Genomic DNA, 72,089 nt, shown 5'->3' with positions numbered 1-72,089 from the left:
AGAGCCTTGAAAATTGAGGAAAAAGTGAAATTAGAAGTGTTCCAGGTTGAGCGGAGAATCAGCCAAGGTAAAGTTTCGGTTTCCTGTATCTAAAATGTAATGTGGTTGTGAAAACTTAGGCTAGTGACCCAAGGATAGGAATTGAATTTGTGATGATGGTTGATTGGTTGAAATGCATAATATTGATTATGTAATTATTGGTTTTGAAGGGTGTAAATGATGTTCTTGTTGTTGGTACTTGTGAATTGTATATGATGATGATGATTGGTATGTTGATTTGAAGTTAAGATTGGGATTGATATGGATATTTGATATTGTATATTGAATATTGTGGAATTGGAAGTATTGGGTTGGAATTTAATGAAAATGGGGAATTGGTAAGGTGATGAATGTGTATCGTATATTGTTGTACTTGAAATATTGAGTTTGAGATTGATTAAAGTGAATAAATTTAGTAGGTTGTAGATTGTATGAGAAAGTTAGAATGTGGTTGAGGTTGAATTGATAAAGTGTTGGTTGAATTAAAAGAGGTTTGAGAAGAGTTTGTCTTGAAAGTTGAGGCTTATTGGTTTTGGTTGAAAATTGTGGTAAGTTGAGAATTTAGTGAACTTTTGTGAAAAAGGAATTTTAATAAACTTCAACGGATCATATCTTGAACTACCGTTTTCGAAATTTCATGCATTTTATATCAAAAAGAAGACAATTTAAAGAGCTTTAAATTGGTATAAATTTTATAAAATATGAACTTTGTAGAGAGAGATATGATCGTTGGAAGTTTGGGTTAGAAATCTGAATTCTGTAAATGCTGCAGAATTTGTGATTTCTGGTATGTGTTCGCATGCACACCCTGTGGATTTTTGAACCTGTGTGCATGCACAACCTTGTGCGTACACACACACAAGGATATGGCTACTACTGGGAGCGTTAGCACACTCTGTGCGCGCACACAACCAACGAAGTTTTATGATCTGGGCGTACACAGAGCCTTGTGCGCACGCACACGCTGGGAAGGGTGTTCTGTTGGGGGCGTTCGCACGATCTGTGCGTGCACTCAACAATGGAAATTTTGCTTTTTGTGTGTACGCACAGCCTTGTGCGCACGCACATTATCTGAAAATCCTCCTGGGCGTGCGCACGCACACCCCCGTGCGTACGCACACTGCCATGTTTTCTTGTAAAAACCTTGTTTTTAAATGTTTCACCTTCCCGACAAGCTTGTAATCTTTCGTGACCCTGTTTTAGGCAAATATGACTTTTGTGTTTATTAAAACCGAATTTCAAACTTTCAAGCCTCTATTTTTATCCGTTTATTCCTAAATCCTTATAATCTGCCTAGTAATGAGAGGAAGCTAGGAAGGGTGGTAGTTTGAGGGTGAAGTAAGGGGAGAGTTAATGATGAATTATGATTACTGATGATTGTATGGGTTGCTGAGAGTGATGATAGAAGTGTGGTGTATGCCATGAGCTGAAGGGTTGTATTTAACAATGATTATTGGCAGTTTATGGATTATGTTATGAGCCGGATGGCTATGATAAATTGTGATTTATGGCTGAAAATAAAAATGTGAATGTGAATGATTGTTTTATCTTGAGCTCTCTTTCTCGAAAGTGCGACCCCAAAGAGAGGGTGAAAGGTGAGGATCCACTTCCTTGTTCTTCTTGGTATTGTAAAATCGCCCCCAACGAGATGTTGCGAGGTTATGATCCCCTCCTTGGTTCCTCCTAGACATATGAGAACATACCTCCAGGGTAGATGCAAGGGTTGTGGTTTTGCCTCACTTGCTCCAGGTTAGTTAGTATAGAGGTTCCCCGGGTGGATGCAAGGGTTGTGGTTTCGCCCTGATAGAAAGAATTATTGTTGGTCTAGAATTTCTCTTAATAGAAATAAGAACTTCTTCATTGTAAGCATAGTTCCAAAGCAAGAAATAATTCTCACATCAAATTTTTATTATTTGGTTGTCACAAGTACAAACCCCAATGAAAATTAACTGAAGTATTCAAACCTCGGGTCGTCTCACAAGGAATTGCAATGAAGTGATCAATTATTAGCTATGAAGGAACAAGGGGGTTTGATTTGATGAAAGGGTAAGAAAGTAAATGGTAAGAAAATAAAGCAAACAATTAAAGGAAGTAATTAATAAAGAAAGACATTCAAGGCAAGGATTGAGAATGTAGGCTTTCTATCCTAGTCACTAATCATAATAATACTTAACAAGAATTTATCCTATTTCGTCATCTCTAACATAGGAAAAAGGTACAATGTTATTTTCACATTGAGAGAAAGTCAAATAAGACTAGTTTATCTCAATCCAAAAGTCCTAATCAACTTTCTAATTGAATTAGCAAGAGATTAGAGTCAATGGAAACAATATTAACTAACAATCCTAGATCACCAACATAAGTTGGGTATTAATGACTCAAGATTGCCTAATTACTCTTTCTAAGCCAAGAATGCTCAAAAAGCTACTCTAATATCTAACCAAGTATTTTATCAAACACTTGGAAGGCATAAAAGAAAAGCATAATAAATTGCAAGGAAAGATAAATTCTAACACTTCCAATTGTAAGAAATTAACTATAACTACTCAAATTAACAATAAAAGAACATCAAACATCAAATTATATTAAAGGAGATCCAAATCCAACATGAGCATTCATAAAACTAAAGAGAGGCATAAAAGGAAAATTAACACTAGAAACTAAGAGAATGAAAATGTAGAAAAAAGAAATTGTAAAGCAAACAAGATGAGAACAAGAAATTAAACCTAGATCTAAGATGCAATTAACCTAAGAACCCTAATTCTAGAGAGAAGAGGGGCCTTCTCTCTGTAGAAAACTAAACTACATGATGCTAACCTACAACTAATTGCTCCCCCTTTGCCCAAGCTTGAATTCTGCATGAAATAGCCTTAGGAATGAGTTGGATTTGGGCCTGGGAAGCTCAGAAATTGCCCCCAGCGTTTTCACTTTAATCAGGTCACGTGCCTTCTGTGACACAAATGCATCGACCACGCGTACGCGTCGTTTGGCATTTTCCTTATCACACATAAGCGTAATGTCACGCGCACGCGTCGCCTGGCGACCTCATCTTCATGCGTGCGCGTCGATGTATGCACTACAAATCCTTGTTTTTCAATGAATTCTCCGCTTTGCATGCTTTTCTCTTCACTTATTCCATCTAATACTTGCCTTATGAACTTGAAATCACTCAACAAATACATCAAGGCATCGAATGGAATTAAAGTGAATTAAATTTAGCTATTTTAAGGCCTAAAAAGTATATTTTCACACTTAAGTACAAAATTAGGGAGAATTACAAAACCATGCTATTTTATTGAATAAATGTGATATAAGTTGATAAAATTCCCCAAATTAAGCACAAGATAAACCAAAAAATTGGGGTTTATCAAACCACTTGCCTCGGGTTATGATGAGTGACATATGAAAAGTAGAATTATATGATGAATAAGTGATGATATGTTCATAATGAATGATTATGGAACGTTATGAATGAATGGGAAATGATTATCAGAGATACGAGTTTTCCTGGATGAAAGCAGTGACTAGCCACCACGTGCTCCAGGTTGAGACTCGATACTCTGCTGACCCTATGTCGCAAGCGTGGCCGGACACTGTGAATGTTCCGCATGAGCTCGCCCCCGTGGATAAACACCAGTGTGGGTGTTGTATGATTATGATTATGTTTATAATTGAGAATTACTCAAGTTAGGGATGCGCGACAGAGGGACCATCCAATGGTTAGCTACCAGGACTTGTCGGGTTGGCTTCATAACGGATAGATGAGCTCATCAGCCACTAGGACAGGTATGCATCATATGCATCTGTATGTCTTGTTTGGATTGCCTAAGTGATTGCATAACTAAATGCTACTTGATTATCTGCTATATTTGAATCCTATTTGTAATTTCTCTGTTTGTAATAATTGTGGTTGTTGCATTTGGTTCCCTTGGTGGTTGGGAGGTTCGGAGGAGTTGGAAAGGGGAGTTTAGATAGCTTTAAAGACCTTTAGCTAGTTGCCTATTTTAATTTCCTGGTTTAGTTATGTTTTAAGCTTTAATTATCTATTGGAAGTTCTAGGATTGCCTTCGGCTTTCCCAGGATGTTATATGTTAGATATGTGGATACTGTTACCATGCTGAGAACCTCCGGTTCTCACCCATGCGGATTTTGTGGTTTTCGAAGATCTTTATCTTTTGGGTTTATTTTGGTTATTTGCATTTGCTTAGATACTTATTATCTCCACCTATTATATATATGCTGTATTAATTCCTCTTAGAGGTGATTTTGGAGACTCAGGTTTTGTAACTCTATATTTTGGGTTTTCCTATATATCTATATGTGTATAACTATGTGCTCAGACCGGTTTATCTTTGTGAGCCGAGTCTTGAGTTTTATTACATGTGTTTTGGAACTCTTGGTAAATTAACTCCTTAGCTTGTTCTATCTTTCTTCGTCTGCTTTATCGCTTCGTGAGCATTACGCTTTTCGATTTAACGATTTTTGCATTATCCCTTCTTCAAAGGCTCCTAGTTATAAACCGTTTTCACTATATTATATATGTAATTTTTTTTAGAGGTCGTAGCATCTTGCCACCTTTGTTTTACATCCTAGGTGTAAAGCTCTGCGTGGTAGGGTGTTACGTTATAATATCAGAGCATTTCATTCCTGTAGAGCCTGAGGGACGGACTGACTATGCTTCTGAGCATACTCTGAGTCGTGTTTATGTGCTATTTAGGATATCTGTCTGATATACATAGCATAAAGTTCATGAGCATGCATTTGGAACTTTGAAGTACTAGACTTGCGATATTGAGACTGATCACCTTGATATCGCTTGTTTGGTGTGAACAGTAACCAAATGGCACCTCGTGGACGCGGTCGGAGGCGTAATCGGGGTCGAGGACAGAGAGGTAATGATGTAACCATACCGGTAGGTACCTTGAACAAATTCGTAACCGCGATGACGAGTGTGGCTGCTGCTATTAGTACTGTTGCTGCTACTGTGACTAACCAAGCTTCGAATAGAATGGAACAACAAGGTGGGTGTGGCACGGAAGGCGGTACTGGTCATGATAGGAGAGACACTAACTAAAACATCGGAGTTAACTAACACGGGTCAAACAGCAGGCGAAAGCTCAAGAAGGACCGAGGTGGCTAGGGGTGATCATCGGGAATCTTTCGCAAATAAAAAAGGGAAAGAAGACAAAGATTACACCAAGGGGCCAAAGTTTCAAGAGGGGCCATTATGCTACTTCACGTTCTCAATGCCGGAATAATGACCGAAGGAACGACAACCGTCAGGGTCCGAATTTAGATGGGCAGATTAGTACTCAACCGGAAGACTTAAAGTGTCAGAGATGCAAAAAGTATCATCCAAATAGACCATGCAGGGCCGGACTAGGTGTATGTTACGAGTGCGGGAAGCCAGGGCATATAGATCGAGATTGTCCACACAAGAAATGCTGGGATGCAGCTGAATATGATTCTCAGACTCGAGGTAATCACGAACTAGCAGTTGGATTTCTAACTTCTTTGCATATCATTAGTATGTGATATTTATTCGTTCGTAATGCATGACAAGCATCAATGATCGTAAAGTCCAAGTTGACGATTAGTCGAAGACCATTAGCTGTTGAGACGGAACGATATTTAGTTAAATTAGAGGAGTGACCAGGATCCTGAAGGTTAAGAATCAGAGTGACGCAGCAGAAATGGGTTAGATTACATCTAAGGGATCAGAAGTGTTGAGAACTGTGCGGAGTTATTATTCAAAACCTAGTGATGGTGAACTGCGAGGAATAGGAATGGAACGGATTCAACCTTTAGTTTCTAATCGTTTAAGAGGCGAGTGAAGATGAGACCAAATCGCTATTACGAGAGAGTTTTCGAGACAACTCTGAAGGTGTACCAGAACTCCCATCTCGGAGAGAAAGCGAGTTTGCGATAGACTTAGTGCCGGAAGCCAGATCAGTTTTGATTGTACGCAATCGAAGACACCATTATAATTGGTAGGACCTAGGATCGAGTTGAGGGGAGTATTAGAAGAGAAAACTGTCCGACTAAGTGTTTTCCTGTGAGGGGCACCGGTTATGCCAGTGAAGAAGGAAGATAACAACAGAAAGATTTATATGAGAGGGATTGCGTCAATGCTTCTTTACAACCCGACTTAGCCTTTCTTTTGAGACTTACATTGAAAATTCTACTTCGAATTTTTTCTTGAATCTTTAAGAAATTATCAGACGGAAGACTTTCGATAATCAACTTCTCATAATTCACTATAACAACCAATCGCAATATCAACTTTGTCAAATCGTTCATGTACCATGGTGACAACCCAACTTAGCAGTCCAAATGTTCCTATAATTATTGCCCAAGCTTATTTCAATACCATAATTGACTATTCGGTATCACTCTCATTCATAATCCTTAGTTCACATTTTCATCCACATATAAAAGCTCTTTTAGCTTTTAGAATTGATTATTCTTTTAAATTACTCAACACCCCTATGCCTTAACTGCACATTTTAACCACACATTTTGAATACAATCATAGCCGTTATTTGTAAATACCCCATGTGCGTTTCATCTGATGTAACTAAAATTTCCAACAAAACACTCACATAGAGATACAATCGTGTACTTGTTCTCAACTCACATGCAGTCAACTTTCATCGTAATCAATCATGAATTCAACCCTTACAATGCCATCAAACCAACTAGAATCAATTTTATCATAATCAAACATACTAGCTATCACCCACAAATTCCCAACTTTATTACTTCTTATTAATTGGTCATACAAAATATATGTGGATTATTGCAAATATTTCACAAGATTTTTGGCATTCTTAATGAATTGATCCTCCTTCCAATGCTACCTTTTACTTGTATAAGTCTCGTTTTTTCAGGATGAGCCTGAAATTATCTTGGTATAATCATCTAAATCCTGGAATCTTAGGGGCGTGCTACGAGTGGAGTTGCTCCCTTTTGCAAACTTGCGTCCTCTTTGACATTAGATGAGACTTACTTAATTGGATATGCCTTTTTCTCCCTATTGCGGCTTTAATTTGAACCCTTTCCTTGAGATGCACCTTGACTTATTCTCCTTGTGCATTTCGTTATTCACCTGCCACTTTTGTTTAATTGCTATACAAGATATCTTTCTGAATTCTCGTGAACACCGTTCATATAGATCGTTCATCTTTCGATCTTAACATCTGTTTAAGAATCAGTTCTAATCTAAATTAGTATCATGTATAACTCCTAGTTGTAACCGTCGAGATATTGGTCCCTTAGAGCAAGACTCCTGAATGCGGGAGATGAAGCGTGTATGTGTACGATATCAAGAGGAGTTTTGGAGCCTAAATTCTTGCCGACCGTATTGTCTGAAATTATATTGACACGCTAGGGTGCACCGTGTGTGTGTTTGTGGAGACCTGAAGGTGAAGGAAACTTTTGAATCTTGAGAGGAAGATTAATCTCGGTACCAGTACTCACGACACTTGAACCTCATAAACCATTTGAAACTAATGAAGTGCAATGTTGAAGGGGTTTGGATGCACGTAGAGGCAACATCGTAAAGTGGTGACAAACGCACTCAGTAAGAAGACACTGAGTGTTATTGGAGAACGATTAAGGAGAAAAAAATGTTGAGTAAGGTTATAGTCTAAAGCTGGATGTCAAGGCAGCAACTAGAGGTATCAGACTGAATCGGTTGCGAATTGTAAGGAGTTGTAAGGTCGAGAGTTCGAGAAGTGCAGTAAGAGGATAAAGAGCTACTAAGAATGTTGAAGCATGTTGAACAAGGGAATCAAGCATCTTAGGTTCTGAACTAATAGCCGAAAACGATGAGGAAAGATTAAGTGAAAATCGAGTTAAGGTTCTGACTACGCAAGCCGACCTAAAAGTTATGCAGACTAACGAAGTGAGCCTAGAGAGTTTAAAAGAGAAAGCTGTGTATTATTGGAGACTACTTCGACAACCGATAAAAGAAGAGCGATCGACCTAAAGAAGTTTATTTCGAGGACGATGGGCCGTCTGAGGTGCTAGAACAATTTGAACTAGTTCAATTCAAAAAGGATATGAAGTTTCAAGTGACCCCAATCAGGATCGATGACGTAAACATAAGGAACTCTGAGAAAAAGAAGTCTTATTAAAGAGGTGACTTGGAAATCAAGTCAGAAAGGAGAAGCGCACCGAAGAACTTGAATTAAAAATGGGGACAGACTACCCGCACCTATTTTCAGGTAATTGAACTCGAATTTTGTGGGCAAAATTCCCAATTAGGTGGGTAGAATGTAAAACCTGGTAATTTAATAAATAATTAACTCATAAATTAAAATTTATTATAGAAAATTTAAAATGTGATTTTCATGGTTTAATATGATAGAGAAAATTAAAACGAAAATTTCGACACTAATTTTAAAGAATTTGGCCCAAGATTCGGCCAAACGGGCCGAACCAGTTGAACTGGGTCCAAAATAGGCCCAAGGCCCAACCCACTACACTTAGTTAAATGAGCCACAGCTCATTCTCACCCTCAATTTATGCAAAACACGTTGCAAGTGCAGCAAAGGGGGAGAACAACCATAAAAATTCCCAAACCCTCATTCAATCTTCAAATCCACATAACTTTTGATCCGAGCTCCGATTGACGCATTGTTTGCGGCCACGAGACCGCGTCGCCGAGCTCTACAAAGCCCATAACTTTATTTGGGAGGTAAGCCACGAATTCATTTCAGTTTTCTTAGCCCATGAATTCGAATTTTTGGGTAAAAAGTGTTGAGATTTTGGGCTCTTTGATGTTATAGGATACAAATAGCTTGAAGGAAAGGTTTAATCTTGCCTCTTTGATCCTTTGGTAAGATAAGAGATCTCAAACCCTAATAAAATTTCTGAATTTAGGCATTTGGGTATTGAGTTGTTGTGTTTGGATGTGATAATTGTGGTTTAGGTAGTGTGTATATGAATATTGAAGCTTGATTGAGGTACTGGAAAGCATGGAGTGGGCTTGTGGTGCTGAAAATCTGACCTTGGAGGTGTTGGAGCCTTGAAAATTGAGGAAAAAGTGAAATTGGAAGTGTTTCGGGTTGAGCGGGGAATCGGCCAAGGTATGGTTTCGGTTTCCTATATCTAAAATGTAATGTGGTTGTGAAAACTTAGGCTAGTGACCCTAGGATAGGAATTGAATTTGTGATGATGGTTGATTGGTTAAAATGCATAATATTGATTATGTGATTATTGGTTTTGGAGGGTGTAAATAATGTTCTTGTTGTTGGTACTTATGAATTGTATATGATGATGATGATTGGTATGTTGATTTGAAGTTAAGATTGGGCTTGATATGGATATTTGATATTATATATTGAATATTGTGGAATTGGAAGTATTGGGTTGGAATTTGATGAAAATGGGGAATTGGTAAGGTGATGAATGTGTATCGTATATTGTTGTACTTGAAATATTGAGTTTGAGATTGATTAAAGTGAATAAATTTAGTAGGCTGTAGATTGTATGAGAAAGTTGGAATATGGTGGAGGTTGAATTGATAAAGTGTTGGTTGAATTAAAAGAGGTTTGAGAAGAGTTTATCTTGAAAGTTGAGGCTTATTGGTTTTGGTTGAAAATTGTGGTAAGTTGAGAATTTAGTGAACTTTTGTGAAAAAAGAATTTTAATAAACTTTAACGGATCATATCTTGAACTACCGTTTTCGAAATTTCATGCATTTTATATCAAAAAGAAGACAATTTAAAGAGCTTTAAATCGGTATAAATTTTATAAAATATGAACTCTTTGTAGAGAGAGATATGATCGCTGGAAGTTTGGGTTAGAAATCTGAATTCTGTAAATGCTGCAGAATTTGTGATTTATGGTATGTGTGCGCATGCACAGCCTTGTGCGCACGCACACCCTGTGGATTTTTGAACCTGTGTGCACGCACAACCTCGTGCGTACGCACACACAAGGATATGGCTACTGCTGGGAGCGTTAGCACACTCTGTGCACGCACACAACCAACGAAGTTTTATGATCTGTGCGTACACAGAGCCTTGTGCGCACGCACACGCTGGGAAGGGTGTTCTGTTGGGGGCGTTCGCACGATCTGTGCGTGCACTTAACAATGAAAATTTTGCTTTTTATGTGTACGCACAGCCTTGTGCGCATGCACACTATCTGAAAATCCTCTTGGGCATGCGCACGCACACCCCTGTGCGTATGCACACTACCCTATTTTCTTGTAAAAACCTTGTTTTTAAATGTTTCACCTTCCCAGTAAGCTTGTAATCTTTTCTGACCCTATTTTTAGCAAATATGACTTTTGTGTTTATTAAAATCGAATTTCAAACTTCCAAGCCTCCATTTTCATCCGTTTTGTTCTAAATCCTTATAGTATGCATAGTAATGAAAGGAAGTTAGGATGGGTGGTAGTTTGAGGATGAAGTAAGGGGAGAGTTAATGATGAATTATGATTACTGATGATTGTTTGGGTTGCTGAGGTTTATGATGGAAGTGCGGTGTATGCCGTGAGCCGAAGGGCTATATTTAACAATGATTATTGGCTGGTTATGGATTATGTTATGAGCCGGATGGCTATGATAAATTGTGATTTATGGTTGGAAATGAAAATGTGAATGTGAATGATTGTTTTATCTTGAGCTCTCTTTCTCGAAAGTGCGACCCCAGAGAGATGGTGGAAGGTGAGGATCCCCTTCCTTGTTCCTCCTAGTATTGTAAAATCGCCCCCAGCGAGATGGAGGGAGGTTAGGATCCTCTCTTTGGTTCCTCCTGGGCATATGAGAACGTACCTCTTGGGTAGATGCAAGGGTTGTGGTTTCGCCCCATGATAAAAAGAATTATTGTTGGTCTAGAATTTCTCTAAATAGAAATAATAACTTCTTCGTTGTAAGCATAGTTCCAAACTCCCAAATAATTCTCACATCAAATTTTAATTATTTGGTTGTTACAAGTACAAACCCTAATAAAAATTAACCAAAGTATTCAAACCTTGGGTGTCTCACAAGGAATTACAATGAGGTGATCAATTATTGGCTATGAAGGAACAAAGGGGTTTGATTTGATGAAAGGGCAAGAAAGTAAATGGCAAGAAAATAAAGCAAACAATTAAATGAAGTAATTAATAAAGAGAGACATTCATGGTAAGGATTGAGAATGTAGGCTTTTTATCCTAGTCACTAATCATAATAATACTTAACAAGAATTTATCCTATTTCGTCATCTCTAACATAGTAAGAAGGTACAATGTTATCTTCACATTGAGAGAAAGTCAAATAAGACTAGTTAACCTCAATCCAAAAGTCCTAATCAACTTACTAATTGAATTAGCAAGAGATTAGAGTCAATGAAAACAATATTAACTAACAACCCTAGATCACCAACATAAGTTGGGTATTAATGACTCAAGATTGCCTAATTACTCTTTCCAAGCTAAGAATGCTCAAAAAGCTACTCTAACATCCAACCAAGCATTTTATCAAACACTTGGAAGGCATAAAAGGAAAGCATAATAAATTGAAAGGAAAGATAAAATATAACACTTCCAATTGCAAGAAATTAACTATAACTACTCAAATCAACAATAAAAGAACATCAAACATCAAATTGCATTAAAGGATATCCAAATCCAACATGAGCATTCATAAAACAAAAGAGAGGCCTAAAAGGAAAATTAACACTACAAACTAAGAGAATGAAAGTGTAGAAACAAGAAATTGTAAAGAAAACAAGATGAGAACAAGAAATTAAACCTAGATCTAAGATGCAATTAACCTAAGAACCCTAATTCTAGAGAGAAGAGGAAGCTTCTTTCTCTAGAAAACTAAACTACATGATGCTAACCTACAACTAATTGCTCCCCCTTTGCCAAGCTTGAATTCTGCATGAAATAGCCTTAGGAATGAGTTGGATTTGGGCCTAGAAAGCTCAGAAATTGCCCCCAGCATTTTCACTTTAATGAGGTCACGTGTCTGCTGTGACGCGTACGCGTCATCTGGCGTTTTTCTTATCACGCGTGCGCGTCGATGTATGCACTCCAAATCCTTGTTTTTCCATGAATTCTCCGCTTTGCATGCTTTTCTCTTCACTTCTTTCATCTAATACTTGCCTTATGAACCTGATATCACTCAACAAACACATCAAGGCATCGAATGGAATTAAAGCGAATTAAATTTAGCTATTTTAAGGCCTAAAAAGCATGTTTTCACACTTAAGCACAAAATTAGGAAGAATTACAAAACCATGCTATTTCATTGAATAAATGTGAGATAAGTTGATAAATCTCCCAAATTAAGTACAAGATAAACCACAAAATTGGGGTTTATCAAACCACTTGCCCCAGGTTATGATGAGTGATGTATGAAAGGTGGAATTATATGATGAATAAGTGATGATATGTTCAGAATGAATGATTATGGAACGTTATGAATGAATGGAAAATGATTATCTGAAATACGAGTTTCCCTGGATGAAAGCAGTGACTAGCCACCACGTGCTCCAGGTTGAGACTCGATACTCTGTTGACCCTATGTCGCAAGGGTGGCCGGACACTGTGAAAGTTCCGGATGAGCTCGCCCCCATGGATAAACAGCAGTGTGAGTGTTGTATGATTATGATTATGTTTATAATTGAGAATTACTTGAGTTAGGGATGTGCGATAGAGGGACCGTCCAATGGTTAGCTACCAAGACTTGTCAGGTTGGCTTTATAACTGACAGATGAGACTCATCAACCACTAGGACAGGCACGTATCATATGCATCTATATGTCTTGTTTGGATTGCCTAAGGGATTACATAACTAAATGCTACTTGATTATTTGCTATATTTGAATCCTATTTGTAATTGCTCTGTTTGTAATAATTGTGGTTATCGCATTTGCTTCCGTTGGTGGTTGGGAGGTTCAGAGGAGTTGGAAAGGGGAGTTAGATAGCTCTGAAGACCCTTAGCTAGTTGCCTATTTTAATTTCCTAGTTTAGTTATGTTTTAAGCTTTAATTATCTGTTGGAAGTTCTAGGATTGCCTTCGGCTTTTCCAGGACATTATATGTTAGATATGTGGGCACTATTACCATGCTGAGAACCTCCGGTTCTCACCCATGCGGGTTTTTTGGTTTTCAGATGCAGGACAGGCGGCACCTCATTGGAGCATGCTGAAAGCTTCTGATGTTGCGAAGATCTTTATCTTTTGGGTTTATTTTGGTTATTTGTATTTGCTTAGATACTTATTATCTCCACCTGTTATATATATGCTGTATTAATTCCTCTAAGAGGTGATTTTGGAGACTCAGGTTTTGTAACTCTGTATTTTGGATTTTCTTTTGGGTTTTCCTATATATCTGTATATGTATAACTATGTACTCGAACCGGTTTATCTTCACGAGCCGAGTCTTGAGTTTTGTTACATGTGTTTTGGAACTCTTGGTAAATTAACTCCTTAGCTTGTTCTATCTTGCTTCGTCTGCTTTATCGCTTCGTGAGCGTTACGCTTTTCGATTTAACGATTTTTGCTTTATCCCTTTCTTCAAAGGCTCCTAGTTATAAACCTTTTTCACTATATTATATATGTAATTTTTCTTTTAGAGGTCGTAGCGCCTCGCCACCTCTGTTTTACATCCTAGGTATAAAGCTCTGTGTGGTAGGGTGTTACATTAATGACTCGATTCCATTTTGTTAATCTTCAATCGTAGTGAATCTGAGAGGAACATGATCTTTATAAAGATGATTTTCTAAAAGCTAACCTCGAACTGCCGCCAATACTTGTTGTTGCCAAGTCTTGTGATTTCTTTCTCCTAATTTATCACTAATCGGAGTGAATCTGAGAGGAACATGATCTTTATAAAGATGATCTTTATAAAGTTGAACAACTGAGGTGGGAAAAAATAGAGATTGAGATTAGCAAGAAGATTGTTGTTGTTGTGGGTAGAATTTTCAGAGTTTAAATTGTTGTTGTTACCAGAATTTCTATGATTCGAATTGTTGTTGTTGGTCCTAGAAAGTGAATTATTAGATGAATGTGAAGATGCATCCATAGTTGAGAAAAACCAAAAGCTTTTGATACCATATAAAAGCTCAAGTACAGAAGCTCAAAGAGCTAAAACCTAGAAGACAATAAAACAGAGAAGAGTCTATCAAATCTGAGAAGATTAGTCTGAAAAATAGTGCACTAAACTATATATTAGGGTTATACATGAGAGAATAGAAGATACACACCAAGTCATAGCTCTCTCTTCTAATATATAGAGCTGCTACACTAGCTAAAAATAGAAATTACTTCTAATCCTTTCTAGTTATTCTACTTTTCCTTTTATATCCTCAATAGCATGCACGTGATAAAATTAAAATTATAATTTTAAGTTGTTTTGTTAAAATTAATTTGAATTATAATTATTTGATTAATAAAAAAGTAACATGTCATGCGTTGTTCGTTTTTTTAATCTGGTGTTAAGTGTATTAACTATAATGTAGTTATTAATCGTTTTTATTAATCTACTCTAATGGCGAGCACGTGACGGCGTGACAGATAGGCGGCGATGGCGAGCACATGACGGCGCGACGGATTTGTTCTTTATGTCGTTGAGTGGCCGCTAGGTTTGTTCACTTATTTGGGTTTAGGATTGTTTGTGGGCTTGGTTGTAATAGGTAGTAGTTAGACCCCAATTATGATGAGTTTTATTATCCTGATTAGGGGAAGAGGGAAATTACTAGGTAGATTTATGAAAGTAGGTGAGGTAGTTAAATGGGTGTGTTAGGGAGTTCTTTGCTGTGATTATGTTTGGAGTTGGGTTAAATGGGTTATGCATGTGTTTGTGTTTGTAATATCCATTTAGTTTAATTTTTTTATCATATATTACAGTTAATTTTAAAATATTTATTTAATACAACATGTACTAATAATAAGAGTATTATTTAAAAAGATATATACATAAAAATAGATATAATATGATTACAGATATAACATAAAAAAATATATTAAATAAAAGGTTAAACCAATATGCTTACCAATGCATTTGTTAAGTTTTACAAATTGGAGAAAAAGTATGTATTCGGTTGCTTGGTGATCACGTAGATAATTGAGTAATTGGATTGCAAATTGATCCCACAGTGTATATTTTAATTTTTGTTCATTTCTAAATAAAAGAGGGAATTAAGAGAAATAAGTAGTAATATATCATGAAAATGATGAAAGATTTTGCATATGAATATATAATTGTTACAAAACAAAATCTTGCTGTGAAATATTAACATACATTTTACATACTGCAAATCATGAAGATCAACTAATGGCTACTTCTCCTTATTTTTGACTATGATAGAAGCTTTCCTTTTTCGATCAAGAGTCCAATAACGTCTAATTGAAAAAAATTGAATTAAAAATATTAAATTAAGAACAAATAAATAAATAATATAATAAATTATTTATAAATTAAAGAGATTTTATCAATTTATTTTATACTAAACGATAAAACTAACAATATATTAATGAAAGGATATACCTTTAAAAAGTCACAATAAAATTCAAATATTTGCATAAATTAAATGTTAAAATTTATGTTATCGATAAAATGATGCTATTATATAATTTCTTGGCAAAAAATAAAATAAAAAAATAATTTTGTGTCGGTTAATACAAATTAACTATGTACCAAATAAGTTAAACTATTCATTTGTTTGTTTCAATATATCAGCATGAGCAAGGAAATTGAAATGATTATCTGAAATTTTACAATCATCAACCATATTTACTATACGTGACTCATTCTTAAAAGTTATTCTACACACGTGTGCAGTTGAAAGATAAATTTCGTTTGATTCTTCAATCACAAAATTTGAGAAGACAGACCCTCTCCTCGATCAGTTCATTCTCAAACATCTTTACTAAATAACTCTTGATTAAACAATGAATTTTATCACACTGTAAAACAAATTAAATATAAAATCTATCAACACTTATAAAGCTATTAAAAATATTTATAAACTGGATCTAGCATCACTTTAAAGAATCATGAAAAATAATCAACTAACTTTATCATCAATTAGTACCATTTCTCTGTAAGTCGTCTTGCTCTTGTCAAATTTGGATGGGGCTTCCATAACTTTATCATTCTTGCCTTTATTTTCCAAATTTTTTCATCACATAATCTACTATAGGTAACACTATTGATAGAATCGTAGCTAGTAGCCATTAGGTATGAAAAATAGAAAATAAAAGAGAAACTTTGTCTAAATTATGAATCCTCTAAATGATAAATAATTATAAAACATCACTATTACTCAGTACATATATATACTAATTATAGACGACAATAATTAGACAATATTTTCAATAGAGATATTTGCTTCAATTAGGTGAAAATTATGTCATTATATTTTATTAACTTTTATAATTAATTCAATGAAGATAATTGCTCAGTATATATATTATCTAAGTAGTTAAAGAAGAAAAAAAAAGATATAATACTACTGAATAAATAATTGTCAAATAATATAGAGTAAAAATTTTGTATTCTATAAAGAATGATATAATCTCCAATGTATTTATTATATAAAATAAGTAAGATAAACTTATTATCAAAATTTAAATACAATTAAGAATATTATTGGACGTGTAAAACTTTTAATAAATATTATTGTTGATATATTCGTACCCAATTATTAATTATTTTATTATTTATAATAATTTTACATAGTTGATTAAAATAATTGTCATATTAAAAATAATATTTATTATTTATTTTTTTAACTTAACTATTTTTTTTCGTAGTTATACTGAGAGCAAATAAAAATAGAAATAAAAATAACTTAAAAACTAAAAAAAGAAAGAAACTTTGTATTCAAAAATTTAAAAATAACTTATTAAAAAAGAATAGTTGTAATATATAAATTGAGACAACAATTTAAATTTAAATTAATCTAAAACTAATTTAATCAAATACCAATATTAGAACTATATTACTTAAATAATATTTAATCTATTCTAGTCCTTAGACATGTATAGATTAGAGTCATTCTTGTAACAACAACTAACTAAAACAACATCATAAGTTCGAACATTTAGAATTCATGCAAATTCAGACCATCCACTTGTTAAATAAGTTTCATCATCCGTTATCCATGCAATGCGGCAAGGTATAGAATTGCCACACCAAAAAACTAAATTGACCTTTATTCTCTTCAATGGAATTGTATTGATGCAAAAAAAAGCCGGTAATTTCTGAAAAAAAAAATCACAATATATTATAAAATTATTTTAATTACGAAAAGTTTAAAATAAGAAATTTTGAATATATTACGAATCGTTGAAATTACATCTCTGAGTTTGACACGAATTTATCAAAGCTAAACTTAAATTAAGAAAATTCAACCTCATTATTAAGTTAATTTTTTATTATTTACATTATACATCATATATTTGCCGTGATTGAATAAACCATTATCATATCATATAAATTTTTATCAATATTCAACTCATAGATTTTTGTTTTAATTTTTTAAGATAGATATCAGTATCAACTTGTCAAAAATTATGATTAATTTAAAATTATATTATAATGATTAAAAATTAATATTATTGACCATTAACATAATTATGTATTAAATTCTATTTTTGATGTATAATTATAAAAAAAATAGTGACAATTGACATAATTATATATTAAATGCTAATTTGATGTATAATAATTGACAATTAATATAATTATGTAGAAAATAAAACATAGCAACTAAAATTAAATTTGTTAACTAATTGAAGCTAGGTAGACAATATTTGTCAATTATTTTAGCATTTAATTATTATTATTATTATTATTATTATTATTATTATTATTATTATTATTATTATTATAGGAAGGCAATCAAAAGCTACAGGAAGGAAGCGACTTCACAAAGCTAGAATTTATAGTCAAATTGTATCATATTAAAGTCTTGTGTGGACTAAGTGACAAGGCCATTACCATGATACTTGAGTTGGTGAGGAATGCTTTTAGTTGTGTGAATTTGCCTACGACTTTTGATCAGACAAAGAAATTAATTCGGAAAACTAATTATTGACTATGTTAAGATAGATGCTTACCCCAATGATTGTATGTTGTTCAAGGATGAAGACCCAAACAACATCCAACAAAAATGCAGTCATTATGGTGCTTCTAGGTGAAATTCTAAAAAGAAGAACAAGAAAAAGCAAGCTGCCAAGATTTTAAGATACTTTCCGTTGAAACCAAGGTTGCAAAGATTGTTCATGTGTCGTAAAACTGCAGAGCATATGTTATGGCATGCAACAGCGAAGGGAGAAAATGACAAAATGGTGCATCCAAGGGATGGTGAGGCGTGGAAGACTTTTTATTTGACACAGAGAGTTTGGATTACAACCTAAAAATGTTCGCTTAGGACTTTTTATCCTGTCAATGGTTATACCTGGCAAGCATAGTCCCAGAAATAATATAGACATATCTTAAACCACTTGTCAGAGAGTTAAAAGAATTATGGGATGAGGGTATGAAAATTTATGATGCATTAAAACATAAAATGTTTAAGATTCATGCAGCTTATATGGACAGTTAGTGATTTTTCAGGCATAAACATGCTCTCTCCGGATGGAACACATATACTGGTTTGGCTTGCCCAACTTGTAATTTTGATGCAAAATCTTGTTATCTTAATCATAGCAAAAAATGGTGTTATATAGGTCATCGACGTTTTCTTGGTAGACAACATCGGTTCAGATTAAGTAGAGTTCGTTTTGATGGACACACAGAAGAACGTGATCCCCCGGCTCAATTATTAGGATCCGAAATTCTGGCACAAGTAGAAAATCTTGATGTTACATTCAGGAAAAAAGAAAAGTTGAGCAAGAAAGGAAAAAGAGGTAGGCAAGTAACTATGAAGTGGAAAAAGAGAAGCATTTTTTTTTGAACTTCCATATTGGAAAACCAACTTATTGTGTCATAACCTTAACTTTATGCACATTGAGAAAAATATATGTGATAATATTTTGTATACTTTGCTCAATGAGAAATCTAAAGCAAAAGATAATCTTAATGCCCGAAAAGATCTACAAGACATGGGGATAAGGCGTGATCTTTGGCCAGATGATAATGAAAAATATCACCTTGCTTTGTATTCACTAACACGAGATGCTAAAAAGGTCTTTCTTGCAACTTCGAAGAATGTTAGAGTGTCCGATGGTTACTCAAGTAATATATCTCGATGTATTGATGAGGCACAATAAAAAATCATTGGACTTAAAAGTCATGGCTGTCATATTTTGATTGAGCATTTGCTTCCACTAGCAATCCGTAATGTACTACCAAACCAAGTTACTTCTGTTTTGATAGAGTTCTACTCATTTTTTAGAATTCTCTGTGGTAAGAGTCTAAGTCATTCAGAACTTGATAAGCTCCAAGATTGCATTGTGATTACTCTTTGCCATTTAAAAATGTTATTTCCTCCATCATTCTTCACCGTTATGGTGCATCTAACAGTCCATCTTGTTGAGGAAGCAAAACTTGGGGGCCAGTCCTTTATCGATACGTGTATCCCGTCGAAAGGTACAACAATGCTTTCCCTTTTTAAAATAAAAATTATTTGATGAAATTGTAGTACACTGACAATTCATCCATGTAGGAAATTGGGATACTTGAAGTCCTTTGTACGAAATAAAGCACATCCAAAAGGTTCTATTGCTGAGGGTTATTTAGCTGAAGAGTCTCTTACTTTTTGTTCTCAGTATATTGATGACATGGAGACTAGATTTAACAGGCCTGGTCGTCTTTGTTATGATTCCCCTTATGAAATGTCTTCAGTCTTGTCTAAGTTAGGTACTCCACATGGAGGTCATTCAAACTTCAATTTAACTAAAATAGAGAAATTGCAAGCTCATCATTACGTGGTTTTCAATCACGAAGGTGTGAAACCATATATCAATACCTTTAGAGATCACATTAGGAGAACTTCAAAGGGAAGAAGACTCTTACCTGCAGAGATAGAAAAGAAAGTTAATAAAGACTTTGTTGATTGGTTTCAAGCATTGGTAAGTAAAAATTCATACTTTATAAAGTATACATTGTATATTAGTCAACTAAATAATCTTGACTGATACTTTTTATTTTACTTTATAGAGTGTGAACCCAGATAATCTATACAAAATATCAATTGATATAAAGTTTCAACCCAGATAATCTATACAAAATATCAATTGATATAAAGTTTCTTGCACGAGGCCCAATGATAAATGTAAGGAGATTTTTTGTTTATGACATCAATGGGTATAAATTTCAAACTTTGACTAGAGAATTCGGTCTTAAGACACAAAATAGTGGAGTATTCTTAGTCTTTAACACATCTTGCATTGCAAGTATTTTTTATAGAAATATGAGATAAGTAAATTTGCCATATTATGGCAAGTTAGAAGATATAATTGAACTTAACTACCATGGACAATTTACTATTGTTCTTTTTAAATGCAAATGGACTGACACTAGGGACAGAGGTTATAAAAAAGACCAATTGAAATTTCAATTGCATCAATTTTTATAGATTAATTCACACGGGTGAGCGTGAAGAACATCAACCTTATATTGAAGCATCTCAAGCATAAATGGTGTATTATGTTAATGATATGGTAAATAAAGGGTGGAGTATTATTGTGCATGTCAAGCCAAGGGATATATATGACATGAAGATGTAGTGTACAAAAATGAGCCGTATCAAGAACAAGAACTTGAAGAATTATTTGACCCCAATAAAGAGTACATCCAATTAGCTACCAATTTATTAGATAGCGATGCTATTAAAGATAATGTAGCTACTAACTTAGCAATAGATATGTTTGAATGAAATTTTGTATAAAATTTTACCAAAGGTAATATTTTAAGCTTTTTATTTATTATGTGCTTGACATTTTACCAATTTATTATGTAATTAGAATTTGGAATTGCATTCATATTTTTATTTTGAGATTTTTATGTAATTAAAATTTGGATGATATTGAAATATTGAAGTTGTTATTTTATCTTATTTTTTAAAGAAAAACAATAATAGTTATGTAAAATAATAACATATGCAATTATGTTTGGAACTATTGACGTTGAGAATTTTTTTTATATTTAGAGTTATGTCTTATATTGAGGAATTGTGTTATAAAAGATTTAGTTTTTAAATTTTGATATTAAAAATAAATTTTTAATTTGAGAATATGTAAATGAGATGAAATTAATGAATGATTTGAAATTAAAAATAAATAATTACAGGATTTGTGGAGGTTTAAAAATCTCACAAAATAGTTAATTTGTGTTAAATTAAAAAATTAATTTGTGGGGGTTTTAAATTGCCACAAAAGTGATTTAAAACTGCCACAAAAGTTCAATATAAAACCCCACTAAACACATACAAAACCCCCCACTGAATAGATTGTGGTAGTTTTTAAAAATCCCCACAAAAGACCTCGTAACACCTCAAATTTTAGGAGTTTTAAAAATCTCCACAAACCATTCGGTGGGGTTATAAACCTCCACAAATAAAAAAAATATCAAAAATAAATAAAAATCTTGTAGTGATATATATTCTGAATTTAGTGGGATATAATTCATATACTATATATTTTGACCAGTAAAATTATTGTTTTGAGTAATCTCGGGTGATTCTTAACTTTAGTCTTCAATTACATTCTTATATCAGTTATATGATTATGTAATCACATCTACTTTATGTTAGACTTTTAAAATAGGTGAATACTATAGTGTGTATCACGTTATACTTAAGTTACTAAAAAAGATAAATAAATTATATTTAATAAATTTTAAATAATTTATTTTTTATTTTAAATATTTTATTTTTTATTTTAAAAAGTAAATTAGACAATTTAAGCATCACAACAAAAACACCATAAAATTTACCTTTAAAATTAATTCTTTTTCAAAATGTATAATTTATGAAAAAAAGTTTTTTTGCTAATGACTAATGAGTGTTGCCCTATGAGTATTCTTTAAGTCAACAAAATGAAACTTCAAAATTTTTATGCATTTAATATCATTACAATGTTAAATTTCTTACATTTTAAAATAAAAACAAAAATTCAATTTTTGATTTTTTTTTCAAAAAAATCTTTAAAATACTTATTAGCATAATTATATGTTAATTTTTTTTTCCTTGCTAGAAATCAATCAGCCACCCCTTGATTTTTGGGCTTGGATCACCACCTATTGGAATTGGACAAAATTAATCCAAAATAAAGATGTGCCATTAATGGGGCTTTCTTCTCTCCCAAACCAAAGGGGCTTTCTTTAAATAGCCATTTCTTTATCTTACCTAAATAGCCTTAATCAGACAATGTAATTCATATAGTTTTTTTTTTTGGGCGGGTGTTTAAAACTTAGGCCCAATTTGAATAAACAACTTAATTAAGCTACTTTTGAAAAAATAGTTTAAATAATAAATGACTATATTAAAAATAGTTGAGTAGTCAGCTCACTCGTCTGCTTAAGCAAGTGTCGGGAGTTCGAATCCCGCCTTGTGCATGCAGCAACCCATTGGCTAGCGGCAGACCCTTAAAACCGCCTTGTGCATGCGGCAGACCATTAAATGAAGCTCAGATCCGCGACAGATTAATCCTTGACCTGTCGGGTTGGGGGATACCGTGGGCAACCAAAAAAAAAGTGACTTATAAGTAAGTTATTTTGTATTTGGGTTTTTAGTTCTAAAAATACTTATTTTATAGAAATATGATAAAAAGTGGTAGTATTATGAGAGAAGTCATTTTTTTAACTTCTCTATAAGCTCCTAAATAGCTTCTTAGAAAGCTACAATTTGTTTTTAAAAATTGCACCAGACATTAATATTAATACTACTACTTTTCATAAGTCAAAAGCTCAAAATACTTTTGAAACTTCTCAAACGGCCCTTAATGCAATGCAATTCTAAGTTGTTTGGGACTTAGGACCCGTTTGAGAAGCTTTAAAAGTAACTTTTTTGAGTTTTTGACTTATGCAAAGTAGTAGTATTAATGTCTGGTGCAATTTTCAAAACCAAATTGCAGCTTTCTAAAAAGCTATTTAGGAGCTTATAGAGAAGTTAAAAAAATTACTTCTCTCATAATACTACTGCTTTTTATCACATTTCTATAAAATAAGCACTTTTAGAACTAAAAACCCAAATACAAAATAACTTATTTATAAACTACTTTTAATATAGTCATTTATTGTTTAAACTATTTTTTTAAAAGGGACTTAATTAAACTGTTTACCCAAACTGGACCTTATAAAAAAAACAACTTAGCAACAGCTAAAATGTAAAGATAAAGAGGAACAAAAAACAATGACGATGTTAATGGGGTTTTTATGTCTCGTATGCTAGCACCTTTTATTTTAGACTTAGACCTTGTTTAAATGCCAAAATATCAAAACAAAGAAAAAAAATAAAACTATTATTTTTATTCATAAATAGTCATAAAACTGATAAATCTATCAACAAAAAAATAAAACTAACTTTGTACTTATAAAAATGAGTTTTAATTTACAAAACTACTTTAATTTTAAAAAATTATCCAGAATTTCTAAACTACGCTCCTACCCTAACTTATTCTGTTCTAAATCTCTAACCATTTCCGCTACCACCGCCCAAATCCTTTTTCATCCAACTTTTATTCAAACTATCACAGCCATCGTCGCCAGCATCACCGCTGCCACCACCACCATCACTACTGCTGTCAACAATGGCGCATACACTCAGACAGTCACATGCTCTCTCTTCTTCTCTCACCACACCTTCAACTAATCATGACATACTCTTTCTTTTTTATTCAACTTACTTCCTAATCAATTCAATTATTCCTTTTTGTGTTGATTGTAATTAATTTGTATTTTGTGCAACTAATTGAATTGTTGATTAATGGGGTTGATCTATCGGGAAGTTAAAGCTGAAATTTCTCTTCACTTCCTCTTGAATGAAGCTGATAAGACTTTGATTAGTGATGTTCTTGTTCTCTTGAGAGCTAAAGGTGACTTTTGAAGAAGTAACTTGACTAATATAATTTTTTTTTAGTTAATAGTCAAAATCATTCCTGAAAGATATCTTGATCTTCATTTTCGTCCTAGAAAGATAAAATTAATCGAATTCGTCCCTGAAAGATAACCAACATGGTCACGTTCGTCCTTCCGTTATCTCTGCTGAGATGGAAAACATTTGTTGATGTGTCCCGTTAACTGCCAGCGTAGCAAACGGCAAGTAACACCCTCTTATTGCTGACAAGATAAGTCCTTTAAAACAATTCAAATATTTTAGGGACGATTTTATCTTTTAGATTTTACATATAAAAGGAATATTTTTATTTTGTTGCTCTCATTTTTACAATGACGTATGCATTTGAAAAAGCGATGCAGATAATGAAAAAGTTAGTTGTTTTTGAGTTAATGAGAGAGATTGGGAGCGAAAAAGAGGTTGGAAGGAAGCGTTAATTGAAGATGTTGTGAGGGACGAAAAGAGAGCATGCGGCTTGTGAGTGTGTGTGTCATTGTTGGTTTGGCGGCAGTGGTAGTGGTGGAAAACGAGAGTTAAATAAAGAAGAATTTGGGTGGTGATAATGGAAAAAGTTAGGTATTTGGGATATGATAGGTTAGACTTAAATGATAGTTTAGGAATTTTAAATAATTTTTTAGAATTTAGGTAGTTCTTTGTCAACTAAAATCTATCTTTTATTGGTATAATATTTCTTCTTTTTTGGATAAATTTGTTAGCCTTTTGAACATTCGTGGATAAAAATAATAGTTTATCTAAAAAAAATAGAAAGAATGATATGTCAATATATAAAAACAAAAGAAACCAACTTAGATTAGTCAAGTCACTCATTCGTTTAAATAAGCATGGAGATTTGAATCTTATCTTGTGTATGCAATAGTTATGTATATATAAGATAAACCACCAAACATGCACTCAAATTATTTTGATGCTGATAAAAATACTATCAAATTATATTATCCATAAAAATATTTTTAAATTATTTAAAAACGTGACAAAAATATCTTTATTCTTTTTATTAACATAGAACGTTTCAATTTATGAAAATATATTTTTGACATATTTTAAAATTATTTAAAAATATTTTTGTTGATAACAAATTCAAAAATATTTTTATTGTCGGTAAAATAATTTGAATACAATTTTTGTGGTTTAAATATAAATTATACCCAAACGAAAATCAAAAGTGGCTTAATAAAGTATATATAATATATAATCATTATAATGTGCATTTACTAGCCATGTTCACACACTATCATATTTGATACAACTGTATAATTTTCTCCCTAATAAATATATTATTATTAAGGTGAATACTAATATATTCTAATTAAAAAGTATGTGGTACTTTTTAGAAAATAAAATATTATTAAAAATAAAAAATAAATATATAAATTTTAAATTTTAAAAAATCTTTTGGTTAATACTTTATTTTTTTTTAAAATTTAAGAATATTTTAAAACAAAAATATAATATATATATATATATAAAATAAAATATTAAATTAATTATCATATATTTATATATAAAATGTATAAATATATATAATTTAAATTATTATTAATAAATTTTATATTTTAACACACATATATATATTATATAAAATAAAATATTAAATTAATTATTATATATTTATATATAAAATGTATAAATATATATAATTTAAATTATTATTAATAAATTTTATATTTTAACATATAATGTATAAATAATTGATTTGATAATTAAATATTTATATACACTCGGCTGATTTAAAAATTTATTTATTATTATAAAGGAGCTTAACAACACAGTAACCAACCATCCTGAATCCAACACATGTTTTTTTTACTATAAAAATTACAATTTTGTCCTACTTATACAAGGCTAATTACAACACTTTATAACATTCCGATTCATGGAGATGAGCAAAAGAAGCAGCAATTTTTTTTTCTAAATTTTAGTCTTTTTTTTATCTATTGTGTTTTGTTTAGCATATGTTAGATCATCAGTAATCTCAAAATGATGAGATTAGCAAATGATATTTTGCTCTGATTGGTTAACTTTAAATTTTCAATTAATTTGTTTGAGTGAAAAATTTAGTTTGTTGGTTTAAAAGATGTCCTAATTTTGACACTATTTAGTAAAATTTAAAAATAGAAGAAGAATTGTTCTTATGACATGATTTTTATGTATTGGAAGTCGGTAGTTTTATTTTACCATAACTTATTTTGTTAGTTTGAATCTTTCATCCTACTATCGACAGAACTTTGAATATTTTCTGTCCTTCATATGGCTCTAACAAATACTTTTAATAAAAAGGTTGATTATATTGTGATACATGAGCATCTTTAGTTATTTTTAGTTATTATTTCTTTGAATAAAATTATTAATTTCTTTATTTTTATTAAAATTCTTGTGCTTTTAATCAATATTTTTTGGAGTTACTTTGAGCTTTGTTTAATGTAGGAAAGTGTTGAAAACTTAAAAAGAAAAGAACAAGGAGGAACTAAGAATTGAAGACAAGTGCAAAGAGAATTCGTGGATGCTGTCAGCCCTGATCTCTTCACACTCCAACGAACATAACTTGAGCTATAAAGATCCAAATGATGTGGTTTTAAAGGTATTAGAAATCCAACTTCTAGAGCTTTCCAACAATATATAATAGTTTATGCTTTCTTTCTGGCATCATGGTGCTAAATATCGTGACATCGGTGCTAAACGCCAGTCCGCGTCCCACCAATTCTCGGGAGTGTTGACGCTAAACGCCACTCTTCCGATGTTTAGTGCCGGACCAAGGATAGAGTTGTGGTGCTAAACGCCACTATTCTAGCATTTAGCCGCCGGCCAAGGACTCCACGCATTTGTATCGGGAGTGTTGGCGCTAAATGCCACTCCTTCGGCGTTTAGCGCCGTCTGCGGCACATCAATGAAGACCCGATTTTCTTGCAATTAATGCGGAGAATTTCATTTGTTTTAAATTGGAAAAAAAGATAATCTAAGTGAGGATTTTTAATTTTGGATTTTGAATAATTAGGATTTACTTTAAAAAGAAAAATTAGCATATGGTTAAGGATTGGACACTTTCTACTCCTGCAATTTTTAGTTTTCACTTTTTACACAAAATTAGGATTATCTGCACCATGAGCAAATAAACCTCCATTGTTATGGTTAGGAACTCTATTTATTTTGATAGATTAATACTATTATTCTTCTAATTTTTGTTAATGTACTGATTTTTATTCAAGAATTAAGTTTCGTTCTTCATCTTAATTATTAGAGTGTATTGAAAAATAATTCTAATTTAAATTAAATTCCTATGAATCTTGAAAAAGTTAATCTTTAGAATTAAGTTAGAAATTCTTTTTCATAATTCTTCAATTGTCTGAAACTAATTTGATAAATAACATAAAATCAATTAGGATTGATTCTTGAGAATTGTGTGGCCTTTAAACTAGAAATTGTATTTAATCTCTTAACACAATTAATTGTTCAAGGAATTGACGGTTGATTAGGTTAGAAGAAATTGAATTTCTAAGAAATTGGGGTTCAATTACTTAGGGTTTGCCATGAATTATATCTTTGCATGATCAAAGTAGATAATAATAATTATTAATATGAAAATTTAAATATCTCCGACACCTTAACTTTTCTCTCATATTATCTCCTCACACGTTTACTGCTCGCTTTATTTAATTCACTGTTTTATGCTATTTGCTCTTGAAACCCTAAATTTTGATCGTCTGACTAGAATAATCAGTTGATTATTGCTTGCTTAATCCATTAATTCTCGTAGGAATGATAACTCACTCACGTGGTATTACTTGGTACAACTCGATATACTTGCTGATAGTAAGTGAAATTCCGCATCATGTTGCAGATATCAATACAACGAAACTAGCTTGAAATTTGGTTGTTAGAGTTGTCCGTTGGTGGGTACACATTTCTGCATCGTTTTCAATTTTTCATTTCTTCATGAAATCTTCAGTTTTGCATGCTTTTCTTCCATCTTTTCAAATCATTCTTGTCTCCTAAACCTTAAACAAACATATCAAGGTATCGAATGGAATAAAAGTAGAATTAATTTGACAATTTTAAAGGTCTAAAAAGTATGTTTCAATCAATTAATCACAATTAGGAGAAAATTCACAAAAATATGCATATTTAAGGAATAAGTGCAAGTTAAGTTGATAAATTCTACTATTTTCAATTCAAAAATCATCATATATAAAATATAAATTTATCAATTTTTCCACACTTAGACAAAAACATGTCCTCATGCTAAACATTAAGAAAGACAAGATTAACGGATGTCAACACTTATTAAATTTAAGCTACTTCTATCTACTTCTACCTAGTTGTGCCTACTTAGTCAAAACAAGGCAATTTTCAAGAATATATAAGCATAAAGGACCAAAAGCAATATAGTAATCAATTGACTATGAGAGATTGGGAGTTTGATCGTAATAAAAAAATATAAATTGACTAAAAATTAAAGAGTAATTATTAACTAAACGGCAAGAAAAATTAAACTAAGAGCAATTAAGATAATTGACTAGTAGAAGAAAGTAAATTCAAGTGCTAAAAAGATTTTGGTAAGGGTTGAGGGTTAAGGATTACTATCCTTGTCACTAACCACAATATACTAATTACAAACAGCAAATTCAATTTGTCAACCTCTATAAGTTGAGAAAAGTCAATTAGACTTAATTAATCCCAATCCACGAGTCCTAACTAACTTATTAATTGAATTAATAAAAGATTAGCGTTAGCAGAAATAAGATTAATTAATATATCTTAATTATAAATCAACTTGGACATTAGTGACTCAAGTTCACCCAATTTCCCAACCCCAAACCAAGAAAGAGAAAATCTACTTTATAACTTGTCCAAGCATTTTATTAAACACTTAGTGTGCATAAACATGAAATTTCATAAATCGTAAGAAATAGAAAAAAACTATGACAATTAACTATAAGAATTTGACAATAATAACTCAAATAGACTCAATAAAACATAAAATATCAAATTCATTAATATAAATCATAAATTCACATAATTCATAAAATAGCAAAACGAAAAAAAGCCAAACTAACACTAAATTCTAAGAGAAGTATAATAAAAGAACAAGAAAACAAGAGCCAAAACTACAATTAAACAAAACTAAAACCTAAAACTAACAAACAAAATTAAGTAAAACCCTAGGGATTCTAGAGAGAATTTAGATATTTTCTCTCTATAATCCCACTAAAAAAACTTAAGACGGTGTAAAAATAAGTGTTGCTTCCTTCCTCTTTATCTTGGCTTCAAAATATATCAAAAAATAGCTATTGGGGGCCTTTCGAAAGCCAAAATATGAGGATGCACATGTTTCGTTAAACTCAGCACGTGGAGTTGTCTCGTGCACGCGAAAAAAGCTCGCGCATGTGAAATTCTCGCTTAAGAGAGATTCTCGTTTGGGTGAGAAAAGCTCTAAGTGAGCTACCAAATAGATTCTCTTCCAAATTGCTTCCCGAATTTGCTTCTTTACTCCTAGTGGAAAAGACGACTAAACTATGTTGAGACTTGTGTTTCGCAACTTTATTTCGGACCTAATTTAGTTGAGCTTCTACTTGATATAAAGTGCTAAACAATTGTAGTCACCCTTTATGTTTTCATACTTGATGCATTGAATCTTATTGTGTAGACTTTCCCCTTCACATGTATATTGTTATTTCTTGCACCAGAACATAAATATCATGTGCTTGAAGATTTTGACAAGATCATATTAGCAAAGATCCTAGATTTGGTTCAAAATCCTCAATATTTTGAGGCTGTTAAAGCATTCATGATGCATGGTCCATGTGGATCAGTCAGAAAAAAATCATCTTGCATGAAAAATGGACATTTTCATCCATCATTTTCCAAAAAAAATTGTTGAATATACCACTGTTGATAAAAATCTATATCCGGTTTACAAGCATTGAGATGATGGTCGCACAATTGAGGTATTCGGCATCCCATTGGATAATCGATATGTTGCCACATAACAAGCTCTTATTGCTAAAATATGTAGCTCATAATGATGCAATCAATCTAGGTCAATAAAGTATCTTTTCAAATATGTTAACAAGAAAAGTGATCTGGTAACAACATCTTTCTATTCTAATTCAAAAGTTGATAATATCGACTTAGTTATTGATAAAGTAAAAATGTTTTATGATTGTCGATATATCTCTCCATGTGAAACTGCATGGATGATATTTGTGTGTAACATACATTATAGAAGCCATCAGTTGAATGGTTAAGTTTTCACTTGCCAGATCAACAAACAGTTCTATTTGAAGATGAAGACTATTTTCAAACCATAGTTCAGAAAGCAACTATTAAAGAATCAATGTTCTTGAAATGGTTTAAGGCTAATGCAAAATATGTGGTAGCTAGACAATTGACCTATAATGATTTTTCTACTCATTTTATTTAGAAACGCCAATCTAGAGTGTGGGAACCAAGAAAGAACACCGCTGTTATTGATAGATTATTCTTTGTACCACCATCATCATCTGATGAATTATACTACCTAAGAATGCTCCTAAATATTGTAAAAGATCCAAAGAGCTACAAGGAACTGAGAACATACAATCATGTTGTATATGACTCATTTAGAGATGCATGTTACGTGTGAGGATTATTAAATGATGATCAAGAGTATATTGATGCGATTGAAGAACCAAGCCATTGGGGTTCCGGCTATTATCACCGAAAATTGTTTGTAACATTCTTATGGTCAAATTCAATGGTGTGGCTAGAAGTTGTTTGGGAAAGTGTAGCATAATACTATCTGATGGAATACTACATGATCATATAACTACCTTTATCTTACCAGGTACATTGTTGTTCTTTCATTTATTCTTTTAAATATATTTAAATATGACACAACTTTACTTCATTACAATAGCTTATATGCATGACTTATTTTATTATTTAAATTTTAGTATTGTCATAAATTACGTAAACTCCAATTCTAATTGTTATCATATTTGTATATTTACGAGAAATGAAACCTTTGGTTTTTATATGGATATCTTTGAAATTTGGTAGATTTGGTTATGTCAGAAGAAGATGAGTTATTATAGCTGACTCTTATTGAAATTGAGTAAATCCTTAACAACAATGGAAAGACACTTAGAGATTTTTCAACAATGCCATATCCTAATATGGATAGTGTCCATATCAAAACGCGAGATGCAATACAAAACAAATTACTCTTAGATGAACTCAACTATGATAGTGTTTTGTTAGCTAATGAGTATGAGTAATATCTCTCACAAATGGCACAAGAACAAAGGAACGTGTATGAACAGGTTATGGATGTCGTTAACTCAGAACATGGTCGAGTCTTTTTCCTTTATGGTTATGGGAAAATAGGAAAAATTTTTGTCTGAAAAACACTCTCAGCTGGTCTTAAATCAAGAGGTCAAATCGTCCTAACAATTGCTTCAAGTGGTATCGCAGCTCTTTTGCTACCAGGAGGAAGAACGACTCATTCTAGGTTTTCTATTCCTCTTACTCTAGATGAATACTCTACATGCAACATCAAACAAGGCAATCCATTAGCTGAATTGATTGTAAGAACAAAATTAAATTAGACATTAATGATGAATAAATTTTGTTTTGAAGCACTAGATCAATCAATGAGAGGCTTACTTCATTTCACTAATGAATCGAGCTCCATATTACTATTTGGAGGAAAAGCAGTGGTTTTTTTTAGGAGATTTTAGACAAATACTTTCAATAATCACAAAAGGTTCTAGGCAGGATAATGTTAATGCAACAATAAACTCATCTTACCTATGGTCTAATTGCAAGATATTGAACTTGACACAAAATATGAGACTTAGTTCTGTCTACAAATAGAAATAAAGCAAACGAAAAATTGAAAAAGTTTGCAAATTGGATTTTCGATTTGGGTGATGGAAAATTAGGAGAATCTGATGATGACTCCAGTTTAGTTGTCATACCACCAGAACTTCTGATTGATGGTACTGATAACCCAATCAAAGCAATTGTTCATGTTATATACGGTGACTACCTAAATAGCTATGAAAATTGCGATATTCTCTATGGTCAAACTATTCTATCTCCAACTATTAACATTGTTGAGCAAGTGAATGATTACTGCTATCCTTTAATAAAAATAATATGAAATAATATTCGAGTTCTGATTCACCTTGCTTTTAAGAAAGGAGCTGCTGATACATTTGCTAGCATACACACTCTTGAATATTTGGCTACTATCAAATGTCCTGGCATGCCAAATCATGAACTTTGCTTTAAAAAAATTGTCCAATGATACTTATTCGAAATATTAATCATTCAGCTAGTCTTTATAATAGAATTAGATTGGTTGTCACCAAATTTGGAAACAAAGTTATTGAAGTTAAAGTATTATCAGGAAGCAATGTTGGAAAAATGTCTTTATTTTGAGAATGACATTAATCTCATCAGATGTTAAATTATCTTTCAAATTCCAACGAAGATAATTTCTATTGATGTTTTCTTATGCAATGACTAATAAGAGTTAAGAATAATCACTAAATCATGTAGGTTTAGTTCTTAAATAACATATAGATAACTTTATATTGCAATTTCAAGAATCACCAACAAAAATGAATTGAAGATTGTATTTTTTTTTATGATGATTCAAATAATTATATATACTGTAACATATAATGTAGTTTATCTCGAGGTTTCAAAAATATTTGATTCCTTTCAACAATCTCAAAGTACTATGCTCTTAAATAATTATTTTTGTCAATTATTAATTGCTCTTCCATCTGTTCCTTTAATTTGTCTGAACTATTGTCCTTTTATAGTTTTCAACTTTTCATCATGTTTTAAGAATTGTCTAAGGTGGGGAAACTTGAAGCTGGTTCTTAAAAGACTAAGGAAGAATATTTTAATTTAATGGCTTATATTAGTGCCGTACAAAAAATGTGTAAATTTATAAAATTCTACTTTAAAGTTGTACTAATTATGAAAGGATTTTTTAGATTAAGTAACAAATTGATGAAATAGTTGAAAACTAATCATATCCTTTAAAAAATTAAAAGAATTTTTTTAATATTATGAAGAAATAGTATTTTGGTATCAGTATTAAAAGATTAAAAAACTTTTTTATTTTTAAAGTTTTTTAATTGTATTACAACTTAAAATTTGATTTTTATTTTAAAATATTAAAATATCTATAGAATTCATATTAAAAAACTAAAATATTTGTTAATTAGCATTAAATTTAAAATACCAAAATATTCTTTATGTAATAATTTAAAAATTACTATTACACATTTTATATGAATAAATAATATTATTTGATTTATTAACAACTATAAATTTTAATTTAATATTAAAAATGTCAAAACATTTTATACTTAATTTTAAAATACCAAAATAACCTTTTTCTAGCATTAACCTTAAAAGACTAAAATACCATTTTAGAATAAAAATTACTTAATTGTATTAGAAATTGTAAATTTAACATTCGAACTATTTAAAATATTCATATAATTAATTTAAAAATAAACAAATAACATTTTAAAGTTAATCTAAAAAAAATTAAAATACCATTATAGATTAAATTCATATTGTTTGACTATATTAGAAATGAAAAAATCGAATTTGATTTTAACAAGACTAAAATACTCATTTTAAATGACTAAGGTACCCTTTTTAAAACTCAAATAAAAATAATTTTTTTTATATTAATTTTGAAAAATACTAAAATATCTTTTAGATTTAAAGATATTTGATTGTATTAGAAATTAATATTTAAATTTCATTATAAAAAGACTAAAATTTACATAAAATTTATTTTAAGAGAATAGAAAATTTTCTTAATATTAATTTTAAAGAGATAAAATTTTTATTTATAATTATAATAAATTTTTATTATTATTAATATTAATGTAGTACATTAATTGTTATTATTATAATTATTATTATTACTGTTATTATTGTTACTTTTTATGACTAACCGTCTAACACATTTTTAATAAAACTGTTTTAGATCTTTTAATAAAATTATTTTTAGAAATGAGCAAGTGAATTAAATTTTGTAGTATTTTTCTTATTAATAATGTTGACACAAGTAGAAAATGGTATAGACTCTTCAGAAATATAAATTTTAAATTCTCTTTAAACACACGAAATGATCATATGAGTGTAGTAATCATGTGAATATTAATTACTTATTTATTATATTTCAAAATGACCTCATTTTTTTACATATTTTTAATTACTTAAAATACTTTCCTCAGGCTAGAAGCTTGCCATGTTTTATTGATAAAAGATACAAGCATCAATATCATATAAAATGATTTTCAATTTTTCATATTCTATCATTTCAGTGATTGCAGATAATGAGTCAAAACTGTCCATCAAATTATTCACCCTTAAAGTTAAGGAAAACATAACTGCATTCTTTTTAAGAATGCTTTTCATTTTAGATTTTCTTTTTGTCAACTTTAATTATTCAGAAGACATATAATTTCAACTTTAGCACATTACCCACAAACTTAGTTCGTAATTTGCTATTTCCTAACTTGGTCGTCTTTAAATGTGTTATATGTTGCATGTAACTTTCCATAAACATTGCCAAGCAAAGACATAACTTCCTTTGTTTAATTCACACCTGAATTAACAATCCTATTGTTTAATACATCCAAGAACCATATTCCTATAAAAAAAAAAAATAAAAAAATACGTGGTTAAAAGAACAAAACAGTCCCAAAAAAGAAAAAAATTGTGGTAACTGTATAGAGTGTTTGCCTGTTTGGTCGCACTCTGATAATTTGCAGCTTCAGCGCTTCTTCTGATCTTCTCCTTCCCTATCTAGGGTTTTTGAAATCAATGGCCTCCTCTCCTCATTTTGATGATGTAAGACACTCCTTCTTTTCGAATTTTATTTTTTCTTTCCCCTTTCTATCTATGAATCTCGGCCCTCACTTCAATTTTCTCAAACGCAGCAAGACTTCGATTTTGAAGGCGGATTTTCCGGAACGCGTTCTGGTGAGAAGAGGCCCTCTCCCGATTATGACGACGAATATTACGATAATGACCCTTTCGCACCCAAGAAGGTAATCAAATATAATCCACTGACCACTATAGTTTAGTTTATTCTATGTGATTCTGCGTTACATGTTCTCTAATTAGAATGTTCTATGTGGAAAATGGAATACGTTCGTCAATTGTACATGACTCGTTGAAGGTTGGATATTTGTTTTCTAAAATTGTACTCTGTTCTGTTTGTTATTGGTTCAGGCAAAATCAAAGGCTGAAGAAGCTGCTTCTGGTGTAACCACTGGAATGATATTGTCTCTTCGTGAGAGGTATAACGAAATCTTAGTTGTACTGTGTTCAGGTTGCTGTGAGGATATAAATTGAGCCTAAACTTCTTTCTGTGGCTCTTTTTTTCTGGCAGTCTTCAAAACTGTAAGGAGACCCTTGCCACATGCCAAGTACGTCTTACTTTTATGAATTCAATTACTCAAAGTTGATATTCTCTTCTTGATCGAAGTGGACTGTAGTTTATAATAATGTTGGATTCATTAATGCTTCAGGAAAATGTAGCATAGATATGGGTACATAGTATGGTCATTTTGCACGAGGTAGGGTATGTATGTGTGTGTATATTATATAAAATGTAAAACAGTAAACAATAAAGTAATTGAAGCATATTATATGCAATTTTTATGATGTTGTAACTTCAAGTTTTTATCAAAGTATTAGGAAAGAAAGCAACATCGTAAGAGGAATAAGACTTGAAGAAATGAAGTAGTGTTTTATTTCATTTAAAAGTAAACCAAATAGTGTACTTGTCAAATTTTATGATTTGTAAGTACTAACTTAGATTTAGCCTTTTGGGTACATATGCTTGTTGTAGTGTTTGACCAACAATTATCAATTATTCGTGTGTACCTAGCAGAAATTGGCACTGGGTGCATAATCGTATGAGTAGGACAGGTATACTAAACATTAGGCATTTAGGATTACCTAGGTTTCATTGCTTCATGCTTCATGGTGAAAAGGTTCACGTTTATTATTTTGATCATTTGATAGTTGTGGGATATGGTGTCTAATGTTTGATTTGTAAATTCCCATAGCAGACTAGCAGAGATCCCTGACCATAATCTGTTCAAATTTTGTTCTTTTACTATTTTTTTTTTTTTAATTGTCATATCTTAGATTGAATTCTACCTTTTCCTTTTCTTAGAAACTTGATCAGATCATTCCATATTTCAGAATGAACTTGAGGCTGCAAAATCTGAAATTCTGAAGTGGCGCACAGCATTTCAGAATGAACCCTTCATACCTTCTGGGACCACTCCAGGTTAGTTTATACCTGGTGTTTTGCAGGTGACCTTTGTATTGTTATTCTAGATCTAGTTCTATTACTTCTTTGTTTCAAATATATTCCTGATCTCTTCTGTTATCTTTCTTCATTCAAGCACCCAAATTGGTGATTAACTATCTTCAAGCCCTGAAATCTTCTGAGGAGTCTTCAAAAGAGCAGGTTTGGAATTAAATCGTTCATTTTTTCCCTTAAAAATTATTCTTTATCCACTGATCAGGGTTCATTGATCCCTTTCACTGTTTCATTGATTATTAGCTTGAAAAAGCAAAGAAAAAGGAAGGTGCATTCTTTGTTACTTTTGCAAAACGAGAACAAGAAATAGCACAGTTGAAGGTAGGTAATATACTGAAAATAGGGTTCCGATGCTCTTTAACAGAAGTTTTTAACTTGTAAAATCTTAGATGATGACTTTCATACTGTCTTGATTGGCAGTTAAATATCATGTCTACACTGCTCAACATTGATTGACTTGTTCTTTATAAGTTAGGGCTCTGTTTTCATTCTTTTTATTGATAAGTGGCTGTTTGGAAAGGAAGGAGATACCCACTTCCTTTGAGAAAAATTTCATTGGAATTTGGAACTTTAGATTGGGGAGTGGTGCTTTTTTCTTTCTTTCTTTCTTATTTATTTATTTATTTATTTAAATGAGCTCTTCAATTGCCTAATTGGTTAATAATAGTTAGCTGTATGGAGAAGTCATTATACCCTAGAAATGTTATTTATGCTGGCAATAGAACTGGATAATGGATATACTCTCTATTTAGCAACTAGCATGAAGTAACAGCAAAAGGGTTGGGACGAACTGGGGTTGGGACGAACTGGTTGTAATATTAAAGTATTATGCCTTTGATGAGAAAGTAGAAAGTCCTTAAAGGATAAGAGGCCAGAAATTATCATGTATTGTGTAGGTGTATGAAGTGTTGAATTGCAATAAGAGCTTGAACTGATCCTATTGCTTGTTACGAATCCTGATCAGAAAGTTTAAAGCTACATGCACTTTAAAGATTTCGGGTTATGTAGTAAGACTTTATCTACTTTTAGAAAACTTTTCCCCCCACTAAAACGTATATGCCTGTCTAAACTTTTCCAGTCTGCTGTGCGGGATCTGAAAGCTCAACTCAAGCCAGCAACGATGCAGGTATTGTTTTATATAATATAATTTTTGCTATTGTGTGCTTTCATCAATATGGCTGTGTCTAAAGTCTTTCATGGTACATAGGAAAAGCTGCAATGTTTTAATTCCAAGTTATCCTGTTTGTAGTGGTTTATGTACTATTTTTGTTGTTCTGTTCATTTCTCCTTCAAACAGTGATATACCCAGGAGGTTTACACTTTATGACATGTATAAATTGTTCACTAGATCTTGTATATTAGCTGACAAGAAGGTTGCACTCAAGATAAATAACTATGTGCTAGTCTGCCTCTTTCTACTTATAAGTTTTATAGAATTATAGCAGCCCTGATAATCTGTTACTGGATCTGGGCATAGATCCTTCTGGATCATTACCCGATTACAGTTACTGGAACTTCAATAATAATTATAAAAAAAATGAGGAGTAATGTACTTGCATTGGATCTGATAAAAGTGGGTCTATTATACTTATACAACTCAATTTTCAATACTTTCTTCCTGCTTATTTATTTATTTTTATTAATTTATTTTTTGAGTTATTCATGATATGCTGCTTTCAAATAATTTTGGCTGCATCTTATTGCCTTCCATTTTGACTTAGTTATGCCCAAAGGTAGTCCTTGTTTCCATGATTTTAACTTTCAGGCAAGGAGGCTGTTACTAGATCCAGCTGTCCACGAAGAGTTTACTCGTTTGAAGGTTTGTTATTCAACTTGGTTATGAATTCTATTGAGTCAAGTTTGTTATTTTCAGAGATATAGAATCCAGGATGGATATTATGCCTAATGACTAGAGTCCTACTTGGAAAATGTTAGAGCAAGCTGTCTTGTTAGTTCTTTCTGGGAGAGTATCACCTTAGAGATATGGTGAAGAAACAACTTGTTATCCATTATGAGGAGAGAGGAATATTGTACTGTGTCTTATGTAGTGGTAGTTTTAGTCAGTTTTTACATTGGTGAATGGTGATTACTTCTTCAGTTGTTTCTTACATGGGTTCTCATTTGATCTTAGAATTTAGTCGAGGAGAAGGACAAAAAAGTGAAAGAGTTGCAAGATAACATTGCCGCAATCAATTTCACTCCCCAGAGCAAGATGGGAAAGATGCTTATGGCTAAATGCAAAACTTTGCAGGAGGAAAATGAGGAGATTGGGAACCAAGCGACTGACGCAAAGGTGATGCTATCTTATTTTCTTGATGCCTCTAACTGTCACTTCACCCCCCCCCCCCCCCAACCACCAAAAACCCCAACCCCCATTTTTTTGTTGCATACATGAGATTCTTTACAACTGTTTCTATTATAGTTGTCATTGAGCTGATGACATAATAATTTATTATTTACTAGAGGTAATATTACTCATGCATTTACAATTGTACATAATTTATTCGTCATGGTTATTGCTGTGTCGATGGTGATGTTGGCATCTCCCCCTTCAATGTTTTGTTCTTGATTTCCAGATACAAGAGTTAGCAATGAAACTATCATTGCAGAAATACCAGAATGCCGAACTGAGAAGTCAATTCGAAGGTTAGCAGCTGGATGATTTCAAAAATAAAAGATTGTATGCTCTGGCATTTTAATCCTCTTTGACCCTTTTTAGGATGAATCTTAATCAGGTTTGCCTAAATTGGAGTTTTTGGGAATCAAAAGTTATGCTAATGTTAATCTACTATATTATCTCCATGCATTAGCAATTTATGTAATCTTAACCTCTAAACTTGACTACAGGGCTGCAGACACATATGGATGGACTGACAAACGACGTTGAAAGATCCAATGAAATGGTTTTTGCTTATCCCTACTTTCATACTTTCATGTTGTTTCAAAATATCAATGCACTGCATATTCTCCTCTGCATTATACACTATTTGCTTCAGAGTTTCTGACGGAGTAAACCATTTTTGTTTAGTCCACTTATACTTAAATCTCTATATGATTTAGATGAATACTGAATAGGGAATAAATAATATAATATACATTAATTTGGATGTACTATGTTGCTGGTCAAGAAAGATCTAGAACGGTCTCACTAAACATGGTGGAACTCAATGGGGTTATTTGATTTATATAACCGATTTCACCTAATCAAATAAGGCTTTATTGTTTTGTGTGTTGGTTCATAATGGGAGAATCTCCTCTTCCCCATATATTTGGACAAAGCCCAAAAATATATGATTATTTGAAATTTTCTTGTGCTGAATTTTTGTGGGATTATATATAAGGTGCTTAAGAGCTTAACCTAAATATTGAGTACATTGTACCAAAGAAAATCTTTGAGTACGCATAGCTTCAATGGGTTTTACTGCAGGTTTTGATGTTGCAAGAGAAATTAGAAGAGAAGGATGAAGAGATCCAACGGCTGAAAGATGAATTGCAAGAGAAAGGCTTCATGGATGAACGGACAACAGAAGCCGCATCTAAGAGAGATGACATTAATGCAATGCCTAGGGAAAATGCTGACTAATGTGCCACGTTAGCTTAACACGAAAAGTTTTTGTGGGAACGGTTTCTTCTCAAGAATTCAGTTCACTAATAGTTGTATATCGAATTGAATTCATCAATTTGCAAAGCAAAAGTGATTTTGGTGCTGCAACGTGTGGCATTAGAATCCTCGTTGATTCTGTCATTAGTTTGTGGTAGCATGGCCCGATCTAACTCACATTCGAACATTTTAGGGGTTAGTTTGGTACGATTTTACCGGGTCTATGGTCGGATGAGTTTCACAAATAGATTCGGTCATTATTTAGGGTCAGATTTGGGTCAAGGCGAATCCAGTTTCACCCGTTTCATGTGCATCTTACGGAAACTAAAAAAGTATATATATTTTAAATTAATTTTAATATTATGTTATTTTAATTATAAATTTAATGTTTTATTTTTAATCGCACTTATTGAATTAAAAAATAGATCAAAAAAGCATCAAATTAGAATTTCGGAAAAACTCTGCATACAAGCCATTAGGGCTTGTATGCTTTACAAGTTCATTAAGCAATAAAACAAAAAAACGTGCTGCTCCACATACGTTGTATACACGCGCTGCTCCACATACGTTGTATACACGCGCTATATAAGATCCCGCGTATATTTAACTACCAAATTTAAAAGATTTGTTTCCTTCTTCGTTTTCGTTATTTTGAGATTTGGTTGTTCTTCTCGCGCGTCTTCCCTCCTTCTTCTCCATCGTTCTTTTTCTCTCCTTTTCTCACTGGTATGTTCTTCGTTTACGTTACTTTCCTCTCTCTCTGCAACTCGAGTTTCGTTTTCTATTTTGATTTGTTGTTTTCTGAAATCAAAGTTTGAACTCGTTTTAAAGAGAATGGATCATTCAACCTCAGATTGTCAGTTGAATCCAGGCGAAGTGGATTATGAATTTGAATCTAACGAAGTTCCTGAGGTTTGATTTACATAGGATTAGTATGAATTTTCTTTCAGTAATTTGTATAGCATTGTGTAGTTGAAAGTAACACGTTAACATGAATCTGTCGATTCAATGTATTAGTTGTGATTAATTATCTGGAATTTATAGCAGACGCTCGAGTGTAGATCAATTCCATTTTGGGTGTATTTTTGCTAGAAGTGTGGGTGTATTTACACTTTACTGGTTTTTTGTTATTTTAATTGAGTTGTTGTTGTTCAGGTGTATTATATCAGACATGATTGTGTGTGTTTTTAGTTGTTGACATGGTGTATTTTGCAGCCTGTGTATTTACAGTTTATGGCTTTAAAGGTCATTCTGTAGTTGAGTTGTTGCGGTTTGGGTGTATCATATTAGACATGATTGGGTGTATTTGAATCATATCTATGGGTGTATTCACAGTTTCTGACATGGTGTATTGTGCAGCCTCTCTCGGTTGTTGATGACGAGCTTGTTCCGAAGGTTGGAATGACCTTTACCACTCTTGAAGATGCTGAAAAATTTTACAGGAACTATGCCAAGGCTGCAGGTTTCTCTACAAGAGTTCGGTGCACAAATAGGAAGGGAAACGAGATTAAGAATCAACTGATTACATGTAGCAGAGAGGGAAAATGGAAATCTAAAATATCTCCGACCGAGAAGACCAATCCGACAGCCGGTTTAAACTGTCCTGCAAGAATTTATATACACACATTGAAGGATGTCGGTGCTTGGATCATTTCAAAGGTTGTGCTGGATCATTCACACCCCTGCTGTCCAAGTAAAGCAGAGATGCTCAAACAACACAGGGAACTAAGCATGTCCATTCGTCGTACAATAGAGAATAACGAGGAGGCCGGTATCAGACCAAGCAAAACCTACCAATCATTTGTTGCGGCTGCCGGGGGTCACCGCGAGTTAAATTTTATCGAAAAAGACGTGAGGAATTACATTACCAGGGAAGTACAGAATGTTTCCGAACAAGAAGATGCAAAGGAATTCAGGAAATACTTCTTAAGAATGAAAGAGAAGAATCCGAATTTCTTTTTTAAGCTCGAACTCGAGGAGGATCAATCGATTAAGCTGGCTTTTTGGGCCGATGCAAGAAGCAGAGCTGCCTTTGAGTATTTCGGAGACGTCATTTCATTCGACACCACCTACAATACAAACAGGTAACAAACTGCACCTGTTTATGATGCTAAATTAATTTATTTTTACGAATCCGCAGCAGAGGTGTATATTGGCTATTTCATTGGGTGTATACGAAGCATTTGTTAGGGTGTACCTAATGATTTTGTATTCTGGACTATGGTAATTTGTTTCAGGTATAATTTGGTCTGTGGTTCTTTTGTCGGGGTGAATCACCACGGTCAGTCAACACTTCTCGGATGCTCTTTGATGAAGAACGAAGAAATTGAATCATTCAAATGGTTATTTCAATGCTGGCTTCGTTGCATAGGAGGAAACGCTCCGAAAGGGTTTCTAACCGATCAGTGCGAATCAATGAAAAGGGCTTTAGAGGCCTGTATGCCAACAACAGTTCACCGTTGGTGTATTTGGCACATCATGAAGAAGATTCCAAGCAAATTAAACTGGTACAAGGGAAATGCCGATATTGAACAAGAAATGAGCCAAGTTGTTTGGAACTCTCTTAGCAAAGACTCATTCGATAGGAATTGGAATGATTTTCTGCTGAATTTTGGTCTTGCGGACAACAAGTGGCTTTCAGGTAATGTCTTTTTAAAATCTTTAGCAGAGGTGTAAATTGCATGTCCCCTCGGGTGTATTTATAGTCTGTGTTTGGGTGTATTATGCAGATCTGTACGAAGACCGTCACATATGGGTTCCTATCTATCTGGATCACCACTTCTGGGCAGGGATGAGAAGCACACAAAGGAGCGAGAGCATGCATTCATTTTTTAACAAGTATATCACCCGGAACAGCTCGCTTATTCAGTTCGTCAAACAATACGATAATTGCCTCGGAAGCAGGGAGCAAGCAGAGAGAGAATCAGATGCTGCAGATTTTCATACGGTCATACCGTGTGCAACCAAATCCTCCATTGAAGCTCAGTTTCAAGATGCGTACACTCATGCAAAGTTTAGGGAAGTCCAAGCGCAATTCAGAGGAAAGGCGAATTGCATCACCAGATTAAAGAATTTCGCTCTAGGCTATTCAGTATACGAAGTCGGAGAACAAGTTTCCAGCTCAATATTCAACAAGTTCGTGGTTACTTACGACTCAGTTGCAGCCGAGGTAAAATGCCAATGCTTATTATTCGAGTCGAGAGGGATACTGTGCCGTCACGCACTAAGCGTGTTAAGCTTCGAACAAGTAAGCCAAGTGTCACCTAGATATGTACTGGAACGATGGAGCAAGAAGGTAAAGAGGCGACACACACACATCAAGAGCAGCCACGACGAGCCACTGATGGAGCCAAGAAGTAAGAGGTTCGACCAATTGGTTTTTCGTTCGCAAAATATTTGCGAATTTGCATCCGAATCGGAGGAGCTGACTGCAATTCTACACCGTGCGTACGATAACGTCATGGCCGAGATGGAATCATTAAAAGCCAAAAGGAAGGGGACATCTTCTTTATCCCACGAAGACGCCAATTTGGAATCCGTTAACGAGCTTCAAAGCCCGCCAAGGATTCGAACAAGAGGACGTCCAAAAAATAGGCTAGGTTCAAAGTTGGACAAACAGATCGCAAATGCCACAAAGAAGAAGAAGACGAAAGTTTTAAGCGAGGTAAAAGTAATGTTCTTTAAATTTGTGGCGATTGAGTTAATTTTTCTCGTTAATAGTTTAGCTAATGTGTGAGTATTATATTCAGATAAACCTGTTTGATGCTACATCAGCGGTGCATTCAAATTCCAGCCAATATCAAGGACACGTTATGAATTATCAGTTCAGGGTACTAGCAGCAGGGGATAACTCTTTGGGTGTATAGTTTTAGAGAATATGGGTGTAAAATCACTGTTCTTTTGGGTGTATTTTTGTTCATTGGCAATTTACATATAGATACATATATAGATACATATAGAACAAAAGCTGTAAAAATTTGCAGGTTATGGGTTTATATTTGATTTGATGTTTTTCTTCATATTTTAGTACTTGGAATTCATACATTTTGAATACAGCACAGACAGGTTGGGTGTATATTTTATGCAATCTTGGGTGTATTATTAGACCTGCGTTGGGTGTAACAGTTTATAATTTGCGTTTATATATGCCTTGATTTTTTCCTTCATATTTTACCACCTGTAATACAGCTTTTGAATACAGCACAGACAGTTTAATAGCACAGATAGTTTAACTATGGAAAAAAATATACATGGAATAGAAGTTGTTGATAAATGGCAAATATTTACAGCATTTGTTCAATTTACAAATATTTACGCAGTTTCTATATCAGCAGAATTTATCTGACAAAACGGACTCAATAATACAGAGGATGGTTTCGACAGCCTTATAGCATTACTCTCTCTAATTGCCCGATCTCTCTCTTTATTCATCTCACTGAATAGTATCCGCGAAGCATACTCCACTCTATAGTGGTCCACCTCCTCTTACAATTAAAAAGTATATTCTGTTTAAACAGCAATATTAATTCAGTAAAGTAATACAGAGTTATATAGTTCTAAAGACAGTTACCTGTGGCCAATTATCCCATTCATACTTCCCCTTTTTAATGTTTTCCGGCTCAATTAACTCCATCCACTTCATAACGTAGATAGCGCAGTCATAGCTGAAAACGAAGAAAATAAATTACAAATCTCATTTACGAAAGTTTAATGTTCAGAGTCACAAATTTATACCTTGATTTTTGGCCTGATATTTTAACATATGATGATTTAATTTCCTTCTCCTTCTTGCCTTTCTTCAGAGGTTTCCCGCCGGCATATGTTATCAATCTTGAAAATACATATCCCTTAAATACCAAAACAAATTAGTAATAAACCCGAATGAATGCACAAGATACACCCAACTGAATGGACAATATACACCCAACACAACTAACGAAATAGACCTAAATATTAAAGTAAAGAAGACAGAGGCAACTTACAGTGAATTTATTAACCTTCTTTCTCTCTTCGCCGGGAGCTTTTTTGTGTAGCGGGTCAAGTATATGACATCTCTGCTTTATTGTATCTATCAGCCATAACCACCAATGCCCCGAGTAGCAAACAGGTACAAAAATCTGAAGGATTGCCACATTTCAACAGTGTGTTTTTTTATTTGGCATATAAGTAAAGAAGTGTACTAACAAATTTAGCAAATGAAACTTACATATGGATGCGAAGTTAATTTTTTTGCATCTATGAAGGGAATAAAACTCGGGTAGTCTTCCACCCTGAATTTCTTATTCGTTTTCGGTGATATGAATTCCCCGTTTGGGTGATCTGAAAGTGCCATGTTCTGCAAGAATTGCGAAACAAGAAATAAAATACACCCAAGTGAATACTTTAAATACACCCAAATGACTACACAACTTACACCCAATTGAACGTAAAAAATACACCCAAATCAATACAGAAAATACACCCAAAGTTCGTAGAAGTAACACTTACCACAATATCGGGGGGGGGGGAGGGAGACAGTATATTTGTTTTTGAAACCTCTTTTCATTTTTCTAGTTGAGGATGAGGCAGATGGCAGATACAATTTAGAAATATATGCCGAAATCAATTTTACATTAATAAACATTGCAGTTGACTTTGGTGTAAAAACATTAATGTTATTCTAATATTACCCCAGATTCTATATCACTTTTTGCCTGGAGGGATGCAAGGTGCATTCTAATCAAAATGTATTCATCTTGGGCAATTAGAGTGCACATCTGCTCATACTCGTTAGTATTGCCATTTGCGTCTTCCTTCAGTCGCGTCCCCCAGATGTAGCACTTTTGTTTCATATCATCCGTAATCTGATTTATTCCCCCAGGAGTTTCAAACTTCGCAGAACTCCCCCCCCCCAGTCTCCCTTTGAATTTGTGGACTTTTGTTTTTTCCCTTCGCCGCACTGCTTGCTATTTTTTGGACCAAATCGTCTAATTGTTCTATCAAATTTGCAGCTTCTGGAGATTTTGCCCTTTCTGTCTCCTGCGTTAACGCTCCGTCCTGGCTTGAATCAGTCAATCCAAGGCTGAATGATGGCACTCCTGGATCTGTTTTAGGAACATAGGATGCTGTCCGTGCCATCATCAACAGGGCAGCAGCGTCTTCTGCGGCTGGATGACTGCGTCATCATGTATAAGAATAAGAATAAGAATATACGGATGATAAGCAAAGATTGATTTTAGTCTGATGAACTTACATTTTAGTTGGAGCTGGGGGAAGCGTGGGTGTGGTCTCTTGAAGTTGTTTGGGGGTTTCAGGAGTGTTGCACAGTTCCAAAAAATTAATCATGGCGTAGAAAAAACTAATCAGGAACAATATACACCCAAACTATTAGCAAATTTACACCCAAACTCTAAACAAATATACACCCAATACTATTTCTTACGTTTTTGTAGTCCCTTCAATTTGTAGCATAGGGGTTGGTTCAAAATCTGTCTCAGTGGTTGTTTGGGATGCCGGCACAAAAACCTTAATCGGGACTCTAAACAAGAAGAAAAAAGAAGGGTTAACAACGCCTTTGAAAATAATAAGGTTATAAGGTTGAAATATTCTTGGAAAACTCACATTGCAAGCGCATCCAACGGTGTCTGTTCCCTCACAACCATCATATTCGAATCAGCGGGACTCAACCTAAAATACACCCAAAGAAAGTCAAAAAATACACCCGAACAATTCAAAAAGAGGACAGGCTTTGTTTTTTTGAGAACTTACATACTTGTAGTTTTTGCTTTTTTTCCTGCCTTTTTTTTCTTGAATAAAATAATAAAGGGCTTTTTTTTCTAAAAAAATATATATAGAATTAGAAGTATAAGTTAATAGAAGAATAAAAGTAACGGTTATCTGAAAGAGAAATTATATGCTCTCTGACGGCTGGTTTACACTACTCTGTTCTGTGCGTCCTTGAGAGGAAGGATCATCACTTCCCAAGTTCACAGCCGGTATTCTAAAACAGATTTCATGTTATTCAGACAAAATAAGATACAGGTATAAAATACACTCAAATGAATGCACAAGATACAACCAACCGAATGGACAATATACACCCAACACAAAAAACGAAATATCCCAACTTAATAAACAACATACACCCAACTTGATCAATACAATACACCCAAATGGTTCCACAAAATACACCCAAATCATGATAACAAGATTTTATTAAATAAAGCTTCTTACGTTTCAGAGGACACATAGTGACCTTCTGTCAATCGCAGGTCTGCTTGGTTCTCCCTGCGAAACAAGAAACAATTATTAGCAAACAAAACACACCAAAATCTGAAATAGACACCCCACCAAGACATACCCCTCTACAGCAGATTTATCAACGTTTTTCCTTAGCCATTCTTCTAGTTCGTCACTTGATATTTCATATCTCTCACTACATTCATAAAAGAAGATGTTAACAAAAATAATTACAATGATAGACGGTAATATAGCTTACGAGGTACTGTACCCATCAAAGTATTGATCTTCTTCAGGAGGTGAATCCTCCACAACAACTTTTTTCTTTTTTGGTTGTGTTCTGGGTGGAAAAAAAAGAGTACCAATCAGAAATAAAAAATTAATTTTATCACAGAATATTATCCAAAGAAGTGCTTACTTTTTTGGTGATGTTTTTGTCTTTTTCTTTTTCTTTTCCTTCTCCACCAGTGATGATTCTTCGCTCCTATAAGTTAATAAGAGACACTTCAGTTAATACACGAAATCTTTATAATGAAGCCAAAAGAAAGGAGTAATAATTTCAGGACATTACTCATCACTTGATTCAGATTTAGATTCTGAATCAGAATCTGACTCCTCTTGACTCTTCTTTCTTTTTCTGGAGTCCATTCTGGAAGGCAAACAATCATTATTTAGAACATACTAAAAAATACACCCAAATGAATGCACAAGATACACCCAACTGAATATACAATATACACCCAACGCAGCAAACGAAACACACCCAGCTTAATAAACTACATACACCCAATGTGATCAACAAAATACACCCATCTCGAAAAAGAAATTACACCCAAGTATGGTACTTACTTTTTTCCCTTTTTGCTGCGGTGTTTTCTTCCTGAATCCTCTGAGTCTTCTTGAGTCTCAGATTCAGAGGTAGAAGTGTCACTGTCAGTAGTTGTTTCTGTCTCCGAAGACGATGTTGAACTCGCCTTCCTTTTTTTGTTTTTTTGATTTCTTGTTTTTTTTTTCTTTTTTTCTTTTTTTTCATTTTTTCTCTTGCTCTTGTCTCCGCCATCTTCACAATTCCCTGAAACATTAGATATTTTAGCTAGCAGCATTCAGGTAAATAAAATACAACCAACATATTGTGTTTACTTACCAAAATTTCCTCTCTTTCTGCAGTCATTCTTTCCACCAACTGCTCCTTAGTCCAGTTGGCAATCCAGGGCTTTGGTGGTCTTTCAGCCCTCTTCTTGCCTTTGTTTTTTGAAAGATGAAAGTAAATTATCATCAGGGCGACGAGGTAGCCATCAATTACCTTCTTCTTTTTCTCCTTGTAGTCTGTGATGCCCTTGACCATGAAGGTCAAAACATGCCCCCCCCCCCAGTTTCTCTCCGATATGCCGTCCATCTTAAAAATTGGGGCCAAGTGCACAGGCGATATTTTGTTTATCGTTGTTGTCAAAAGGAACGCCATATGTATATAGAGGATGAATATCCTCTTGAACATCAGGCGTTCCTCTTCGTTGCCAACGCCGATTTCCATCATCTCATCGGTAAGACTTTTGAGGGTCTTACCCTGGAATCTTCTAAAAATTATTTTGTCATCATTAGAAAGTTTCTTATACTCAACTTTCTCAGGAAATAGATCTCCTACAAAAAGGAAAACAAAAAAGTATCCAAGTCGGTTCAAATACACCCAATCATCAACTTAAATACACCCAAGCATCAACTTAATATACACCTATAATTTTAAGCTAGTTACCTGTTGCATTGATGCCAAGCGCATCACCTATTATTTTTGGTGTTATTTTGAAAGAACCATATCCTGTTTTCAGTCTGTTCTCCCCAAGTTTGAAGTTGTTTGCCAGCTCCCTTAACAGTTGGTGATCCACCCTTAGTGGTGGGATGTGCATCAACCCACCGAATCCGAGATCCCTCACAATCGCCTTCTTCTCCTCACTCATGTTTCTGAATTTATCACTTAGGAGATGTGTGGCACACTTAAGGTCTTTTGTTTGGTTTCTTGCTGCCATTCTCTCTGAAACAAAAAATACACCCAAAGATATCAGTAAGATACACCCATATATATGAGTCAGATACACCCATTAATAACAGTAAGATACACCCATTGATAATAGTAAGATACACCCATATATATGAGTCAGATACACCCATTAATAACAGTAAGATACACCCATTGATAACAGTGAGATACACCCATAGATATGATTCAGATACATCCATATATATATCAATCAGATATCACTCAAACATGCTTCAATATCAAGCAACATTACAATGTCAAGCAGTATACACCCCCCAATCTACGGAATATACCCCCAAAAATCAGTTACCAAAAGATCTAGAACAACAAGAATAACAGGAGAACTTAGAACAACAACGTAGAAGAATAGTGTAACAAAGAAGCAAGAATAACAGTAAACCCTAGAACAACGACGTAGAAGAAAAGTAAAACCTAGTTCGTAATGAACTTACCTTGAGTATTGTTGCTTTGTTTTCTCTTCAGATTCTTGATGGAGAGTTTGATGGTGTTTTGATGGAGGTTTCGAAGGTTAGCGACGACTTGTATATTTTGAACTTCGATTTTCGCTCAAAAATGAAAGCGTTGCCTTGTTTTCGAATCGCTTTGAGAAGTGGAAGAAGTGGAAGAAGTGGAAGAGTCTGCCATTACTCGTAGGATACGTAACCGTTTGAGTGTTGAGCGCGTGAAGTTGACGCTCCATGTAATCCCTCTTCATGTGCGTGAGTTGTATTTGGGCTGGGCCAACTTGTAAGCTTGTAAGCTTGTATGTGTAGCAGGCCCATTAGAATTTATAGATAAATTTAAGTTCAAATATGAATATCAATTTTTTGATAATAAATTTTTTTTATAAATAAGTTTTTTTATAAATTATTATTAAACTTTTAAAAGTTTGATTTTCATCCGATTTAGTTTTGGTATAATTATAGCCTAAAAATATTTAGATTTTATCAGATTTAGGATCAGATTAGAGTCTAAAAAAAATTCGATGTATATTTATAATCATATTGTGATAAAGATGAATGACCACGTATATCTTAGGTGGCTATCTTTCTCAATGCTGAAGGAATCTTTTTCAAGACAAAATCCAATTAAATGAGAGTTGAAAATGAAGTTGTATAAATAGAGATAGTATGGCATGTGTATTTGACACACTCAGGAATAAAAGCAAATACTTCCTCTCTCTTTCTTTCTTATAAAGCACTTCTTTACTTTCTTCTTTCATATACTACTAATATAATATTAATATATTATCTTTATAGTAGTATAATAGTGTTGGTAAATACTAATAATAATATTTTCTATTTATACTTTTATTTTATTACTTTTTCCTTATTTATTTTACAACACGTTATCAGCACGAAGCTCTAACGATATTTTAGGAAGACTTCAGATAACAAATTTTTATTATGTTGAAGCTCTCTCATCTTGAATTCAATGCTCTTGATATATCTGGAAATAATTATTTATCATGAATATTAGATGCTGAAATCCATCTTGATTCAATGGATCTTGAAGATACCATTAAGGCTGAAAAATAATGCATCCCAGAAGGATAAAGCCAATGCCATGATTTTTCTTCATCGTCATCTTGACGTATGATTGAAAAATGAATATTCCACATTAAAAGATCCTACAGATCTGTGGAAAGACCTTGAAGAAAGGTATAATCATGTGATACTTCCTCAAGCCCGATATGTTAGAGAAAACTTTCTCGACCTTCCATGCCTCGAATGTGCTCCTGCAGTAGCAATCGAGAAAAATGATTTAAAAAATATTCTAAGCTAATTTCTTGCTTTCTTGTTGCTGAACGCAACAATGAGTTGCTCTTGAGAAATCATGAAGCGCACCCAGCTGGCGCCGTCCCATTTCCTGAAGCAAATGCGGCAAATTATAACCCAAAAGAGGTAAATGGCAAGGCTTTGGTAGCAAGAAAAATTATGGAAGAAAAAGAAATTATGTTCACAAGAAAGAATATCACCGGAAGTGGAATAAAGAAAGAAATAATGGGCAAAGTAAATCAATTGAGGATAAATGCTTTCGTTGTGGTGGAAAGGGCCATTGGTCACGTACTTGTCGTACCCCAAGGCACCTAATTGATCTTTATCAAGCATCCTTGAAAATGGATGACAAAGGAAAGGAAACAATTTTTGTTTCAAATTATAAAAATTCTACCACTCATTATGATGTATCTGATTTCTTTGAGAATTTTGAAGGAAATATTGGCCATTTGATCAATGACGGAATAGTTTAATATGTGTGTTGTTAAGTATTCATATGAATAATTTTTACTGTGCATGTACTTTTACTCATTTTATTATTATCAAGAAAAATGGCAAGGACATATTCTGAAGATATTTGCCTTGGAGATAGTGTAAGTTCGCACACTATTCTTAAAAGTACTATATATTTTACCCATCTTGTGCCAAAAGAAGAATATGTTAATACTATTATTGGCTCAGGCAATTTGATAGAAGGCTCCGGAAGAGTTATAATTTTGTTTCCTGGAGGAACAAAATTTATAATAAATAATGCACTATTATCTACAAAGTCTCTAAGAAACTTGTTAAGTTTCAAAGATATTCGCCGAAATGGATATCATATTGAGACAATGAATGAGGGAAATCATGAGTATTTATGTATTACAACTCATGATTTAAATAAAAAGGTTATATTAGAAAAGTTACCCTCACTTTCATCTGGATTGTATTTTACCAAGATTAGTGCAATTGAATCACATGCCATTGTAAACCAGAAGTTTACTAGTCCAAATGAATTCATAACTTGGCATGATAGATTGGGTCATCCGGGAACAACCATGATGAGGAGAATTATTGAAAACTCATGGACATTCACTAAAGAACCAGAAGATTCTTAAATCTAGTGAATTTTGTTGTGCTGCATGTTCTCAAGGGAAGTTAATTTTAAGGCCATCACCAGTAAAGATTGGATTTGAGTCCCCTGAATTCCTAGAAAGGATTCAAGGTGATATATGTGGATCTATTCATCCACCATGTGAATCTTTTAGATATTTTATGGTCTTGATAGACGCATCTTCGAGATGGTCATATGTGTGCTTATTATCTTCTCGCAACCTGGAGTTTGCGAGATTACTGGCTCAAATTATTCGATTAAAAGCACAATTTCCAGAAAATCCAATCAAAGCAATTCGTCTTGATAATGCTTGTGAATTTACTTCCCAAACTTTTGATGCTTATTATATGGCTAATGGAATAAGTGTTGAACATCCAGTAGCTTATGTTCACACACAAAATGAGTTAGCAGAATCACTTATTAAATGCCTCCAATTGATTGCTAGACCTTTGCTTATGAGAACAAATCTCCCAACCTCGGTGTAGGGGCATGCTGTTTTACATTCCGCAACACTTATTCGTTTGAGGCCAACGAGTTACCATCAGTTCTCTCCTATGCAACTAACTTTTGGCCAGCAGCCAAATGTTTCCCATTTAAGAATATTTGGGTGTGCGATATATGTTCCTATTGCACCACCTAATCGCACCAAAATGAGACCCCAAAGGAAATTGGGGATATATATTGGATATGATTCTCCCTCTATAGTAAGGTATCTTGAGATACAAACGGGAGATGTATTTAAAGCCTGGTTTGCAGATTGTCATTTTGATAAATCAAAATTTCCAACATTAGGGAGAGAGAATAAGCTTCCTGAAAAGGAACTTAATTGGAATGCATCATCGTTGATGCATTTAGATCCTCGATCAGGGCAATGTGAACTAGAAGTTCAAAAGATTATACATTTGCAAAGAATAGCAAATGAATTGCCTGATGCATTTTTCGATACAAAGAGGATAACCAAATCTTATATACCAGCGGAAAATGTCCCAATTCGAATTGATGTCCCAGTAGGACAAATAGCCACTGAAGCAAACATACGCCAGAAGCGTGGCAGGCCTGTCGGTTCCAAAGATAAAAATCCTCGAAAGAGAAAAGAGGTAAATACTATTCCTGTTGAAAAAGACACAGTAAAGACATCTGCAATTGTCCAAAATTCTTATATAATTTTAATGCCAGAAGACGTTCAGGTACCTGAAAATTGTGAAAATGACGAGATCTTGATAAATTATGTCTTTACAGGAGAGAAATGGGACCAAAATAAGACAATTGTCAATGAAATATTTGCATATAATGTGGCATTAAATATCATGCATGAAAGTAAGGATCTTGAGCCAAGATCAGTCGAAGAATGTCGACAAAGGAATGATTGGACAAAATGGAAAGAAGCCATGAAGGCTGAGTTAGACTCACTTGCAAAACGTGAAGTCTTTGGACCTGTAGTCCGTACACCTGAAGATGTAAAACCTGTTGGATACCGATGGGTATTTGTGAGAAAACGAAATGAGAAAAATGAAGTTGTGCGCTATAAAGTCCGACTTGTGGCACAAGGTTTTTCACAAAGGCCCGGTATAGATTATGAAGAAACATATTCCCTTGTAGTGGATGCGATAACATTACGTTATTTGGTCAGTTTATCTGCATATCATAAACTGCATATGCATTTAATGGATGTGGTAACAGCCTATTTATACGGCTCATTAGATCGGGATATCTATATAAAAGTCCCTGAAGGACTAAAGATATCTAAACCATCCAATGAATATTCATAGGGATTATACTCAGTTAAATTGCAAAGATCCTTATATGGTCTAAAGCAATCTGGACGAATGTGGTATAATCGTCTTACTAAGTATCTAGCCAAAAATGGATTCAAGAATGATGATATCTGTCCATGTGTTTTCATAAAGAAAACTGCAGCTGGATTCATTATAATTGCTGTGTACGTTGATGATTTAAATATCATTGGAACTCCTGAAGAAATTCTAACAATTATAAAAACTCTAAAGGAAGAGTTTAAGATGAAAGATCTTGGAAAAACTAAATTTTGTCTCGGCCTACAGATCGAGCATACAAAAAATGGGATCTTTATTCATCAAACAACATACACAAAAAAGATCTTGAAAAGATTTTATATGGATAAGTCACATCCATTAAGTACCCCAATGATTGTAAGATCTTTAGATGTGGAAAAGGATCAATTCCGTCCTAAAGAAGAGAATGAAGATATCCTTGGTCCTGAAGTACCATATCTTAGTGCCATTGGAGCACTAATATATCTTGCTAGTAATACGCGACCTGACATATCATTCGCGGTGAATTTACTAGCAATATATAGTTCCTCTCCAACCAGAAGACATTGGAGTGGAATCAAACAGATTTTTCGATATCTTCATGGAACGGTTGATATGGGATTGTTTTATCCCTATGGATCCAAGTCACAATTAGTTGGCTATGCAGATGCTGGATATTTGTCTGATCCACATAAAGGGAGATCTCAAACAGGATACCTGTTCACATATGGTGGTACAGCTATATCATGGAGGTCCATAAAACAGACGATTGCTGCAACATCCTCTAATCATGCCGAAATACTAGCGATTCATGAAGCAAGTCGCGAGTGTTTTTGGCTCAGGAGTTTGATCCAATATATTCTGTCATCATATGGACTGATTGATCATAAGATAGCTCCAACTGTCTTGTTTGAAGATAATACAGCATGCATTGCTCAACTTAAAGGCGGATACATCAAAGGCGATAGGACAAAGCATATTTCTCCCAAATTCTTCTTCACTCATGATCTTCAAAATCAAGGAACAATTGATGTCCAACAGATCCGCTCAAGTGATAATCTGGTAGATTTATTCACAAAGTCACTCCCAAAATCTTCTTTTGAAAGATTGGTACATCAGACTGGGATGCGCCGATTTCGAGATATAAAATGATGTCGGCAAGAGGGGGAGACTGTACTCTTTTTTCCTTAGTCAGGTTTTTTCCCATTGGGTTTTTCTTGACAAGATTTTTAATGAGGCAGTTCCCATCACAAAGGATATTGTACTCTTTTTCCTTCACTAAAGTTTTTTCCCATTGGATTTTTCTTTAGTAAGATTTTAACGAGGCAATAATCTTAAGTGGTCATCCAAGTGGGAGTATTGTGATAAAGATGTATGACCACGTATATCTTAGGTGGCTATCTTTCTCAATGCTAAAGGAATCTTTTTCAAGACAAAATCCAATTAAATGAGAGTTGAAAATGAAGTGCTCATACATATATAAATAGAGATAGTATAACATGTGTATTTGACACACTAAGAAATAAAAGCAAATACTTCTTCTCTCTCTTTCTTATAAAGAACTTCTTTATTTTCTTCTTTCATATACTACTAATATAATATTAATATATTATCTTTATAATAATATAATAGTATTGGTAAATACTAATAATAATATTTTCTATTTATACTTTTATTTTATTATTTTTTCCGTATTTATTTTACAACAAATCAGATCTAAATTAGGATAAATTTGATTTTATCCGATCGGTTCAGCCCATTATTATATTTTGTGGTGTTATCTTACTTGCAATTCTGACCTGCTGAGCGTTAATCAGTACTCTTGCATAAGCACAAGCTTACTTATTTAAATAAAGTTTTAATTTTAAATTTTATATACTTACGTTTTTTTATAACAATTGTTTGATTCAGCACTTCATTTTAAGTAACAGTTCTATTTTTACAACAGAAAACAATAACATTATTTTATACTGTTGGTGTAAATTATAATGCATGAACAATTTCTACACACAGAAATGCTCTCAAGTGAAAAAAATGATAATCTTAAAACTTGTTTGTCTAGAACTCTCAGGTAGCTTGTGATGTGGCCGGCTCCAATGCTTGATCTTCGTTTTTGTTCTCTTTGCCAAACGCGTGGCCGTTCATCGCATACGTATTCCACTTCTCCTTTACTTGTTTTTTCTCTGAATATTTGACAATAGTTTATATTTATTTTGTTTTTATGATATTTCTTAATTTAATAGGGCAATGATTAATTTATTGTGATTTTAAATTCTATTTAAAAATAAAATTAATAAGTGAGTTAACTGTTCAATTAATCTAAATTAGTTAATAATTTATATTTATTAATTTTAATAGAATAAGAAAAATTTGTTGAAACCAATATATCCAGATATATTTTATTTTAATACATGCTCTTTTTCAGAGTGAAAGTACTAGAGACTAATGTTTCTTAAGTAATGACTGATGAATGCTTTTTCTTTTTTTTTTTTTGGCAATCTGGAGTACTATTTTATTTTCCCTCATGCTAATATTTGTTAATCTATTCATCATTTAGAGTTATACTTTTTTATTTATTTGCTCATAATTTTATACATTAATAGGAAAAAGCACTTAAGTACACTAATATCTAACTATATTTTGCTGTTATTTACTCGTACATACTTTAAAAATTGTGTGAAATGGTCAATATTATAAAATATTTTATATGGATATTTGATACTATATTAATACTTTACTGATGATCAATATAGGAACATATCTTGTTCGTTTGAACAACCCCTCCAGGGTTTAACCTTCATATAATTAAGGAGAATGTGCATGCTACTTTTATCATCACTTTCTAATATCAATGGATACAAATATAACAGCTTAATTTTACTATACACACAGCTTTATTTTATTCAACTCACCCCTTTCTATTTCATTATTCAAACACCTTCCCTCTCTCACTCGCAAATTGAAGAAAACTCGAATAAGCAAAAGTTAGAGCTTCTTCATGGCGCCAAGCTTAACCACCCTCCAAGAAAATGGACTCCCCAAACCGTTACCACCCTCCATAAAACTCGAAGCCTCAACCTTCTCAGTCAACGACCACCCCATCCTCACCGAAGTCCCACCAAACATAGTTGCCGCCACTGCATCACCACCACAAGATTCAACCACCACCAAGAACACCGCGGCAGGATGCTTCGTGGGGTTCAATGCCGACGAGCCACTCTCCCGGCTCGTGGTTTCCCTCGGCAAGCTCAGAGGAATCCGGTTCATGAGCATATTCCGGTTCAAACTCTGGTGGAGCACCCACTGGACCGGCTCCAACGGTAGCCAAGTAGAGCACGAGACTCAAATTATGATACTCGAGAACAGTTAGTTACTATCTATCCATCTTTTCAGTTATTATTAGACCAAAAGGTACAAGAATGTTGGAAAAGATTTGACATATTTCATTAAGGGTGAAGACTCGCATGTTTCACATACATATTTTGACATATATGTGTTCTTAAATATCAACTTCATATAACTTGATTGAACTGGTTAATGTTAGTTTGAGTTTAATTGTTATATCAGGTGAGAGCGGCGGGCGTCCCTATGTCCTCCTCTTGCCGCTTATCGAAGGAGCTTTCCGGGCTTCCCTGCAGCCCGGTCTTGACGACTTCATCGACGTCTGCATGGAGAGTGGATCCACACGCGTGGCGGAGTCGACATTCAAAGCGTGCCTCTACATGCACGCCAACAACGACCCCTACACTCTGGTCCACGAAGCCATGAAGGTCATCCGCCTCCACCTTGGAACCTTCAAGCTTCTAGAAGAGAAGACCCCGCCGGCAATCATCGACAGGTTCGGGTGGTGCACGTGGGACGCGTTCTACCTGGAGGTGCACCCTCAGGGCGTCCGCCAAGGCATCAAAACCCTCGCGGACGGAGGGTGCCCTCCCGGTCTAGTCATCATTGATGACGGATGGCAAACGTTTTGCGGCGACGATGAGGCGGTAACCGACGGAGGGAGCTTGAATTGTAGGATACCGGGAGAGCAGATGCTGAATAGGGTGATAAGGTTCCAAGAGAACTGCAAGTTTAGGGAGTACGAGTGTTGTAAGGGGAAGGGGATGGGTGCGTTTGTGAGGGAGTTGAAGGAGGAGTTTGCAGCGCTGGAAAATGTGTATGTGTGGCATGCGTTTTGTGGGTACTGGGGTGGGATAAGGCCCAAGGTGGAGGGGATGCCGGAGACAGAGGTGGTGGCCGCGAGGCTGTCGAAGGGGGCGGAGATGCTGATGACGGACTTGGCGGTGGAGAAGATACTAGAGAACGGTGTGGGAGTTGTAGCGCCGCATGAGGCTCACAACTTGTATGAAGGGCTTCACTCGCATCTTCAGTCGGTGGGGATTGACGGTGTCAAGATTGATGTCACACATGTAAGTCTTTCCAAATCATCTTGAATAAAAAATTTGTTGATAATGGTTGAAAATGATTTCATATGTATAGTTAAATTAAATTAAGAGAAACTTTATACTCCAACACTTTTATTGAAATTTAGTCGACATTTAATCATTAAAAGAAAAGTGAGTAATTTTTTATTATTGGATAAAATTTTACACTATTAAAAATATCAATAATAATTAATTAATAATTATAAATTAAACCCCTAACATTATTCCTCTTAAATTATATAGTTTGTGCATTTATATTTTAATTAATATTTTATATATTTAGTTGTCAAAAATGTTACCAGACCAATAAAATTTACTGATTAGTCAACAAGTTTATGATATCAAAAAGTAGTTCAAATATATCAACATGTTGGCATGCATCAAAATGGTTGCCTCCAAACTTTATATATATGAAAAGAGAGAAGTGTCCATAGAGAAAAACTCTTGATGAAATTTGAGTTTAAAATTTTAAATATAGCGCAACAAGGTTTTAATTTAATATGAGTAAGATAATTTTAAGAAATATTTATAAATAAAAAGTTATACATTAAATAATTGAGATGATTGAATAATTATCAGTCAAGTATATGTTTATTTATTTAAGAATGGTTTAGTTTTTTTTTTTATATAATTTTAAGGAGACTATTTCCATAAAAATACTAAAAATGTTTTTTTAAAAGACATTTATATGTATTATAATATTATTGAATATCTTTATTAAATTGGTTAATAATTTATTTTTTAATAAATCAGAACAAAATCGATTTATCATAGCAACAATAATAAATCCAATTGTCCGTAATATAATTTTTTTTTTTTGAAAACAAACCGTTCAACACAATAGAAGTGGAGCAACCAGAACCACACAAACTAAAAAACTAACTTAACCAAACCACAACAACACGAAAACGGTCCCCATGTCATCTCCGACATAGCCATCAACAACTAAAGAGATACCCACCGCTCCACTCATTAACACTATTCAAAGACATGTTGATAATTTCTTCAACTCCTTTGCTTGTGTGCTGGAAAATCCTCCTATTCCTTTCCAACCATAGGTTCCAGACGATCGCACAAAAGCTCCTCAACCGGTGATTACGCTCCTCCATCCTTCTCGGTTCTTCTGTCCAACTAAGAAAATGCCCTTTCATCGATTCCGGATAAGACCATTGTCGGCCAAAGGCTGAAATCCAAGCACTCCACACTTGCCAAGCAAATACACATCCTAGAAACAAGTGATGTACATGTTCCACATCATTATTACAAAGAACACAAATAATATCTTCCTGACTGATTATTCTACACCGACTCAGCCTGTCTTTTGTATTCACTCTTCCTATCAGAACAAACCAGATAAACAGCTCCACTTTAGGCGGAGCCAACCCTTTCCAAACAGTCCTGGTGAAACTGTAGCTAGTTACCGCCTCTAGGATTAGTTCCTCCTGCATCACCTGCACAAATGAGTTAGTTGTAAAAATACCTCGCCTATCATATTTTCACACCATTCTGTCCTCTCTGTTATGTACTAATTTCACAGGTCTCAAAGCCCCATGCAAATCACTCTGGAGTTCCAACTCCCATTGGAAGAGCTCTCGCCTCTATTGGAAGTTCCAAATCCACTCAAACCCATCCCAAAACCTGCACTCCCCTATAACAGATCCACATTGGTTTGAAACAGAGAAAAGCCTCGGGAAGCGATCCTTCAGAGATCCACCGAGCAACCATACATTCTCCCAAAACCGAGTCCGATGCCCATCACCCACCTCCATGGACATGCCTGCAACCATCTTATCCTTTAAATGTTGATTCATGATTTGTAACTGGCAAATGTCATTCCATGGTCCTCCTCTAGTAGGCAGCTCTTGAGTTGACAGTAGCTCATTGGGATTCAGATTATTACAAGAACATACCACTTTTTTCCACAGTGGGCACTCTTCCTTTGCAAATCGCCACCACCACTTAAACAATAGCGCTGTGTTACGAACCATAACATCCCCAACTCCCAGTCCACCTAGTTTCTTCGGCGCCTGCACCACTTCCCACCTTACTAATGCCATACCAGTCCTACCCTCTTCCGAACTCCACATGAATCTCCTCTGCAGCGAGATCAATTTCTCAGCAATAGCTTTCGACATCTTGAACAAGCTCAAATAGTATACTGGCAAACTGTTCAACACTGATTTGATAAGCACCAACTTCCCAGCTTTGTTTAGCACCTTAGCTTTTCACAAGTTGAGTTTCTCCTCCACCTTGTCTATTATAGGCTTCCATGTCTTTACCAAACTCGTATTAGCTCCTAGAGAGATTCCAAGGTATTTAACTGGAAGGGCATCCCCCTTACAACCCAGCAAGTTACACATGCGCTCAACCCACTGCTCCTCACAATTAATTGGAATCAAACTGGACTTATCAAAATTGATACTCAGGCCTGACATCAACTCAAAGCATCGCAGAAACCTCTTGTAATTCCTAATAGTCTCCTCTTCTGGTGGAAAAAAGAGGATAGTGTCATCAGCAAACTATCTCTACCAACCAGCAGAGATGATATACATCCATTCTTTACTGCCTCTCCAATCATTCGATGTAGCACATCCACAACCAGTACAAACAAGAAAGGAGATAGTGGGTCACCTTGCCTCAAACCTCTTTCCATGTTAAAAGGCTTAGACGGCGAGCCGTTTATCAGCACCGACATAGACGCAGTAGCTACACACTCCATAACCCATGCTCTTCATTTATGTCCAAACCCCATCTTCTGTAGCACGATGTTCACAAAGCTCCACTTGACCCTGTCATATGCTTTTTGGAAGTCAAGCTTGATTAGTGCAGCCTCTTTTTTCCTCAGTTTAAGCCAGTTAACTGTTTCACACGCAATAAGCGCCCTGTCATGGATTTTTCGTCCTTGTACAAATGCACTCTGGGTCTCTCCTACTAATGCTGGCATTACTGATCTTATCATCCTAACTAGCACCTTCGAAATAACCTTATACACACACCCCACCATACTAATAGGTCGCAAGTCTTTAATCTCCTTCGCACCTATGAATTTAGGTGCCAGTGCCACCCAAGTGATATTAGCATCTGCCGATAACCTGGTCGTCTGGAAAAATCCCATCACTGCAGCCGTGAACTCAGACCCAATCTCATTCCAACATCTCTTGATGAAGTTTATGTTGTATCCGTCACACCTTGGCACCTTGGAGGACTCACAGTCCCACATAGCCTCTTTGATTTCCTCATCCGACGGCAACACTTCTAGAGCCATAGCATCTGCCTCACCTATTTGAACCACCAGACCATCTCTAATACCCATAATAGGAGAGTCTTCCTGATGATATAAATCCTTGTAAAACTCTCTGATAGCAATCTTTATTCTAGCCTGATTCCTAACCAGCCTGCTGTTGATGACCAGAGTATCAATCCTATTGTTCCGCCTTCTTGCTGAAGCTATATTGTGGAAGTATCTTGTATTTCTTTCCATATCATTCACGTACCGAGATCGCGACATCTGCTTCCAATGTACTTCTTTTCTCACATACCATCGCTCACAGCACTTGACCAGTGCCTTTCTTCTAACCTCCAGTGTTCCATCATATACTCCATTGCTAACCATATCATCAATCCTCTTGATCTCTTCTTCAAACTTTATAATCTTCTTGTCCATGTCACCAAACTTTTCCTTATGCCATCTTCCAACGGTCCTGTCAGAGCTTTCAATTTATCTGTGAACTGTAGTTCCCCCAAACCTCTCCATTCCTCCTTAACCATCCTAAGAAAACCCTCATGCGTAAACCACGAATCAAGGCTCCGGAACAGCCTCGGACCTCTTCCCAGCTTCCTACCCTCCACTATTAAAGGGCAATGGTCTGACAAACTCCTTGGTCCACCTCGCAGATGTGCCTTTGGAAACTCTTCTAGCCACTCCAAACTAACCAGAACTCTATCTATGCGGCTGCAAGAATGCCCGTGAAACCATGTAAATTTCTGGTCAGTGAGTGGCAGATCCACTAAGTTCATGTCCTGTATCCAAAACTTAAAATCTTCCGCAGACCGTGTCAACCCAGTAGTACCTCTCCGTTCTTCTACATCTACTATTTCATTAAAGTCTCCCATAAAATAGCAGGGAACCTGACATAAACCCGCTATATAACTCAACTCCTCCCACACATTAATCTTCTCATCTCTATCATGTGCACCATAGACCAAAACAAACGCACAATTGAAGCTATTTTTTAAAATCACTCATTCAATACACAACCACTTCTCTCCCTTATAGCAATTATTCAGTTTAAACACCACCTCATCCCAGATTAACAAAGTCCACCCGACGCACCATCAGAACCTACATATTCCCAACCTGGACTATCTTGTCCCCATACTCTTGCAACATCAAATCTCGTCACTATTTGCCTTTTAGTTTCAATCAAACTTAACATATGTAGCTTATGTTTATTCTTTAGGTCCTTCACCATTCTCAACTTTCCATCTCCCTTTAATCCCTTAACATTCCAAGAACTGAAGATCATTTTAAAGTTGTTTTACACACCTGTTTTGTATGTTTGGGTCTACACCATCTCATTTTCGCTCTCTGCTTTGCCACTTTTCTTTTACGAGCTATTTCTTCGTTCTGCGCTTGGAGAATTGCCATAATGTCATCTTCTTCATTGCATAATATTGCTCCTGACTCCTGTGCCGGTTTCCAGGTCTTTCTATTTTCTATCAATTGCTCCTCCACATCAGTGTGCTGATTGTCACTGGTTTCCTCATCATTCCCTCTTTTCTCATGCCCCGGTTCACCTCCTCCGATGCCATCCCCATCCTGATTGCAGAACATACTACCTATTTGCAAACCACCCTGATCCCTAACAGGCATTTTTTTCTCGCCTGTGTTGTTCCTCGCCCTGGCTCTCAGCTGCCCGTGCATCCCCTCTGGGTTACCAGCCAAGACTGCGCCTCCAACCGTGCAGAACTCAGAAGATTTGCCACTTCGATCTCCTCCCGCTTCCTGTTGATCTGCACCGACGCACAACCCAAGGTCGACCGCGGCTCTAGGCATCTCTCCCCCGCCGCCGACGTCACTCGCAGCATCGTCAACATCATCGGTCACAGTGGGTTTGAGGCGGACGTCCCCAGCGCATAGCAGCTGGCTCCCCCGGTTCACGTCGAGCCCATCCCCTCTGCGGTCTTCCCCGTCGATTGTGCCCTCCCTACCAGCGAAGAATAGTCCTCCAAGAGCGCCGCGCCCTTCGCCCGTGCAAACCAATTCTGGAGATTCGCGACCCGCTTCCCCCAAATGGATCTGACCCGAGTAATCACCCATGCGCTTCTGAACCGCATCAGCTTTCTCCTTGGTTGCTGGGCCCAACCTGTCCGGTATATTCCCATGATTTCTATTATTGCAGCTGGCCCAATACTTTCCTAAACAAGGGTTTTTTTTTTTATTGCATTGATGGCCCCCCTTCCCAGCCCAATAAGGTCACATGATACTGTTCTCTCCGAACCCTCCTCATAACTCATAACGATTCCTCCCCCCAAATCATGCAAACCGTAATTAACATCAGTTAATGCTTGATACTTTCCGATTTTCCCACGATTACGATATGCACAGCCATTACTCCATTCATTCAAAATTGTGTTTGTGATTACGATTCCGCCCTTGTCTTCTTCCTCACCTCGTGGAACCATCAACAACCGCTCTTCATCTTGCATCTCTTCATGCAATGACCCTGCTTCATACTTCTGCCTTATATCCATATCGGCACTGTTACTTCTGCTGTCAGAGTTCCCTTGTACATTTGTCCTTTCATCCTCAAATTTTTTGGTGCAAAGCAGATTACACGCCTCGTGTCCAACCTCCTTCACCAGGACATCAAATTCTCCCGTACCAACTGTGACGTGAACCCATTCTTGAATCACATCCATTACACAAGTGTCAATCTGTACACGACCTACAGTGAAAGAGCTACATACTTTCGTTTCTCTGGCAACTCAACTACTTCACCCCATTGGCCTCCTATCGTTTTAAAGGTGTTAACTGACCAAGCGTGCAACGGGACCCCAAAGCATTCCAGCCACACCATTCGAGTTTCACTATGTTCCGACTCCTCCCATCGCCGCACTCTATGGAACAACTGTAAGAGGCTATTCAAGTTAAAGGTGTAAGCGTCGTCAGCATGCTGAACACTATCAAAGGTTAGAAGTGCTTTGTATGCGCCCTTTTCCCGCACCTGAACAACATTAGGCACATTCTTCATGATCATTTTCTTTAGAGAATCAAACTTAATTGCTTTGGTCGTGCCTCCGACGAGGCTCCTCTGCAACCATTCCAAATTCTCTGTTGTCACTGCTACTTCCAATCTCTTTTTCCATCCATTTCTATGCGGGTCTTTGTCAATTTCCTTCTTCCATAGCTCATTTCCAGGTGACTCATAATCATTCTGAACCACTTTTCTTCGTGGCTGCCAAGTAACGATTTGTCTCTGATCCTCCTCCGCATGCCTAGTGCTTATGTTTGCTACTTTCGGCATTCTTCTGTACTTAGCCTCTTTCACGAACACTATCTTCCCTCTCAGTCTCTGGCGATTCATTTCCGCTATAACTTTCAGTGCCCCTCTTTTTGTTCTATACCGCACGAAGGCAATCATGTATATATTTCCACTTTTCTGTTTCCGTGATAAATATATATCATTGATTCGTCCCGTCCAGCTGAACAAAAGAAATAACTCACTCTTGGATATGTCAGGCGGAAGATTACTCACAAAAACAGAGAATGATTCATTCTCCAGCCGCCAATACTCTTCTCGATTCCAAATCCTTGGATCTTTGTCATGTATAATTATTAGACACTATAATTATTAGACTCGATTTGATCCGACTGATTTACACAATCTAAACAAATTATGTATAAATTTTTTGATAAAAAAGTAAATATATCCCTAATTTTTGTTTAAAAAAAAACCAAAAAACCTATAATCAGTGAGTTATGTAAATTAATCGATTTGACCAGATCTGATAACAATTAGATTTATTGTTATTGTTATAAAAAAAATCAATTTTATTTTAATTTATTAAAAAATTTAAAAATAACTGATTTATTAATACTAAAACACATAAATGTCTTTACAAAAAGACATTTGATGCGCCTTTACGAAACATCCTCCTAATTTTAAACATGGTTAAGATTTATTTCCAGATTGAATAATTGCGTGTGCATGTGAGTGGATTTGCATGTGCGCGGTGTGTTTACTTTAGAGAACCGCTAATGTCACCAGTCACCACCAATGAAAAAACTCTATGTCTCAAACACCTAAGAGGCTCAGAGATAGATCATTTCTATTTATATTTCGGTATATTCCCCTGAAATTAAAATTGGGATGTAGCTTCGAATCATTAGGGCAATAGGTGAAATTATAATTTTATGCCATTAGTTGGGACCAATCTTACTTTTCAATTAACTAAAAGAACTATAACATGTGGGAGATGCTGATTTTCTAAAAGTTGATTTCTTTCTTGAATTTAAAAATCGGAGCTAAAGTTAATTCGTTGGGGTGGAGAGAAACGAACGTTTTTTATATGGTAATAAAATAAGGTGTACTACTTTTGACCATGTTTAGAATTTTAATGATTGTTTTATCGTATGTTATATAACGGTGTAAACTAAATTGATAGGTTAGTCTAATAATATTATAGAAAAAAATACTAAAAATTATTAAAATTTATTATTTTTAATTATCTTTTTATTATTATTGATTATCAACTCTATTTTTTAATTTAATTAATTTAATCTATTAATTTAATAATATAATTTATCTTATATTTTTAAATATTAATAACTAATTAATAAAAAAATAATAAATTTTAATCGTCCTATAACATTCTTCAGTTATAAGATTGAATATCTTATAATATTACTCTCATAATGCATGACAGCTATATAAATGTGCCAAGATATATAATATTCGATAACATTATATGATATAAGTAAGATATGGAATATTGAGGCAATGAGTAATAGTTCATGCATAATCTCTCCATACTCATCTAAGAGGTTACAGATTTGAGTCTTCATATTTTTGGTAAAAAAATAAAAAATAAAAAAAAATAAAATGGAATATTGAATAATATCATGAATACTATAGCTTATAAAAATGAAGAGAATCAATTAACTATTAGGAATGAAGAGAAAGTACTGATCGCTAGGATTCTTACATGTGGCAGGTTCTAGAGATGCTATCAGAGGATTATGGTGGTCGTGTTGAACTCGCCAGACCATACTACAAAGCACTCACTGATTCTATTAAGAAACATTTCAAGGGCAATGGTGTCATTTCCAGCATGCAGCAGTGTAACGATTTCATGTTCCTTGGCACAGAAACCATATCACTTGGACGAGTTGGTAACGTCCTAATAATAATAATAAAAATTCATACTAACTATTTTTATTTAGGAAAAAAAGCTCTAAATTTTTTTTAGTTATTTAGTAAAGTATGATTTCTCACTTTATATTTTTGTTAAATAGAATAAAAAAATATATAAAAAATTAAATAATTCACATTTTATTAAATAATTAAAAAATAAATAAAAAGATTCACTCTCTTTTTATTTATAATCCTTGACCAAACGCGCATTAATTTAATTTTCAAAAAATAAAATACCTCAATTGATTCTTAAAAGATATACTTATAAATAATTTTTTATTCATTAGATAATAATATATAACATAATTATTTTGCAACAAATCATTTAATTTGCATAAGAATCGATTTGATTAAACCAATTTATGGCTTCAAAAATAGAATGCAACATGAGAATTTAGATGTTCAAACATTATTTTTACAGGTGATGATTTTTGGTGTACGGACCCGGCCGGAGATCCCAACGGAACATATTGGCTACAAGGATGTCACATGGTGCATTGTGCATACAACAGCTTGTGGATGGGGAATATCATTCACCCGGATTGGGACATGTTCCAATCTGATCACGCCTGCGCCGAGTTTCACGCCGCCTCTCGAGCCATCTCCGGTGGACCGGTTTATGTGAGTGACTCTGTTGGAAAACACAACTTCAAGTTGCTTAAGAAGTTGGTTCTCTTGGATGGCTCCATTTTACGGTGTGAACACTATGCACTTCCTACTAGAGATTGCTTATTTGAAAATCCTTTACATGATGGTAAAACAATGCTCAAAATTTGGAACCTCAACAAGGTAACATACAATACAATAATGTCTATACATACATAAAAGTTAATCTCTTATGTACATATTTAAATTAAACAGCAAATTAACGTATTGGTTTCTTGAAGAATATGCAGGAACCTTTTGGACTTTTGGTTCTTTAAATTTACTAGTAAATAGTTGAACTTGTAAATCTATTATAACGAACCTACTTGTTATTATAATCAGTCTATACTAAGTCAGAAATCATATTCACTAATTTAACAATATTGTAAGGGTTATAAGAGTATCTGGTTAGTTGAGAAGGTATAGTTAAGTTGTTAACCATGCACATGGAGTTAGTTATATTGTTAAGCATGCAATTGCAGTTAGTTATGAGGTTAGAGAGTTAGTTTCTCTAATAGTTCAATCAGTAGAGTAGTATATAAAACACATGTAATGAAGTGAGTTTAGTTAACGAAAATCATTCTCACTCAGAGCTTCTTCAATTTTCTCTCTTAATTCTTTCTTATACAACTAGTCTTTTTTTCCTTTAAATTTGTAACGAAATTTTTCATAGAATTAATTTCTTTTTTTTTTTGTGTGTCTTGTGTTGAATTTTTTTATACTATGTTATAAAACTATTTTCCAAAAAAATTAAGTCGGTAGAAAGAAAGAAATAAATGATTATGTAAAAGACGGCATTATTATATATTCACTTAGTTTCGATTGAAAACAGTATACAGGGGTTTTGGGTCTGTTCAATTGCCAAGGTGGAGGGTGGTGTCCTGCGAGTAGAAGAAACAAGAGTTTTTTAGATTGTTCACACTCCGTTACTTGCATTGCAAGTCCCAAAGACATTGAATGGAGCAAAGGAAAGAACCTTATTTGCACCAAAGGAGTTGATTCATTTGCAGTGTACATGGTGAAAGACCACAAGTTGAGGCTAGTGAAGTATGATGAGAGCATTGAGGTTTCGCTGGAGCCTTTTGCTTTCGAGCTCATGACGGTTTCTCCGGTGATGTTTCTACCAAGATCATCAATTCAGTTTGCACCATTTGGGTTGGTGAACATGCTCAACTCTGGAGGCTCAATTCAATCCTTGGAGTTCCATGAACATGATAAATTGGTTAGAATTGGGGTGAGAGGCCATGGCCAGATGGCCGTATTCGCGGCAGAGAAGCCGGTAGATTGTAAGATTGATGGACAACCTGTGGAGTTTGATTACAATTATGACGATAAGATGGTTAAGCTCCAAGTTCCATGGCCTAGTTCTTCGAGGTTGTCCATAGTCGAGTATTTTTTTTGAACCGATTAAGGTCTGAATGCTTGAGAAATGCATAAATAACTCTCACTTTGATAAGATTAGCTAGTACATTAAAAAATTCAGTGCAAATATTTAATTTTATAATGCACTAATTAATTTTGTTAAAGTGTCTGATATCATATATTGAATTGAAAGGGTAAACTTTGTGTTGTATTAAGTTAAATATTTGTATCATAAATTGATGACATGTTAGTTATTGATTGAAATTATTCGATTTGTTTATGTAAATCCTTAATAAGTGATATGTTTGTTGACGTTGCAGTAGTAATAATGTATTTCTAGTACAGTTTCTTTGAATTTAATTACTAATTTCACTAGACACCAAAAAAAAAAATTATTAATTTCACTAATAATTCTTTTTACAATTTACATGATTATGTTTTTTTTTTTTTGTGGTATTATATACATGATTATGTTATTATTTATAGGATGATTAGTCCTTTATCCTATGATTTGATCTCATTTTTTTACGCAGTACTCAACCAAATTATCAGTTTTTCCTGTCTGTAGTCAACAACAAATGTGGGCCTATATTTTCTTCAAACTTTTTGGGTCATGATTGGCCTATGTTGAATTGGAGAGTGAAAGTAGTTGAGACCTAGTAGCAGCCAAGATAAGGCCATAAAGTACATTAAATGGAAGACCCATAAAATTGGTCCAATGGTGTCCGTCAATTAGCTTAATAAGTATATTCGTCAATTGTGGCTAATGCATGTGATGTAATGACAAAGGTGTTTGCTTCATATTAAGCCACACCAAATTCAAATCTTAGTAATGGTGGCTAGGTTAGTATATGTGAATGAGTGAGTCTGTAAGTTTGTTTGTATGACCAAAAAAAAAATGCATATTCGTCAATTAAAAATTTAAAACTATTTTAGATTTGACAAAAACAAAAAAATGATCTTGGATTAATTGAGATACGAATGGAGGTAGTGGATAGACTTATTAAGGATGGAGCTCTTGGAGATGCTTATGTTTAAGGATGACAATGAGTCTCTGTGGGAGTGAGAATTCCTCTCCTATCCTTTATTCCCATTTAGCAAATGTCTCCCGTCCTCGCCTCATTTTCATTACGAGCTCCTATTTATTTTTCTCTCCAGAAAAAATACATATCCGATGGTATTCATGGATATTAAATTTTAAAAATATTTAAAAATTAAATACAATCATAATAAAATCTCATACAATTCAATTAAAATATATCAAATTAAATACAATTTAAATATATTCAACATAATAATATAAACACAAAATTTCTTACATACAAATTAAAATAAAACAAAATAAAAAAGCATAAAAAAGTAGAGTTGAGCGGAGCATTCAATTTGTGATTGTGCTGCTTGAGTTTGTGTTGGTACTTTTAAATAACATTAGCTTCCTGTTGAGACTCAACTATTACTGACAACATTACTCCTACACCATGTGTTTCACCTTCACATATGAATGGGAAAGGTTTTTGGGCATTGATATTTTCATGACTAGACATAATAAGAATTAAAACAAAACAAAATAGCTCATACATTAAGAACATATTATTAACTAATTATTAAAAAATTAGTAACACAACAATAAATGAACAGATTATTCATAAATTAACAATACAACAACAAATGGACAAATTATTAACCAATTATTAAAAAAATCAGCAACAAAATAACTCATTATTAAAAAATAACGACACAACAATAACAAATAAACAAAATATTAACTACAAAATATAATCAATGGCAAAAATATTCTAACAGCAACACAATAACAAAATATGAACAAAATAGTTAATAACAACATAATAATCTATTCAACACAAGGTGCAATAACAACAACACAATAACTATAACGACCTATTCTTGGAACGTCATGACTAATGCCAATCATGGAGTGTTACTATTTAGTTAACTTATAGGACTCTAGACCTTATATCTTATGTTATAAGTATGAGATGTAACGCTATTTGAAATCGTAAGTTAGTATGAATATTTTCACAACGAAGTTTAAAAGCGACAAATCATACAAGCATTTAACATGATAGCAAAATATAGTAGAAAAGCATATACTATACATCGATAGCCACTAGAGTGCAATTTCCTACATACGATTTGTCAGCACATTCGACCCTTATGTACATAGTACTCATAACTTAGTAAGTATATATATACATAGTAGGCATTCAGGCTCTGCTTCACATACAAGTCCTTGCTATAGAACCTGCCTAAAAAGTAAAATCCTACCCCTCACAAATGACTATCTACAATGAGGGCAGATTACTAACTACTAAACTACTAATTATAAACATCTATGAGACTGATGCATATTGAGTCTATTAAACGTGGTCGTTGGACTACTGCCCTGGCTCTCTATCTCCTGTCTTTTCTTCCTTTGACCGATTGGAGACTAGGTCAATAATCATGTGGTCCTCTCCAGTCTCGGTGTCTTCTGACGGATCCTCCTCAGATGAAGTCAACATGAAACTGTTGGGCACCATGACTAAGACATCTCTCAAGGGACCAAACTGCTTGACCATTGAACAAAGTGGCTGGTAGTCGCACATAGGCTCTACCGACATTACTGGCTCAGGCGCTGGGTCAAGCCAGTGCAGATACTCATGTTGGAAGATGATAGAAGACTCTGACTCTGGGTCCATTTGGTATAGTGGTTGTGGTAGGAAAGAGTAGTGGGTGCCCTTGGCATGCAACTTGGATAATAGAAAGTATAAGGTGAGTCAGATTCAAACTCAGGGAAAAGTAGAGAATGTGAGAAAGGTAGATTGGGAAGGATGTACATGTGTGTATGCGGCTTGCTCCATATGACAGTGCTATCCCATATAGGATTGTGGTAGTGGCATAATGTAGGGAACTCAATGAACACTACTATCGAGTCCATCTGTAGAACGGGAGAAAGAAGGGGGTGAGAACCTAAGATTCCCAGCAGGGTGTGAAGGTGAAAGTCGGGAATTTGGATATTTAGCACTAGAAAGTTCGTTATTACGCTACCAAGTTATCTCGATGGATTCACTACGCAGTATTATAACAGTAATAGAAGAATAATAGCAGATACAAGTACGCACACAATCACAAATCATAGAGAAATGTAGCAAGTAGGCATGATGCAGGGGCGAAGCTAGGTTGAAGTTGAGGGAGGGGCCAAAAATTAATCTTGCAATAGAAAAAGAGTAAAATAAATTTTTTAAGGGGCGCTAAAATAAAATTTGTACACAATTTATAAAGAAAATTTGAAGTTTGGGAGGGG

At 34.1% G+C, this 72,089-nt stretch overlaps 3 protein-coding genes across 4 annotated transcripts; all 3 read left to right on the top strand.

Moving 5' to 3' along the window:
- Positions 1 to 34,574: 34,574 nt before the first annotated feature.
- LOC112738322 (FKBP12-interacting protein of 37 kDa) lies at positions 34,575 to 40,404 on the top strand. Its single transcript, XM_025788703.3, has 13 exons — positions 34,575 to 34,933; positions 35,023 to 35,133; positions 35,318 to 35,385; positions 35,478 to 35,514; positions 36,299 to 36,386; positions 36,505 to 36,569; positions 36,666 to 36,743; positions 37,501 to 37,548; positions 38,188 to 38,241; positions 38,554 to 38,715; positions 38,999 to 39,068; positions 39,270 to 39,325; positions 39,850 to 40,404. The coding sequence occupies exons 1-13, from the start codon at positions 34,907 to 34,909 to the stop codon at positions 40,003 to 40,005; spliced, it is 1,020 nt and encodes a 339-aa protein (XP_025644488.1). The 5' UTR covers positions 34,575 to 34,906; the 3' UTR covers positions 40,006 to 40,404.
- Positions 40,405 to 41,222: 818 nt separating this feature from the next.
- LOC140177599 (protein FAR-RED IMPAIRED RESPONSE 1-like) lies at positions 41,223 to 44,189 on the top strand. Its single transcript, XM_072210730.1, has 5 exons — positions 41,223 to 41,243; positions 41,383 to 42,107; positions 42,261 to 42,664; positions 42,753 to 43,687; positions 43,773 to 44,189. Exons 1-5 carry the CDS (start codon positions 41,223 to 41,225, stop codon positions 43,887 to 43,889), a joined length of 2,202 nt encoding a protein of 733 aa, XP_072066831.1. The 3' UTR covers positions 43,890 to 44,189.
- Positions 44,190 to 56,416: 12,227 nt separating this feature from the next.
- Positions 56,417 to 69,097, top strand: LOC112738321 (galactinol--sucrose galactosyltransferase). 2 transcript variants are annotated; one of them, XM_025788701.3, is made up of 5 exons: positions 56,417 to 57,299; positions 57,502 to 58,346; positions 66,579 to 66,705; positions 67,200 to 67,567; positions 68,256 to 69,097. In XM_025788701.3, the coding sequence occupies exons 1-5, from the start codon at positions 56,933 to 56,935 to the stop codon at positions 68,823 to 68,825; spliced, it is 2,277 nt and encodes a 758-aa protein (XP_025644486.1). In that variant the 5' UTR covers positions 56,417 to 56,932; the 3' UTR covers positions 68,826 to 69,097. The 2 variants fall into 2 exon arrangements, with proteins under 2 accessions (XP_025644486.1, XP_025644485.1); XM_025788700.3 differs by having other exon boundaries at positions 56,434 to 57,299; positions 66,579 to 66,756.
- Positions 69,098 to 72,089: the final 2,992 nt, after the last annotated feature.

The sequence above is a fragment of the Arachis hypogaea genome, chromosome 13 (assembly GCF_003086295.3).
Source record: "Arachis hypogaea cultivar Tifrunner chromosome 13, arahy.Tifrunner.gnm2.J5K5, whole genome shotgun sequence".
NCBI lineage: Eukaryota > Viridiplantae > Streptophyta > Magnoliopsida > Fabales > Fabaceae > Arachis > Arachis hypogaea.
The sequence above is the reverse complement of the archived record's forward strand: the minus strand, read 5'-3'. Positions and strand labels throughout refer to the sequence as shown.

Coding starts and splice junctions, on each gene's coding strand:
- LOC112738321 (XM_025788700.3), top strand. CDS start 56,933: ATGGCGCCAAGCTTAACCACCCTCCAAGAAAATGGACTCCCCAAACCG. Junction 58,347..66,578: donor TCAAGATTGATGTCACACAT/GTAAGTCTTTCC, acceptor TACATGTGGCAG/GTTCTAGAGATGCTATCAGA. Junction 67,568..68,255: donor AAATTTGGAACCTCAACAAG/GTAACATACAAT, acceptor GATTGAAAACAG/TATACAGGGGTTTTGGGTCT.
- LOC112738322 (XM_025788703.3), top strand. CDS start 34,907: ATGGCCTCCTCTCCTCATTTTGATGAT. Junction 34,934..35,022: donor CCTCTCCTCATTTTGATGAT/GTAAGACACTCC, acceptor TCTCAAACGCAG/CAAGACTTCGATTTTGAAGG. Junction 36,387..36,504: donor ACCTTCTGGGACCACTCCAG/GTTAGTTTATAC, acceptor TCTTCATTCAAG/CACCCAAATTGGTGATTAAC.
- LOC140177599 (XM_072210730.1), top strand. CDS start 41,223: ATGGTGTATTTTGCAGCCTGT. Junction 42,108..42,260: donor ACCACCTACAATACAAACAG/GTAACAAACTGC, acceptor AATTTGTTTCAG/GTATAATTTGGTCTGTGGTT. Junction 42,665..42,752: donor GGACAACAAGTGGCTTTCAG/GTAATGTCTTTT, acceptor TGTATTATGCAG/ATCTGTACGAAGACCGTCAC.